The 60,948-nt window shown below is 40.4% G+C and overlaps 2 protein-coding genes across 2 annotated transcripts; one reads left to right on the forward strand and one right to left on the reverse strand.

Annotated features, from left to right (window-relative positions):
* The first annotated feature begins 19,347 nt into the window (after positions 1-19,347).
* On the forward strand, positions 19,348-24,473 carry LOC129782592 (GDP-Man:Man(3)GlcNAc(2)-PP-Dol alpha-1,2-mannosyltransferase-like). The gene is made up of 3 exons (XM_055792725.1): positions 19,348-19,466; positions 21,420-22,027; positions 24,152-24,473. Exons 1-3 carry the CDS (start codon positions 19,348-19,350, stop codon positions 24,421-24,423), a joined length of 999 nt encoding a protein of 332 aa, XP_055648700.1. The 3' UTR covers positions 24,424-24,473.
* A 3,344-nt stretch (positions 24,474-27,817) lies between these two features.
* On the reverse strand, positions 27,818-55,091 carry LOC129782550 (serine/threonine-protein kinase Nek5-like). Its single transcript, XM_055792726.1, is given in 20 exon segments — positions 27,818-28,612; positions 29,023-29,137; positions 30,745-30,882; positions 31,964-32,056; positions 32,059-32,088; positions 32,283-32,421; positions 33,224-33,292; positions 34,128-34,208; positions 35,938-36,042; positions 36,147-36,230; positions 42,506-42,642; positions 44,204-44,276; positions 44,372-44,572; positions 46,058-46,112; positions 47,199-47,285; positions 49,489-49,559; positions 49,667-49,750; positions 51,723-51,820; positions 53,350-53,446; positions 54,502-55,091. Coding segments are annotated over 20 exon segments (2,127 nt in total). The 5' UTR covers positions 54,619-55,091; the 3' UTR covers positions 27,818-28,359.
* Between the last annotated feature and the right edge of the window lie 5,857 nt (positions 55,092-60,948).

The raw sequence follows: 60,948 nt of genomic DNA on the forward strand, positions 1-60,948 counted from the left end.
GTAGCAGTCTAGGTCAGTCTCCGGAGATCAATGAACAAAAGAAAAACAATAACCAAAAGGGATTGGAGCTCTAAGGGAAAAACTGCAGTATAAAGGACCCGTAATTCTGGTGCACGAAGATCCGAACGAAGACGACGGAGTCGTGAGTATAAGGGAAGCCATTCGGTTGGGTGGGTATTGGTTACTTGTGTGTAAGAGTGTGATTGAGACGGAATCTAATTCTGGAAACGGACTCTAGGTTCAGAGCTAGGATTTGAATTCCAAAGCGAGTGTGGAGGTCTTCTAACCGTGGTTCCAAACTCCCGCGAGGGACTTGGCCGGTGAAGGACCAAAGCGGTTCCTATAGGATTCGTGGGTGGGATCACGACTCCTATAGGGTATGTGGGTGGGTGAAGGGTTCAGCCCCCTGCAGAACACTCTTACCGGTAACTAAGGGCGATAGGAAGCCACTGTAAAAGTCCTAGGATTCACGGGTGGGTGATAGGTCCAAAACCCCCTGTAGACATTGGTATCGGTAACCAAGGGTATAATACTCCCGGATATCGTAGGGGGGCGTCAGATTTGAGACAGAACCCCTGCAAGACACTTTTTGGTTGCTAAGGGCTATAGGAATTGCCGCAAAATTCCTAATACAATGGGCCAACAGGAGTCAAGATTTTAAGAGGAAACAAAGGAAGAAAAGGAATACCCACAAATTATTCCCCTGAATAGTGCTTTAGGCATAATGCTCAGGCATTGGGGCCACTGACCATCTCAAGAGGGAAAAACTAAAACAAAAATGGTCCATTACTGTATGAATGTGGACGAGAGAGGAAATTCAATCCGATTATGTATATTGGCCAATATTTGGATGTTTTGATGATTGGATGTGTGAGACATTAAATTTATATGTGAATAATAAAGACCCCTTTAATCAGGAAGAAAATGAATATGCTGCACTGTGGAGAGGGTCGGAGACAGGAAGATTGGTTTCATTATTTCCTTTGAGAGAAAAGAGGGAAAGGGAGGCAGGGGAGATTGAAACTAAACCAACCACGTCATCATGGGAGCCATTAGACAATTTACCCCCGTCTTATTTAAGGCAAAACGCGGAAGGCCGTCAGGGGAGGATACATCCTCCACTGCCTCCTGACCCCGTTCCTTCGACTTCTCTACTCTCTCCTCCTTCTAGTCACACAAGGAGTAAAACAGTACAGAAAGAGAGAGATGAAATTTATAAAAAAAGAAGGAGCAGTGGCTCTGGCTCCCCTCCGAGAGGTACCGATGGGAGGAGATATAGGAGGAATTGGATTTGTATCGGTACCCTTGAATATAGGAGATGTAAGATCTTTTAAAAAATAAATGGGTCGTCTATTAGATGATCCTTTGGGAGGCTCTGAACGATTAGACCAGTTCCTAGGTCCTAATACCTATACCTGGGAAGAAATGCAATCTATCTTAGGAATATTATTTACAACTGAAGAAAGGTCTATGATTAGACAGGCAGGGATACAGATGTGGGAAAGAAGGTATCAACAAGGCCCTCCTGGAGAACAGAAATGGCCTAACCAGAACCCAAACTGGAGTAACCAAAATGACCGTGATAGACAAAATATGTCAGATTTGAGAGAGTTGATTACCCAAGGAATCAAGGAGGCAGTCCCAAGGGGGCAGAATATTAATAAAGTTTTTAGTGAACAACAGGAAAATCATGGAGGGATATAAGAAAGAAACTGGAAAAGTTGGACAGTTGGCAAGAACGAGGTTTACAAGAACTGTTGAAGGAAGCTCAGAAAGTGTATGTACGGAGGGATGAGGAAAAACAAAAAAAGAAAGCAAGAATGTTTGTAGCGGCAGTCCAGGAAACTCAACAAATGGAGGATTTCCCGGGGAAAATGCTTGAATGTTATCATTATGAGCAGAGGGGACATTTCAAAAAGGACTGGAGGAGACAAATGAAGGACAAACAGATGTTTAATGAAGATGAATAGGTGTATCAGGGCTCTACATTCTGGGGACAAAAACAACATCTGAGCCCTTGATAAATTTCAAGATTGGTCCCCAAGAAGAGAAAGTAATGTTTTGGGGTTTTTTTTGTTGATACTGGAGCTGAACGGTCTACAGTTCGGCACATCCCTTTGGGATGTCGAGCAAGTAGAGATACAGCTTTGGTAGTAGGAGCAACAGGGGAACCTTTCAGGGTTCCTATTATTAAAAATGTAAAGATTGAATTTAAAATAACTTGATGTAACAGCTGGGGAAATTTATATTGACTTCCGTAAAAGGGTAATTGAATTTACAAAAATTTAAAGTACAAGAGAACCGATGTTATCTTTAGTAGCTGATTGAACCTGCTTTTCCCTAATTTTCCAAGACCTCTGTTGGTGTTTGTTATGTTGGGAGTCGCACACATTGATAAAACTGGAGAGGGCAAGACCGGAGGGAATCGGTGCTGCAGCTGACAAGGTCTGCCGAGGGCTGCAACCCCTGGGGCGGTGACCGCTGAGCATTATGATCCTGACCAGACCTCTCTTGATAAGGGTCCTGATTGGAACCCTGTGGGAAGGTGTGGACACCCTTTGTACTTCCAACTTTATATTAAGAAAACAGAGGGATGGATAAAGAAAGGAGAAGATAAAAACCCATCATTTTTATCTAGCTTGTTTTATCATGAGATGAAAACGGGAGTCAAATATGGAGTTCCCACAGTTGCTAAAAATGTGTTTGTAAAACTAGTTAAAAATATAACAAAGGGTAACTATTTAATCTTACCAATTGTTGTATGTAATTGAGTTACCGAAGTGAGTGCTGTACTCCTGGGAATATTGGGGGGTTGTTACTTGTCCCTGTTTGATTTGAGCATTGGAAACTAAGACATGAATCAATAAGGTAAACAAAAACAAAAGGGGGAATTGTGATAAACGCAGTCATGATTCATGTCAAAAATGGAATGTACTGTAATAAGTGTAATTGTTGTACCCTGTGTAAATCTGGGACCTGTATTGCAGTTGTGAGCGGGCGCGTGTGGTTCTCCTTTAGACAATGTGATGGCTTCCCCTTCCCCTGAGGCAATCGCTGCCTGGCAAAGCCCGCCAAAAGGATATAAGGAAAGCAAAACATGCCAGGGAAGGCCTGCCAGAGAAGGCCCGCCGAAGGAGACAAAGACCTTGAGATTTGAAAAAGCGCGCCAAAGTGTTACCGAAATCTCGGAATGAAGAACTTATCGACACCAATGTGATGTAGATAAGCAGACACTTCTTTATTGATGGCCGGGTGCGTGAGCGAGTCCTCTCACGATCAACGCACACCAAGCTTCAAAATCAGATATCATATATAAAACTTATTCATACATATTCATTAAATATTCATGCATAATCATAATATTTTCCATAAATCAGTAACATATTCTCCTCCCATATCCGATTCTGCGCAGTAGAGCTTAGAAAGGTCCAGAAATGGGTCTGGGGTACGATTTGGGTAGGTGGTATATGAGTCGGTGGTCGCGATCTCCCCCTGCCGGAATTACCTTTTACTAAAGTTCACAGTTTCTTGGCAGGCAACTACAAGCTGTTCCAGTCGACTCTTCCCAATTTCCATTAATCTCATATTCTGACATCTCAATACACTTTCTACATACAGAAGACTGGTCAGATACAAAGAAACCTTTCAAACCCTAAGTTATTACCTAAGTTTCAACAATGATTCCAGCACATTCTTCTGGCCTTGGTACAGGATGTACAGAGGGTCTCATAGCAGCTTTTACTAAACAATCATAAGTTTCCTCAAAATATATTTTTATCCTTCTATATTTCTATTCTATAAAATAACTCTATAAAATCAAATAATCAAACAAATAAAGTCAATCAATCTTAACTTATTAACAAATCGATAACATTTCCCCCCTTTGAAAGTGTTGAAAATCATTATTTCAATACTTTCACATTATTCATATATCTTTTGTTTCAACATATTTTGGTGATGGATCATGTCTTGATAAAATAGTTGGTACTTTTCTCATAATCATACGATTGACTACAATTATATTGGTAAACTGTTTCTTCAAACATGCATATACTAGCATGCTCATCAAAAAGACAATTAGTAACAGAAACAAAGTTTTAATTATAGATTGTATCCAAGAGCTCAAATTCCATCCCAGTTTGTTAAAAATTTTCCCAAGCCAATCTTCTGACATATCCTTTTGAATTGCTTCAGTTTCTTTTTCAATTTTTCCTAATAGGTCTAGACCATGTTCCACATCCTGAGTGACATTTGGAATGTGGATACAACAGTGGTCCAATTTATCCTAGAGATATCCACATACTCCATGTTCTTTAAGTAGGAGCATATCTAGTGCCATTCTATTTATAAAGTCATTCTAGAGGTTGCCTCTAATTGTATGTTCAATTCCTTAAACCCCTTTTTAGTAACGTTTGCTAATTTTTCCACTTGACCAGTTAACTTATAAAGCCATGCTCTGTTCCTGTATGATGCTATAGGATTTAAAAGTGATTCAAGTGCCCAGCCAATTTTCACTCCTGTAGAAGGTTCATTCCAATTATCATCATTTGTCTCAGATCTCTTTATTCGTTTCAGTTCCAAATTTTCTAGGGATCCTCTAAATGGTGATTTCTTCCAAATCGGACACAATGTTGGCATGCCTAAAGTAATTTGTTTCACTTTACCATCTAATGGTAGATGAGTTGTCCAGGTTCCATCACTTAATGCCCAAATTAAATGTCCAGGACTTCGAATAGTAGCTTTTCTGCAACTAAACAAAGTTCCTTTTATAACTGTAAAAGTGCTGGTTAAATTGAGAGTGTTCTTAAGACCTCGACAAAAACAACCATATTTTAAAACAGTGGCCTACGGAGGAATTCTTTGGATTACTAAGTCTGCATTATTGCAATCATACACTTTTTCACATTTCCACCATGGCACTATTTTATTCTCTTTTTCTCCTAATGAAGTTGATCTGTCATTGACTCAGGGTAATACTGAAAACACTTTTCCCTCCCATGTAAAACACCAAGGAGTTTTTGCCATATACTGAAAATGGGAATATAAGGTCATAGACCAAACTGAATCCCAAACTATTTCCTTTTCCTGTAGGGTTCGATTCTTTTTCTCACATTTTGTCTCGTTTACCCATACACTGGTGTTTGTTGTAGCCATTTTAGGGTAATAACACCATCCCTTGTTCCCTAAATCTCCCTCTAATCCCAGTTTAGCTACAAATCGTCCGTTACATTCCCACATGGTTGAATATACTGGTGATTCTTCTCCAACTTTAACCTTTTACAATTTCCAAGTTTTCCTAGGTTCTTGTTTACAATCCATCGTCTCATTTTCATATTCTAATTTGGTCAAATTCATGGTTAAAATTCCCCATGGAATAGATTCACCTACTGCCCTCGGTATTGGTAAACAAGCAGTGATTTGCGTAACATTTTGTAAATTGGCAAATTCTTTAATCAATCCTACCATCAAATTTTCCTCAGCCATTTGTTTGGGAATTTCAATTACTTGTTCTGTCTCTATTTGTCTTTTGTTCCTTTCCACCAAGTCAGCCCATGATCCTGTCAACACTATCAACCAAAATAGAATCCAAAAAACAATTATAATCTGATATAAAAAATTAGACATGTTTTAGAGTCAATTTTAAAGTCTTTGGGTCACGGTTGATAATCTTCCATGGAATAGGTGCTTTCTTCACTCGAGTATAATGGATCCAAGCCTCCGACTCTGCTATTTTGATAGCTGTAAAAGTGGTTAACATTACTTGGAAAGGTCCTTTCCAACGTTCCTGCAAAGGTTCAGAGGTCCAGGTCTTCACATAGACATAATCTCCTGGTTGGAAATCATGCACTGAATTTTCCAGGGATAAAGGTCCATTCCAAATTACTGCTCTCCAAATTGCAGCCAAAGTTTTTCCTAGAGAAAGCAAATAGTTATATACATCCTGCTTTCCTTTTACATGTATGTTTGGATTTGGTTCTGGAGATTAATATGGTTTTCCATATAATAATTCATAAGGACTGACTGAAGTTCCACTCTTTGGCTGTACCCTGATACGTAATAATGCCAATGGAAGTGCCTGAGGCCACTTTAGACTGGTTTCTTGACAAATTTTACTTATTTGTCATTTCAAAGTTTGATTCATCCTTTCCACTTTCCCACTAGATTGTGGTCTACAAGACGCATGTAAATCCCAGTTAATACCCAATACTTTGCTAAGACTTTGGACTACTTCAGCAACAAAGTGTGGACGTCTGTCAGAGGAAATTCCAATAGGAACTCCAAATCTCAGAATTATTTCTTGTAATAACCACTTTACAGCCTTTTTGCTTGGGTGGTACGACAGGGAAGGGCTTCTGGCCATCCTGTAAAAGTATCAACCCCTACCAAGATGTAGCGGTACCCATTTTGTCTAGGCAGCTCTGAAAAATCTACTTGCTGTAGGACAAGGCCTCAAGGACAAGAGTCCAAGTACTGATAGCCTGATGAATAGAGACTTGTTAGAACTTGTAGGGCACAAGCCCTGGGAGCAAAGGAACAAGCTAACTGCAGACCCCTGAGCCATCACAGTTGAGGAGGCAACCAGATGGACAGAGAAACAAGTAGCCAGATAAGGGAACGGATGGCACCAATATGTAATCAAGAAAGCCGCGTAGAAAGAAACTCCCTAACCTTGGAATAGAAATTATTGCTATGTCAAGATAAACTAGTAAGTTCCTATTGTTCTAACGGTGTGCCTTAAATATCAACCAATCAGTGTTTTTTACGCTTAAGATTTAACCAATCAGTGTGTAATATGTAGAAGGTAGAAACGTATATAATTGTAAGAAAATCACTAATAAATGGACAACTTGCTTGCATCAAGCTGCGTCCCGTCTCTTCATTCGCCGCACTTGCCAATAATCTCCAGGTTCTGTACCAGACTTCAGCCTACCCATTTGAACCTTTTTCTTAATCACTGGATTATTTTTCAAACATACCTCACATTTTGCAGTTACCATTTTAGCTATTCCCAACATCTTAACTGATATTACTTGCTTTCGTAAAGATGTTACTAAGGCTTCTGCCCCCCAGTGACATTCTTGATGTCTCATTTGAATTATCTCTCTCATCAAAAGAGATAGAATTACTACTTGTCCATTAGGAGTTACCTGTCGCGACGGAGGGAAGACACAGTCGCTCAATATGAGTGATCAGCAGACTTCGTTTATTGTCCCTTACAGTCACCTTTTATGCCTTGTTATAATTAGCTCATACATATTACAAAAGTTAAGCTCATTATTGGTTAGTTGCCTAAATACCAAGCCCGCCCCTTGTTTCTCTTCTGTAGTTTTCTGTTCCCACCTGCAACATTCTTTTCCCACCAAAATCTTCCTGTTACTGTGTAACAAGGACAGCCAAAGACAGTGTATTTTGCTTTACTTCAGATAAGCTGAGAGCGATGTGCATTTTTGTCCAGCCAGCTGGACTATGTCTATGTGACCCTTTTCAGCTAGCCAGTTATCCACAATTCCCCCGTTTTTATTTTGGGCGACATAGGCTTGGTTGACCATTTTCAATAACAGCGTTTTAACACAGGAAAATACACAGCCAACTTATAAAATCTCAGTTCAGAAGTATAATTCCTGAAATACTTGAAAAATAAAGTTAGCTTGAAGCTTTAATTCAGATGCTCTTTCTGTTCCAGTGATACAAAAAGTTTAAAAACATTCAAAGGTAATTTTACAGTTCTGAACATGGACTAATGCAAGCTCAAAACCCAAAAAGAAACCAAAATGATGTTTGACTAGGAATATTTGCAAATATTTTAGTGGAAAATCCCTGACCATTAACAATTTTCTGTCCAAATAACAACTGCCCTTATGCAACCAACCAGTCCATACAATTTCTGAAGAATACCTCATTGATATCAAAGAATTAACAAAGGGAAAAAATTAGTTCTAAGCTATATACATTCATAAGTGGATTTTTCAATAGTTACATACAGATTTACACACTAAGCCATAATGGCTTGTAGGTGATACACACAAGAAGAGTACGTTGCTTATCTGTCTGAATGTCTATGCTAAATTTGACAACTATGCCACAAGCCAAGCCTACATGGGTGCTGTATGTTATGCACGTTCCTTAACAAACAGAAGTATAATAGACAAATTCCCAAGATCTAGTCCCCAACCTAATTATATTATTTTGTAGCCAATTAAGGAAAATAACACAAATGTGCATATCTACATGTGCACACACCTTTTAGTTCAGAACCAATCTGTGATAAAAGGCCTTAGCCTTATGGCATCATCGAATCTTAACGAGTACAGTAATTAAAAATGCAGTCTTACTGTAAGTGCGATTTATGCTGACATTCCCTCAAATGCTACACGTGAGTATTTCTCACTCAACTGCCTCAAGGTAAAATAGTAGTATTCGTTAATATGTATTAAAAAATCATTAATTCTCTACAATAGCAGTTGACTTCCATAACACTATGTAAGCAAAAGAGGCTTAAGACGGGTTTTCTGAATACTAACAATTTATTTTAGACTGTCTAAACTCAGGCCTTGAAAGATTTCACTCTGCCAGACATAGAAACACTGTTGCACTCCAGTTGTGATATCCCTTTTCCCAAGTTGTCACATGCACATCTCGCTCAAGCAACATTATTGTTAAAGTTTCTCTCTGCTACATAAAAGCATATTGCACTTGTAGATATAAAAGACAGCACCCTTACTTAGATTATTACCTTATTACCTCATAACTCTTAGTATACCTTGTATCTCTGTTTTCATCACTTCAAAAATTCACCAGAAGCAGATAAAACCACAGTATCAGACTAAACTACACCTTAACTGCTGATTCAAATAAAGGCATTCTCTTCAGATATGCCTAATGCTTACAAATAATTTTGGCTGGTTTTGATCAAAAAACTATTATTACAATAATGATCAAAAATAATAATCCCGTTTGCAAAATGCCTTTAAGCCAGCCTCCTAGTCCCAACCAATTTCCACATTCAGAATACAGCATAAATACAGAATACAGAATAAATTATCTCCATCAAGGCAAAAAGGCTTCTCTTTAAGCACAGAGATGTTTGCTAGGTCAAGGCAGAAACCCATTTCTTGTAGGTGACATCTGAAGCACCTTTTTTTTTTTTTTTTTTTTTTTTTTTTTTTTGGGGGGGGGGGTTTGTAATCAATTCCGTATTTTTCCTTGAGAAGCTTAAGCTGTTCCTCTTGTTTCCGGAGTGTTTCCAACTCTGATTTGTCGAATAGGTCCGTATTTCCCAAAGATATCATACATTTCCTCCGCTGTGATTTCATACGGCAGGTTCCGAATATAAAGGATCCGATTGACCTCTGGGGACAGCCAGATGTTAGCTCGCTTGGCCGCTTGCATAGCCATGGCGCCGATCGGAGGGGGGGGGGATGGTGCCGCCTCGGAGAGAAACCGCGGCCGGGACGGGGCCTGCCGGGCCGCACGCCGCCGCTCGCCGCTGCCGCGGGGGACCCGGGTGCTATCCCATACGCTAATAACCCGGGTAATTCCTTTTTACAATCTATGTCCTGAACGCTCCGCTTTTCTAAAAAGCATATGAGCGAATCGTACGTCGCTTGTCCCTCCATACCTTCGTCAGCGCTGTTGCAGCCTTTGCGAGACTTCGGCGACGCGTGGCCGGCGGGACCCTCTGTAGGTGCTCCCGGGCGCGGGGACTGTGCCCTTCCGCCTCCTGCGCTGCTTTCAGGACCGGTACCCGAATCTCCATCGAACCGTGGCTCGCAGGTTCAGCCCTCTCTAGGGTCCCTGTTCGGGCGCCATTTGTCGTGACGGAGGGAAGACACAGTCGCTCAATATGAGTGATCAGCAGACTTCGTTTATTGTCCCTTACAGTCACCTTTTATGCCTTGTTATAATTAGCTCATACATATTACAAAAGTTAAGCTCATTATTGGTTAGTTGCCTAAATACCAAGCCCGCCCCTTGTTTCTCTTCTGTAGTTATCTCTTCCCACCTGCAACATTCTTTTCCCACCAAAATCTTCCTGTTACTGTGTAACAAGGACAGCCAAAGACAGTGTATTTTGCTTTACTTCAGATAAGCTGAGAGCGATGTGCATTTTTGTCCAGCCAGCTGGACTATGTCTATGTGACCCTTTTCAGCTAGCCAGTTATCCACATTTACCCACCATCCCGCTAAGTTTTTCTTAGCATTTAATAACTGACTCAATTTGTCATCTTCCTCTGAATATCTCGGTTTTTCCCTAGGAAGGGTTACTGTTTTAGAAGGAATTATTGCCATTTGCAATGCTTGTTTCTTTGCTACCTTTTTTGCTGTTCTATCAGCTAAATTATTCCCAGCTATTATTTTGTATTCCCAATCTGATGTGACTTACAGTGCATGATTGCTACTTGATCTGGCTTTTGAACTGCTTGCAATAATAGTAACATTTCTGTTTGATGCTTAATGTTTGATCCTTGAGAGGACAATAACCCCCTCTCTTTCCACAAAGCTCCATGGACATGTACTACCCCAAAGGCATATTTTGAATCAGTCCAGATATTTACTTTCTTGTCTTTGCTTAGTTCTAAGGCTCTAATTAAAGTGATGAGTTCCGCCTTTTGTGCTGATGTGGTACTCGCCAATGCTCCTGCTTCTATAACTGTAGTCTCTGTTGTTACCGCATATCCGGCGTATCTGACTCCTTGCTCCATAAAGCTGCTTCCATCAGTATACAATTCCCAGTCTGGTCGCTCCAGTGGTACATCCTTCAGATCCTCACGACTGGAATAAACATACTCGATGGTAGCCAAACAATCATGTTCCAGTTGTCCTTCTTCCAGTATGGAACTTAAAAACACTGCAGGATTTACCAGGTTAGTTGTCTTTAGAATCACATCATCTTGTTCAGTCAATGCCACCTGGTATTTCATCATTCGGCTGGGGGACAGCCAATGTCCCCCCTTCTGTTCTAGGACAGTTATCACCATGTGTGGAACATAGACTGTTATTGTTCTTCCCAAAGTCAATTTCCGAGCTTCTCGTATGAGCATCACTGTTGCTGCCACTGCTCGAAGGCAGTTTGGCCACCCTTTACTCACTGTGTCCAGTTGTTTGGAGAAATATCCGACTGGTCGTTTCCAGCTTCCTATCCTCTGGGTTAACACGCCCAGTGCAAGGTGTTGTCTTTCATGAACAAACAGCTGGAAATCTTTGGTTAGATCCGGCAGTCCCAAGGCAGGTGCAGACATTAAGGCACGTTTCAACTCTACAAAAGCCTTTTGTTGTTGTGGGCCCCATACAAAAGGAGAGTTCTTTTGGGCCTCGTACAGCGGTTTAGCTATTAGCCCATAGTTCATGATCCAAAGGCGACACCACCCAGTCATTCCCAAAAACGCTCTGAGTTCATGAATATTTCTCGGCTCAGGTATACCACAAATAGCTTCTTTGCGATTTTTTTCTAATTGTCATTGTCCTTTTGAAATCTCAAAGCCCAGATATATCACAGTCTGGCAGGCTATCTGGGCTTTCTTCCTGGACACTTTGTATCCATTTAGTCCCAGGAAATTCAAGAGGTCAATAGTCACCTGTATACAAATAAATCTTTCTTCTGTAGCAATCAATATATCATCCAGATATTGTAAAAGTAAATGCCCAGGTCTTGATTTATCCTGTTTCCAGATCTCAAGTTCCTTAGCTAAATGATTTCCAAAAATAGTTGGACTGTTTTTAAATCCTTGGGGTAATCTAGTCCATGTCAGCTGCATCTTTTGCCCGGTTTGAGGATTTTCCCATTCAAAAGCAAACAGTTTTCTGCTTCCCTTTTCCAAAGGTATACAAAAGAAAGCATCTTTTAGATCAAGCACTGTAAACCATTGATAAGTCTCCCTTAACGCTCTTGACAGTGTATAAGGGTTTGCTACTACAGGATAAATGTCCTTAACTATTTGATTTACTGCTCTCAAATCTTGTACCAGTCTATATTCACCCAATGGTTTTCTGACTGGTAAAATAGGAGTATTATACTCAGATTCACATTCTTCCAAAATTTTATACTCCAAAAATTTATCAATCAATTTCTTCAGTTCCTGTCTCACTTCCGGTTTGATTGGATATTGTTTAATTCTCACTGTTCCTGCGCCTTCCTTCAAATCTATTTTAACAGGCTCTGCTAGTTTCGATTTACCAGGAATATCTGTTTCCCATACAGTAGGGATCACTGCCAAATCCACCTCCGGTGGAATTTCTTGTTCCTTTACTTTTTCTTGTATCATCAGGATTTCTCCCGTTTTTCACTCAGGTATTTTCAAGAAAAGTTCTCCTTCGTCAAAAACAATTTGTGCATTTAATTTGGATAACAAATCTTTTCCTAAGAAGGGTATCGGACATTCTGATACATACAAAAAATCATGTGTAATTATCTTATTTCCAAATTTCAAATCCAGGGGTTGCAGGAATGGCCTGGTTTTGTTCCAATTTTTCCTTTACAGGTATTTAATAAAAAAATGTCGCTCCTGTATCCACTCCCAATCTCACAATTTGAACAACATTTTTTTTTTCCCACTTTCTTATTATCAGAAGTTATAGCCATTACCAAATTATCTCTAATAGTTAGCTTACATTCATCCTGCCAATCCTTTCTTTGTCTTAAATAAAAAAACAAATCCACATTTGGCATTTTATTCCATTTCCCTTCTCTTTTACAATACAGCATTAACTGCAGAATAGTGTTATAATTCAGTGTCCCATTCATGGGCCACTTTTCCTGATCATCCAATATATATAAAGGCCACCAATTATTACAATACTCAAATTATTACAATACTCAATCATCTGGCTCTGCAGATCATCATGTAAATTTCCCCAATGTGCCAACATCCCAACAAAGAATTTTTCAGGATTTTGTCATTTACAGCAAGATTACCCATGCTTTTACTTTTAAACAACCAAATTAACTTAGTTGCCATGGTGTAATTACTCACAGTACAATACACAATTATTCAACTCTGTCACTCCGATCCGCGGATCCACACTCCACACTCACTTTCGTGCTCAATTGCACGTCTCACCCTTACAGCCACGCTCACACTTTCCCACAGTTACTTTAAACAAACATAAAACACAATATTGTACCTCTTAATTTTCTTCTTAATACACAAACTCACAAAACAACAAAAAAAACCCCAAAACTTCTTCTAACTTCTTGTTAGAGGCACTACCTTAGAGAACACCATAGCATATAGTTTCTCTTGTTTCCACTTTTGTCCAACCCTGCAATAGCTTTCGCTTATGTCTTACGGGCAGACGCCTAGGCTTCCGCTTCCACAAGGATCCTTTTAGTCCAACCCTGCGCAGCTTTCACCGCGTCTGACAGGCAGACTTACTCAGTGAGACTCAAACTCACTGGTGGGTCTCCAACCCACTCCTTACCATACACTTATTATAGTGGAACTCCTACCCACTTCCTCTAGTGCACTTACTTACTTTAGTGGGACTCCCACCCACTTACTACAATTAAAAAAAGAAGTGTCTTACCAAATATCCAGGGAATGTCGCGAAGAGCCTTACAGATAGGGGATCGATGGGTATCCCCGAGAAATCCTCGGTGCCGGCTGGAACCGATCAGGTCCCCGACTCCTCTGGTCTCCTTCAGCGAGGTCCCATCTGGGTCGCCAAAACTGTTACCGAAATCTCGGAATGAAAAACTTATCGACACCAATGTGATGTAGATAAGCAGACACTTCTTTATTGATGGCCGGGTGCGTGAGCAAGTCCTCTCACGATCAACGCACACCAAGCTTCAAAATCAGATATCATATATAAAACTTATTCATACATATTCATTAAATATTCATGCATAATCATAATATTTTCCATAAATCAGTAACATATTCTCCTCCCATATCCGATTCTGCGCAGTAGAGCTTAGAAAGGTCCAGAAATGGGTCTGGGGTACGATTTGGGTAGGTGGTATATGAGTCGGTGGTCGCGATCTCCCCCTGCCGGAATTACCTTTTACTAAAGTTCACAGTTTCTTGGCAGGCAACTACAAGCTGTTCCAGTCGACTCTTCCCAATTTCCATTAATCTCATATTCTGACATCTCAATACACTTTCTACATACAGAAGACTGGTCAGATACAAAGAAACCTTTCAAACCCTAAGTTATTACCTAAGTTTCAACAATGATTCCAGCACATTCTTCTGGCCTTGGTACAGGATGTACAGAGGGTCTCATAGCAGCTTTTACTAAACAATCATAAGTTTCCTCAAAATATATTTTTATCCTTCTATATTTCTATTCTATAAAATAACTCTATAAAATCAAATAATCAAACAAATAAAGTCAATCAATCTTAACTTATTAACAAATCGATAACAAAAGGAGAGCCAATAGGAGGAGAAGGTGTACCCTAATGACCCAATGGGGAAAGAGCAGGACGAACATCCGGCAAGAAGAGATTGGTCAAGATCCGGGGATAAAAGATGCTGCTTTTAGGACTCAGGTGTGCGTGTGGTGGAACTAATTGAGTTCTCCATGCACCCAGCGCTGTTTTTGCTTATTGTTTCTCAACCTAAATTGATTGAACCCAAAATAAATTTGTTTTAATTGTTATCGTTTATAACATCCAATAATTGTAACTCACTTCTGTCCTGTTCCGCAGGCAGTTTCTGGCTCTTTTCTGTCTTGGTCAGTGCCAAGAAGCCAGATGTGAGCACAAAATGCAAATCCTGACTCGTCCTGGCTTCATGTGAAATAATTTGGATTTTTATCCAAATAGCATTCTCCCTTGCTTCCTGAGGCAGGCAAAGAGAAGCACACACAAACACGTGCACAAATGCACTTTGAACAAGTTAGTGCAGGGTATTTATTTTTCAATATGTAAACCCTTTAATGTTTGATAATGAAGATGCCTAACTCACTAACAATTTCACACTGTGAATTGTTGCAACTTCCTGAGCAGTTTCATAGTTGATTTAAACAGATGTTAAAGTACAGCTGTGAAAGAGGTGGTCCTTTATGATCTCCTTCATGTCCGACTAGGTGCAGATGGCCACAGAGACATTAGTATCTGCATAAGGGAGAAAGAAAAGCAAGAAGTGTTCAAGTCTGCTATCACAGACATTCAAAAACAGTCTCGAGCCTCTCAAGAATTCCAAACTTTCGGCTGAAAATGCTGGGACTTAAAGTGAGTCTACATGTTACTTTGCAAATTCAGTGATATTATCAGTAGGGCTACATCATTTGTTATCTCATTTCTGCCTGTGCTCTGGGTTGCTTGAAAACATTTCCTTCAGTCACCCTAAAAAATGGCAGGCACTTTGATTTTTCCTGCTGATGGCTGTTTAGAAGAACTGTCAGAAGAATCCACAGGAGATTAAAACACAGCATAATCTACAGGATGAAACTCCCAGCAGTGGAACTGATTTTTCCTATGTGGTCCTTGCCCAGCTGGGACAACTTGTGTGAAAATAATGTTCTGTTAATCAAAAGCTATAGGTTCAATCTGCTTAAATTGCCTGGTGATACAAATAAATGTGGTTTATAGGAGCTCTTGCAAAAAAATCTGTGTAGATCCAAGCTGCTTAATTCCTCATTGCTTCTGCCCAAAGAAAAGGGTGGCTTCTGCAGATACATGGTGTGAGCACCCATGCCCTAGAACATCTAGCTCAAAAGTAAAGATGATAGTTAAGAAAAATTTTTACTAGAATTGCTTGCATTTAGCAACTTTAATATTATGACATATCAGTACAAACAAGCCCATAGTGTTTTTCTCAAGATACATTAGTGCCACAATTTATTTCCAATACTTGTTTCTTGCTTTGTAAATATTTTGCATACAACTAGTGCAACTTTATTTCTGCCTTCTGTTATTATGCAATGAAGAACAAATGTACTGTAACATTCAACAGCCTATCACAAGACCTGCAAAAAGGAAAAAAAAAATTGCTTTGTTTATAAATGATCTAAGATTCCTTATACTAAAAACAGTCCCAAGCATTTTGGTAACTAAGACCACAGCCCTGAATGAGAGACTCAATGCAACACAGGGCATGTTTCCAAAAGAAAGTAACCAACTGTACAAGAAAATACAAAAGACCACATGACCGTCATATGAGTATCCTTATACAATATTAATCCAGTTTCTTTGTGTTACTACTTGCCAGTGGTTTTATCCTACCAACTTACTCATATGTGGAGTACTCAGCAAGAGTAAGAGTGACAAAAATGTACTTTAAAACTGTCAAATGCCTTGCAGGCTTGCAGAGAACAAACTGAGTGGATTCTGCTATTTGTTCTGAATACTCACTTCAGAAGGCCTGTTTGCATGGATTTAACTTCAGAGTAAGGGCATTTAATAAGGAAAGCAATTAAAACAGGACAAAAATGCTTGCAGAGGCAGCAAAAGATTAAACATGTGGTGCATCTCTGGGAAGCTGAAAACAAAGCTGACTTCATGGCAAGACTAGTTTAATTTTGCTGGCATGTCAGCCACATGGAATTCCTACAGACAAGGGTTTTAATAGCATTCTCATGGCTGGAGTGGGAACACCACAGAGAGCTCAGCACTGCCTTTGCTGACGTTATTGCCAATACCCTAAATGCATGCATACAATATCATCTGCTACATATGTATTAAGGTGGGGAAGTTGTTAAGTGGTGACAACTCAATTAGTCTGTCAGATTTTCACACATTAAAGGTATCCTTTTATGTCTCTAAGGCTGTCAGCAACACAGTCTTTGTATTGCTCGGCAGAAGCTAAACACCCTGTGATTAAAGAAAAGTTAACAAAAGAACTTTGAAAGTATTAATATGCCTGGGGTTTAATTATCACTACAGGGACTAAGAAAAAATAAAACAACTAAGATGACCAAGGCAGTGGAGCATCTGTCCTGTGAGGAAAGGCTGAGAGCTGGGTCTGTTCAGCCTGGAGAAGGCTCAGGGAAGATCTTGGTAATGTATATAAGTACCTGAAGGGAGGGTGCAAAGAGGACCGAGCCAGGCTCTACCAGTGGTGCCCAGTGACAGGACATGAGGCAATGGGAACAAACTGAAACACAGGAGGTTCTGTTTTAACACCAGGAAACACTTTTTCACTGGGAGAGCGACCAAACACTGGCACAGGTTTCCCAGGGAGGTTGTGGAGTCTCCATCCTTGGAGGTATTCAAAACTCATCTGGACACGGTTCTGGGCAACTGGCTGTAGATGACCCAGCCTGGGCAGGGGTGTTAGACAAGATGACCTCCAAAGTTCCCTACCAACCTCAACCATTCTGTGATTCTGTGAACTATAAATTATTAGAACTGAGAAAATAATTTGATACTCCCACCATCACGCAGATTTCTCCCTAAAACAAGCAAGTGGAACTCAAAAGCCAGGTACATAGGTGTCTCCCTCATTAATTGCTCTTCTTGCTTCCTGGAACTCTTCACCATTACTTAAGTCTCCTCTTAATTAAGCCATGGCTAACCTGTAATCCTTCAGATTCCTAAAGACACTCAATCTAAGATTCATACCTTCAAAGGGAGTGGCCATATGCTCCTTTTCAAGTCAGTGGGGAGGCACGCAAATGTCACCATCTAAAACAGACTGGACTTTTTGTTCCCTAGAAGAACTGTGCCTCTTCTCTGAACCCAGGCAATTATCCTCCAATATTGATGTTACAAGAGAGGTGTTTTGATTTGAGAGATGTGAGTGCAGTGAAGGTCTCTTCTGCATACACCACACATGCTTCTCAGGCAATTGCTCTGTCAGGGAAGAGCAAAAAGATTAAGGGAGAGAAACCAACGCCTGTGGCACTCTACTTACAAGTGCTGTTGGTTCGGAAATGAAATGTTAGGTCATGCTTGCTGGACCTCTCAGCAGAACTCTTCCAATTTACCTGCTTACATAAAGGCCGAGGTGCCCTGATAAAACCTATAGTCAGTGGTATTTAGGACAGTGAAGATATTTAAATAAAAATGCCGCAAAATTACCAATAAAACTCTAACTTTGAGGGCCTAACAGATTTCCAGTTCCATTCCCACATGGTGAGTCCTCATAAGTGGAAAACTCAATCCAGACAGGTCAGAATCGAATAACTATTACTTGAATTCTTCTCACTCCCACTACAGCAGAGACTTTGTCTCTGTGCTTCAGGCTATAGCAATGACCACATAAACTAATGATCCAACATTTTCCAACCAGCACTCTTCTGCCAAAGAAGACAGGATGACATTCATAAACATTCTTAACAGCTTCAAGACCTCAAAATGCACAGGTGGCTATGACATGAAAGAGATCATGTTGATCTCTTAAGAGGCTGAAAGATCACAGGTTCTGAAAAGGCCCAGTTCTAAGAAACAGAGTTCAAAATGCCCTCAAATTTTGGACAAACTCAACTCTGCAAGAGAATGGAGACTGAGTTATTTGTATCAAATCTGCCACATAAAGCATTTTATTATTTTTAAATGGAGAATGTGGTAGGGGAAAAAAACACCTAGTGATGTGACAGGAGATCAGAAATGTTTTGGCCTGTTTTGCCTAAGCCCCTCCTCACCTACAGTCTGGTATTTTCACTCAACACCTCCCAGCATCTGGGAGAGCAGGAGTTTCCTACATTGTTCCAGGGGAAGCCATTTTAGAAATACAAGCCTTGCTGTTCACTGACACATCATTAGTGGCATTTTGAAAAACAGCTCTGTTTAGTCACGTCTCTACACTAATCCTCTGGTCTGTGCATATAATCCCCAATCAAAACAAAATGGGAGACAGTATGTATTAGCCAGAGACAGCCTGGACACTCTCCAGTGGAAATTGTTCCCAGTGAGCGTGTTCATGGGGATCCGGACACCCTGCCCTCGGCCTCGCAGCTGACTTGCGAGTTGACAGGTGCTTCTCCATGAAGAGGGATTCACTTACAGACGGGAGATTAAAGCAGGGCGGGAGGACAGGACACAGAACACCACCCTCCTCTGGCCGAAGTAAGGGCCACTATTTACAGAGACACAATCAGCATGTGGTGGACGCAGAAGAAACGCCCTGTCCCGGGGAGGCCTCTGCCCCCTCACACACCCCGCGATGCCCGCGCTTCGCGCTGCCCTGCCCAGCGGCCGGGCCCTGGCTCCCGCGCGGAGGCGGCGCCCCCTGAGGCGAGGCGGTGGCGGCGGCGGCGGCGGCGGCGGGGGAGGTGGCGGAGGCGGTGCCAGCCTCGCTCCCGCCCCTCCGGGGCGCCGCCAGCCAGCGCAATTCGCGCCCCTCCCATCCCCTCAGGCACGGCCGCGCCCCCCTCGCCGCTCCCTCCCACAAGGCGGGGCGGTGCCTCTGCTAGCCCCTCTCCGTTCCCCTCCCCTCCGTCTATCTCCCACCGGAACCAATGAGAGGGAGGCAATACCAGCTTGGCCCCGCCCCCGCGCAGCCGGGTACCGCCCTTTCCGGCGGAAAGGTGTGGCGTTATCCAAGGTGGTGGCAGGACAGTTGTGTCTGTGTGGGCTGGTCAGTGGGCTACCGGGGGTGCGAGGGCGGCAGTGTGGGGGCGGGGCGTCCTGGCAGCGGAGGGGGAGGGGAGAAGGAGACCCCGTGCCTCCGTGGCCCCCTGCCAAGCCGCAACCGCTCTCCCCCGTGCCCCCCGAGCCTGCCCGGGCGTCGCGCTCCCGCCCCGCCCCGCCCCACCCCCTGAGGAGAGGAGGCCTCCGGGCAGGGCGAAATGGGATGGGACCCTGCCCGGCTCCTTCTCGCCCAGCCGCCGGCCTCGGATGGGTTAATGTTGCTTTTCCGCTTCATCCCGGAAGGAATGTTATCTTACGTGTCAGTCGTGACGCGTGGCTCGCCGCGGGCAGCTCCTTTAATGTCGAGTAAAAGGTGTTTATCGTAGCGGTAGCACAGCATCAGAAACCGGGCTCTGTTGCCTGTTAAGCTGTGCAGGCCAAGAAGAGAGACCCCGTTTGTGGGTTAGGAGAGCTGTGCGGGGAGGTGGTCTGCAAAGGGAATTCCCCTGTTAGAGAGTGCTTCAGAGATCTGAGGAAGCAGGTGTCTCTAAACAGAAACTGCTCGGAGCTTTTCTGGACAATTGACATGCATCTTCAAATCTCGGGGGTATGGAAAATGCAGGTTCTGGGACATGCACTGCAGGCTGGCTCAAGTAGCTCTGCACCAAAGCAGTTCATACTAATAGGCTAAACATGAACTGGGACTGAAGAAAACTCTTACAAATCTGTTTAGAAATCACTTTGCTAGTTGCATTTTGCCACATTGGTAAGGATGTGCAACCTTTATAGTGTATGTGGCACATAGTAGGGAAAAAAATTGGCTAAACAGTGTAGAATAGTGATATTTTTTTTTTGTAATTGTTGAAATGATACAGGGATGCTTATGATTTCTGAGATGAAAACTCAAGAAATTGTTGAACTCCCTGTAACTACCTGTAAGCCCTTCTCTCTCAATTTTGTACATAGTATTTTTTCAAAGCAGTTTTGTATTTTAAAATTTCTGGCTTGTTTCAGATTGCTGTGCTCATTGTTAATCCCTGCATTATTTCTAAGTGGAATTTTATGTGTCTGCTTGGTGGTACTGCTGTGGGGAATACGGCTGTGGATACAACAAAGGAAAAAACAGTTGACCTCAGCAGGAGAAGATGGGAAGCGGCCATTGCTGGTTGCCTTTTTTCACCCATATTGCAATGCAGGTGGTGGAGGGGAGAGAGTCTTATGGTGTTCCATTAGAACGCTCCAGAAAAAGTAAGCATATATGTTTATTAAATACCATATTTCATTCTCAGCTGCTGATGGTATTATCTATGCACATTTTGGCATTTTACATATTTAAATAGGTGTCATTTATCTACCAGTCCTATGGGGTTTTTTTGCATTTGAGTTTCACCTGGTTGCACCATTCCACTTCATCCCTTTATCCGGATTTTGATCTTTCTTGCTGTGGCATCTATCACTTCTTTCTCCCCTTGGGAGAACCCCTCCTACTTCATTGGTTTTCCACTACTGGTATGGAGCTTTGTATGGGCATAACTCATCAGTAGGTAAATGATGATTTTGATACTTGCCTCTTGGTGCAGGAGGCAAAACAGGTTAACATCTAAAGTGGGTTTAACATTGGCACACACACTGGCTTGCACAGTTTTCTGCATTTTAGTCATGCTATGCACACACAGACATCTCGTAATGTAGGGCAAGGCATTCTTAAGTCTGTAGAATAATACTAAGCTCCCTTTTTATTTAAAAAAAAACATTCCCCAGGTCCTCAGCCATATGTTCTTCTGCAGATCAGAAAAAACTGTGGAAGTATAAGGAAAAGTATAATTCAGTTAAAATAATTTCAGAGCTAGGCCAGACATTTGTTCTCACATATCTTTTGAGTAATTTTGAATGGATAATATTTTAGTTGCATGTTAAAAAATTTGAAGAATCTATTAAATTCTTTTCTTTACTCTTGCAGGTACAGAAATGTAACGTGTGTTATTTACACTGGAATCAGGAATCAGGATACCAGATTTAACAATGCAGCCTTCACTACAAACAGTCCTCTTTTCAGCAAATTTAAACTTGTCTATTACTACTTCTTTGCTTTCATGTATGGATTGGTTGGTTCCTGCAGTGATGTGATTATGGTTAATTCTTGGGCGCTAAATCACATCCTTTCCCTCTGGATAGCTGGGGCTTGCACTTGTGTTGTACATCCACCGTGTGATGTTCAGACCTTCCTGGATATTCCACTGGAAGAGAAGAGCACCAGTGAATATTCCATTGTTTCTGTCAGCCAGTTCAGGCCTGAAAAAGATCATCCATTGCAAATCAGAGCCTTTGCTAAATTGCTGGAAGAGAAGAGACTGGGGCAGCAGCCATCATTGAAACTTGTCTTAATTGGAGGCTGTCGTAACCAACAAGATGAAGAGCGTGTAAATAACCTTAAGCACCTTTGTGATGAGCTGGGAGTTAGTAACGATGTGATATTCAGAATAAACATTTCCTTTGAGGAGCTAAAGAGACACCTGGCTGAGGCCACCATCGGCCTGCATACGATGTGGAATGAGCTCTTCGGGATCGGTCAGTATTTTTCCTCAGTGTTCAGCTATTTGTCCCAGCTGGGGACACAGGGAGGGCTTCAGTTCATGATTAAGGCTCCTCAGTACAGGTGTCTAAGCAGAGAGGTCTGCATGCCAGGCAGGTGTCCAACTCACATTCCTGTCACAGGCTATCTAGCTGAGGTAAAGCCTACAGGACCAATTCAGGTGACTAACCACTAGGTGCTACTGTAGCGCAAGCCAAAGCATCTTAGACTGTTAATAATGATGGACATCCTCTGGTCACCTAAACAGACAGCTAGTCCCATCTGTGCTGCCCAGGATGTCCTGACTGACCTCCAGCTGTCCCTCTGCAAGGTCATGGGTCGCCCTAAGGTCCCATGTTAAGTTTGCCAGCCTCATTGCACAGATGCCAGCCATACCCAACGGAGCCTCAAAAGGCAGCAGGTACTTCTGTTTAAGCACCTTAGATTGTGCCCTGTTGGCTCCGCTGACCACAGAGGGAGCTTAGACGTAGTTCATACATAGACATTCATGTGTAAAGATTGTGATCGTGTATTACCTGCCTCAGCTGCCATTTGAAATGTCTAGTAAATGTCATGGGGCTCCATCTGCTGTTTCAGAGGTGTGAGTCTCCCACAGATTCTGTCTCTTATTTGTAAGCCCCGTGTAGATGCCACCAGGTACCTACTGTTGGTCATCTCATTGCACTAGGCCACTGTGCTAAGGCAATTAAATCCATTGTAAGGCAATTAGATCAGTCACCATAGCATGGAACAGAATACCAAAGAGGAGCTGGGACCTGGTTTGCAATGTGCTGTCATACAGAATTAAGGTACTGGGCTCAGTTTACTGGGATTATTTGGGTCCTGACCTTGAAATGGAATGTAAGATGACCCATCTGTCATAAATCTACAAGGTAAGTTAGCAGCCAAACAGATGGATATAATGTGACTAAACTGCAGTTTATGTCATCAGACTTTATTACAAGTTAAGTAAGTATCAACCCTATTAGTTTGTAGGAGCTTGGTATAAAAAATTTACTCTGAAGTGTCTCCCAGAAGCAACTGCGACAAAATGGAAATAATGGGTTTCTCATATTTCTTCCCCCACAAAACAATTTAAGTAAGTTTAAAAAAATGTTACACAATCACACTGTGATTTTGAATTTCAGCATGATTTCACCTTCATCTCCAATTTTATCTGTAAAAAACATGTTCCAAAAGCATTATTTATAGTTGGCAATTTCTGTGCTGGGGGAACTTTTGAAAAACCAAATCAGAACTGAGATGAATCAGCAATTAAAGTGATTTCTGAGGTCTGTTCTGGAACTGTGGAGGAGAATTGAAGTGATGTATACATTACATGCTATTCCTATCCCTCTGCTTTTGGCTGAGGAAAGCTTACTATCAGATTCCCATTCCATTAAAACTTCTTTCATCAAAAATACAGATGTAGTGATAACAATTTTTACTAGTTTGTCTTGCTGAGTTGTCAAAAGCTATAGATTTGTTAATCTGCAAAATACTGAACTTCTGAATATCATCTGATTGAAACATGCATAGTCAGCTTTTCTCTCAGTATCTTTCTAAATGTTAAAAATCTTCAGTGTGAATGAGAAAATGAAGTTACATTCAGCTGTAATTTTTAATTTTTTTTTGCAGCTGACACCAAACCGTAAAACGTGCGTTGCAGTGTTCTGTCACAGAGCAGAACAGAACTATGCAGTGTTGTAGAGCTACCTTCCCTTGTACCTTCACATTTGTTTCAATATCTGGCTTTTTTTCCACCATTATATACTGGTGATACAATTTCTCTCAGCTGAATCAAGTATGTTACAAGAACCGCAACTTAACCAGTTATAACTTTATATATAAACTTATTATATAGCTTAACCAGTTATACCTGGTTTCTAATTTAAATTTTATATGTTTAAGAGAAACTTATAATTTCAGTCCTCAGGACTGAAAACCTTAAATTTGTTTTTCTTCTGAGACCATTTACTCTGTATTTTTCAAACTGATCTACAACAGCAGTCTGTAGTAACTTCTGGGTGAATTGTACTGCGGTTTTAACTTTCCATACCTCACAGAAAGCCAGAGTATGATGTGCACACTCATGTCAGCATGTTTTGTATCTTTTACAGGAGTAGTTGAATGTATGGCAGCTGGCACTGTTATCCTGGCTCACAATTCTGGAGGTCCCAAATTAGATATTGTGATACCCTATGAAGGACATACTACTGGCTTCCTAGCAGAAAACGAGGACAATTATGCCGAGATGATGGCTTATATCCTTTCTTTGTCTCCTGAAAAAAGGTTAGAGATCAGACAAAATGCTCGTCGCTCTGTGCATAGGTTTTCTGACCAGCATTTTGAAGAGACGTTCCTGTTATCTGTGGAGCCATTATTTAAATAAATGTATATAAATAAAAAGGTGTATGAATAAAATTAACTTTTTATATTTGACTATGTGTCACCTATAAATGTATCTAATCTATGATCCCTTGGTCCCGTTCAATAAAGAGATTTTTTTCTTTCTGTCAGGGTATCTGCTTTATGTAATAGAGATTCTTCTACTGGGAAAAAAACACTCCTGAAAATTTTCTGTGTTGACTATGTGACGGTGTGGTGCACTGTAAAACCCTCTGGATTCACAGAACCATCATATTTCCTTGGTAACAGAACTACATCTGGAAGTTCTTTTATTTATTGAATACTTTCAGTCTCCACCCATTTAATGACTTTTCACCCATAGTCACACTTTTTAAAGGCAACGCTTTTGTTTGATAGCTTTTTTTACCCGAGATTTTGTTTCTAGAGTCTGCAGCACATTTTCAAATTGCTGTCCCCCGTTGTGTGGCAAAATCCTATTATGTGGGATTTTAATTGTGGTTCTGGATATTTCGTTACCTACAGTGATTCCTTTAAGTTAATGATATGGTGGTTTTGCTAGCTTGTTTTTTAATAGTGTAATAATTGCACTTGCCCATGATACTTACGTTAGCTATTTCCTCATGCCCTTTCACAGTATGACAGCTTAATGGTATTTTTCCCACTCTACTCTCCTGAAATGTTTTCTGTTCTGTTCTAGGGAATAGAAGGGTCTAGATTCAAGGGCATAAGTAAATGCTGTACAAACATGAACATTAAAGCCCTAAACTACTGCTTATTATAAACCAGAATGCTGAACAAAATGTTCAAAAATTGGACACCTGCTTTTGTATCAAAAGTGGAAAAACATATAGTTCTTTTTTGAGCCATCGAAGCGGTATTTAATACTTTAGCAAACTCAGAGAAGTGAAAAACTTCAACTTACCAGATGTCTGCTGCAAATACAATACAGCAAAGAGGAAACTGTCTCAGAGGCTCCTGGAGCGTGTGGAAGGTGACTTCCTGACACAGTGGGTGAGGGGCCCAGCTGGGAAAGGCACCCGCTGGGCCTGTTGTTTGCAAACAGAGAAGGACTTGTGGGTGATGTGGTTGGAGGCCATCTCGGGCACAGTGATCATGAAATGACGACGAGGACTTTCAGGTTTTGGAGAAGTAAGGAAGGGGATCAGCAGAACTGCTACCTTGGATGCCCAGAGGGCTGGCTTTGGCCTGTTTAGGGTCCTGGTTGACAGAGTCCCTTGGGAGGCAGTCCTGAAGGGCAGAGGAGTCCAGGAAGGCTGGGCATTCTTCAAGAAGGAACTCTTAAAGGCACATGAGCAGGCCGGCCCCATGTGCCCAAAGACAAGCCAGTGAGGAAGAAGACGGGCCTGGCTGAACAGAGAGCTTTGGCTAGAACTGAGGAAAAAAAGGGTTTATGACTTTTGGAAGAAGGAGCAGGGAACTCAGGAGGGCTAGGAGATGAAATGAGGTTATGCAAAAAGAAGATTAGAAGGGCCAAAGCCCAACTAGAACTTAAACTGGCTACTGCCATAAAAGACAATAAAAAATGTTTTCATAAATACACTAGCAACAAAAGAAGGGCTAAGGAGAATCTCCATCCTTTATTGGATGTGGGGGAAACCATAGTGACAAAGGATGAGGAAAAGGCTGAGGTCCTTAATGCTGCTTTTGCCTCAGTCTCCAATAGTGAGACACTCTGGGTACCCAGCCCCCTGAGCTGGAAGGTGGGGGTGGGGAGCAGAATGAAGCCACCATAACTCAAGGTGAAATGGTACCTGCTATACCACCGAGGCACACATGAGTCTATGGGGCCAGGCGGGATCCACCGGAGAGAACTGAGGGAGCTGGCAGGAGTGCTCACCGAGCCGCTTTGTCACTAACCCTGGCTGACCAGGGAGGTCCCAGCTGGCTGGGGGTGCGTGAATGTGACACCTGTCTGCAAGAAGGGCCGAGGATCTGGATAACTACAGGCCTGTCAGCCTGACCCCGCTGCCAGGAAAGGTTATGGAGCAGGTCATCCTGTAAAACATCACATGGCATGTGCAGGAAAACCGGGGGATCAGGCCCAGCCAGCGTGGGGTTATGAAAGGCAGGTCCTGCTTGATGAATCTAGTCTTCTACGACAAAGTGACCTGCTTAGTGGATGAGGGAAAGGCTGTGGATGTTGTCTTCTTGGACTTTAGTAAAGCCTTTGACACCATTTCCCACAGCATTCTCCTGGAGAAACGGTCTGCTCATGGCTCAGGCAGGTGTACTCAGCACTGGGCAAAAAGCTGGCTGGAAGGCTGAGCCCAAAGAGTGGTGGTGAATGGACCAGCTGGTGGCTGGTCACAAGTGGTGTTCCCCAGGGCTCAGTACTGGGGCCAGTTCTGTTTAATATCTTTATCAATGATCTGGACAAGGGGATCGAGTATGTACTCAGTAAGTTTGCAGATGACACCAAGGTTGGGGGGAGTGTTGACCTGCTGGAGGGCAGGCAGGCTCTGCAGAGGGATCTGGGCAGGCTGGACTGATGGGCCAAGGCCAATTGTATGAGGTTCCACAAGACTCAGTGCTGGGTCCTGCACTTGGGTCACAACAGCCCCAGGCAGCGCTACAGGCTTGGGGCAGAGCGGTTGGGAAGCTGCCTGGTGGGAAAGGGCCTGGGGGTGCTGGCTGACAGCTGGCTGGGCATGAGCCAGCAGTGTGCCCAGACAGCCAAGAAGGCCAGCAGCATCCTGGCTTGCATCAGGAACAGTGTGGCCAGCAGGACAAGGGCAGTGAGCGTCCCCCTGTACTGGGCACTGGTGAGGCCGCACCTCGAATCCTGTGCTCAGTTTTGGGCCCCTCACTGCAAGACAGACACTGAGGTGCTGGAGCGTGTCCAGAGATGGGCCACGGAGCTGGGGAAGGGTCTGGAGCACAAGTCTGATGAGGAGCAGCTGAGGGAACTGGGGCTGTTCAGCCTGGGGAAAAGGAGGCTCAGGGGAGACCTTACTGCTCTCTACAGCTGCCTGAAAGGGGTGTGTGGTCTCTTCTCCCAGGTAACAAGGAAATGGCTTCTAGTTGTGCCAGGGGAGATTTAGATTGGATATGAGGAAAAATTTCTTCACTGAAAGGGTTGTCAAGCATTGGAACAGGCTGCCCAGGGAAGCAACTGAGTCACCATCCCTGCAGATATTTAAAAGATGTGTAAATGTGGTGCTTGGGGACATGGTTTAGTGATGGACTTGGCAGTGCTGGGTTAATGGTTGGGCTCAGTGACCTCAAAGTCTTTTCCAAACTAAATGAATCTATGATTCTATAAAAAAGCTACTGATAGAATGCGGTTTTCCCTCTATTTAAGTTTTATCTGGATTATATGAAATTTTTAATATGAAAAAATACAGTTAGAGGAACCTACTGTCCAATGTTTTATTAGGAAACGGGGAACACACAATTCTCATGGTTCTAATAAATGCTTTTACTTCTACTATAAAAAACTGCTGAGCAGTTGGTGGTACTATGTAGTACTGTGCAAATGAAACTATGGATTATAAAGCTGTATTAGCAGTACATGGAGATTATGAAAGGCTGTAAGAGCTTCTTTTATAACAAGAAGCTGATTGAGCTAGGGAAATATAATATACTGGTTAGGAAACTTTCTTACATGATACAAATACAGTTAAAGAGAGTATGTAATTAGGAATTTGCTCAAGGAAGTCTTGTCAGAGATGTCCCAGGTAGTTTAGAATAATAGATGAAAGTGCACTCCAGTCTGGATGAGGATTTTTCAACATTTAGACATATGACAATTAGCCTGATTTTCTTCCTTTTAAACAAAATAGTAACAACCTTCTATTAATTTTAATTGAGCATTTAGCACAGTTGAAAAGCAGTTGAATTACTTGGCATTTAATCTCATCTATCCTTAAATGTTGTTACTGATGTGGCTGAAATTTCAAGCAAGTTAAAGTTTTGAAACAGTTACTTTGCTGGTGTTCTATGTAGCTCTTGCTTCCTGCTTACTTTTTTCATTGTATGTGTCAGCACTAAATGACCCATGGTTATTTTCTAAATCATCATTAGATTTTCCAAGTAGTTTGTGAGGTAAACTCATCCTTTCTTCATCTGTTTGACCTTTATTTATTGAAAGGATGGGAGACTCCATGCTTCTCTCTGCTGGAGAAGCTGCCACTTTTTCCAGAGATTCCTCCAGCTCATGTCTGAGTTCATCTTCAGAATCTTCAAAATTTCTGTACAGTAAAAAAAAAGATAATTATATTAATTAAATACATCCTTGTTACAAGCCTTTCCCCTTTCAAGGTCTTTGAGATTTTTTTAAATACTTTATAAAGAATATACAAGCAACACACACAATATGAACTGTTTCTTCTTCCTCTGTAAGATTGTTTACCTGTATTTATAAGGTAAGAGAACAGGAGTTGCAAAGCCATGTTAATACTTCTGCATAACCTTTTTAATAACCATGTTGGTATGTGACCTACTAATTTACAGAATTAAAAATTAAATTAGCAGACTGTAAACCAAGTAAATTTTCTTCACTTGTGAATTTAAAAGAACAGAAGAAAAGCTTTAGGCAATGCAGCCTGTCATTTCATGAAAACGGTTGTATGCATTTTTTCTTCTAATGTGCTTGACTTACGTGTCTTCATCATCTGATCTTGGTTCAAGTCTGCCTTCATCAACAGCAACAGCAAAGTATGCTTCTGAATCATCTTCCTTGTTTTCTTTTGGAGGCAACATAGTTAATCTTTCTTCTGGAAAGGAAGAGAAACATTCCTTTATTTGTGTATTAGCTAACTATAAAAGTCTACATAAAGTAATAGCAAATATGTAAATGCTTGATTATTTTTTTTGGTTGTTGTTCAGATTACAACTATGTTAATACCATGCTTCTGTTGATCACACATTTTAGTTAGTGTTTTGTAACTTCTGCATAGTGAAACCTAATGTGTTTGTAGATCATAACCAAAGGACTATAAAAGAAAGAAAGATGATATAATGTTAGTATGTTTAAGTTCCCAATACAGGGATCTGCATTTTCAATGGAAAACTTAGGGGAATATTGTTTGAGAAGGACTGAAAATTACTGCTTGGATGTACCTATGGTTACCTAAAAATGCTCACTTTCGAAGACTGAAGGGCAACCTTAATCTGAAGGTGGGAGAACAATGCTAAGAGTTGTTCTAATATAAAGACTAAACCCTGCATGTGATCCAACAGAGATCTGTCAGTTTGGGTAATGCTGTACTCCACAACGTCAGCTTTAGTAGCAGGGCAGAATGGGGTATTGAGAGAGTGCCATATTTTAATAAATGTAACTAATAAAAGTAACAGCAATTAGAATACCTGTGTACTTATTCTTGCTTTGGCCTATGAACTGCTGACATCAGTGAAAAGTGGTCTGAATTTCATTTTGGTTTGGGGTTTGAGTTTGGTTTTTTTTTAATGTGTAAGCAATAAAGCTAGTCTTTGGAGAGAAATTTAGGTGGTACATTTAGCTGGTTTAGGCTTCAGGATGGGGCAGTTTTAAAAGAGCTTGTTATGCTCTAAGGAAACATCTATGTGAGGCAAAATTAGTAGGAGAATGCTGACTGCACAGCTGCAAATGAAAGACATTTCTCACAATCCATTAAAATTGTTGAAACTTGGTATGTGCAAGTTAGCTGGCTCAGAAGGCCTGTCATCCAATTATACATTCAGTAGATTGGCAATTGTGCATAAAACCACAATGTCCAGTTATATTTACAACATCTTTCTGTGGAAAATACTGTGGCTTTTTAGCAAACAACTTTGATGCAAAGAAAATGTCAATTTTAAAACAGTCTGTTACTTTAGGAAAGTGCACTGCAGTATGAGTTCAACTCAATTTCAGAATTTCAGTGTCTGCTGCATCAGCATGGACCATGTTGTAAAGTAAGTCACCACTGTAGTTTAAGTCGCCATGCACTACAATTTACAGCTGTTGTACAGAAATACATTTATTTGCATAAATGCTTTCTACAGCATACGGTTCTTCAACCTCAACAGTTACAGGGGCTAAATCCAGGTTTGTGGTACCTGCTGACTTGCTGGCAGTAGTAGCTTACCTCTGTCTACCCAAGCAAATGAAAACACGACATATGAAAGTAATAGCCAGTAGGTAGGGCTTGCCCTTTTCCCAGCTATTGAAAACAGCAGCATCCTGAAAGAGGCCTTTCGCTGCCACAGGACAGAGCAGTGGATGCTGGGGCAGGCTGCCCATGTTTTTCTAGTTTGCCTAGTGCTTCAAAATGTTGGTTCTCATCACAGACCCTTTGCCAGTGGTAGAAGAAGTAATACACTAAAGAGAAACTTGCAGAGTTTACAGTAACAAACATCCTACCTATTTCTTCTTCAAGGCAGGTGAAGGAATCATTAGACAGTTCTGCTTTTGCTAAGATATTCAGGAGTGTCCCTGGCGGTGTTTGTTTCCACTGCTTCCTGTTTTCCGGGATGTCTTCAGGCAGATAAGCGTGGTCAGCTGAAGAACAGCAAGGTTCTCGGGTCACTAAAGCATGAGTGTAGCTTGGCACTGTCTTTTTTGCAGATTCAGACTTTCTAGTCTTGACACTGACTTCTTCCTTTTTGGTAATGCTGGCACCTGTATTTTTTTTCCTTTGTGGAATACTCATTAGTTTTCAGTAAGTATTTTATCTGATCAATACCGTAGAGAAAAAAATAGTTTGGACTATCTGTCAGATAAAATTTCTAACACCAGTTTTAATGCTCAAGTAACTGCTTTTTAAGCCTGGAATAGACAGGTGCAACTTTATTGAGCAGTCCTTGCTCTCAAACTTGTTGGCTTCTTCAGGCTGAAAAATCTTCAAAGAATTTCCTGTTTCTTTTGCACCCTAAGCTCTTTTATCTAAGCCAGAACGAACAAGAAGTGGCACATTAATAATATTCTGCTTTGTCATCGCTGTCTATGCAAACTCTTCAGGTTATTTCTGTGTATCTGGGGTGTTGGGAGCATGCTGGAATGCTGGAAGTCACTCCAGTGACTGCAGCAACCAGTCACTGGAGACAGCTGGCTGCCTGGGAACATATGCACTGTTACTGTAACAAACCCAGTGATTAGCCTCTTCTGAAATGGAGCATCACCACAGCCACACCTGTGTGAGCACGCACCTGTGCTTGTGACCCTGCAGCGACACTAGTGTGTGGGGTGAGAGACCAAAACCCCCCCACACCCTGGGATGGCGTTGGCAACTGACTTCTCTAGTTCTTGTTCATTAGCTCAAGGCCCAAGAAAGTGGTGATGGTTAGTTGCATAGACTGGTATTTTTAGCCATCGTTACCCAGGCCACAGAGTGATTCACAAAATGCAGCCCTCTTAACATGCATGAGCAGCACAACATGACTGCAATATTAGAGGGGAAAATGACAACTGCATTCTATGATTTAACACATACAATAACCTCAGTTATTATGAAGTCTTGCAATTAAAAGCCTGCCAGATCATGTGAACATTCTGGTATGGAATCGTTTTGGCAAAGATCTGTAAGTATTCTGGCTGAATTTTACCAGCTCCTTACTTTCACTGAAAACCAAAACTTTCTTACCAAGTTCGTTTTCAGCCATAGGAGGACATACAGATGTGACATCAACATCAGCTAAAAAATTCAGTAATGTCTGAGGTGCTCCAGCTTGCCAATATTTTCTTTCTTATCATCTATGTCATTGGACTCTAAGGGGAAGAAAAAGAGAAGGCAAAGCTATTATTATTTTTTTTAAAGTAGATTTCGGTGTGATTGTAACATTATGTGATATAAAAACAGAGCTCATCAGATAAACTTGCTCTAGCCTGGAGTTACTGAATGTACCTAACTCCTATGTAATTTTCAGGATTAATACTCAGCACTGCATTTCCCCAAGAAATACCTGTTTGGTATCCAGATACTTCTTCCAAAGCTCTGTCCATATGAGCTTCATAAACTTCCACCACTTTCTCCTTAAGATTCTTACCATCCACAAAAGTTAAAGTCTTACTGAGTTTATCTAGTACCTGAAAAAACAATAGCTTACTTTGGAAAGAGAAAACAAATATGGTACAATAACTAATCACTTCTTATTTTACTGTGTTTGTGAGCCATTCTCATGTATGCACGGGAAAACTATGTAACAAAAAGCGAAGCAGCAAAATTCAAAAGTCACATTGTGAGTTGTGTATCAGAGGGCTTCATGGAGCTCTGCAGAGGTGTGAAACAACAGAATGACAAAACAGTGCTTGATAAATTAAGAATATATATACCAGAAAGAAATTGTATTTTTGATGTTGCTGTTACAAATATTTTTAAAAATTCTAATATACTAACAAAAATCTTAATAGGTACCTGTTACATGTTGATCAGCCACAAATGTCATTTTAATAAATGAAATCACACATGTTTTCTGTAGTCTCACTTCCACTTTTTCTACATAACAACTGGTTCATCACAATGTTATTCTTGCTTTGTGATACAATACTAGTGAAAATAAACATAAATGTACTAAAACAATTCAAATCAAATTTGGCATTCTCAGACTAACTCAATTTTGAGGTGAGTTCTTCCCCTCAAGCCCAATTAAAAAAATTTAAATATCTGCACTCCTTTCATCTTTTACCATGTGAAGGATTGATCCATATATTATCCAATTTTCCTCTGAGTAATTATCTTCTTCAAGAAGGTCATATATATGCAATATGTCAACAAATCCTCAATAGGAAGCTTCATTATAACAAAGGTAGAGGATTATGGTAATGGAAACAAACCTTAGATACTGGAGCTACTGTCATGTTTCAGATTACTAATGTAAATGCTTTGAATATAACTACAACATACCTCTGCTTCTTGAATACTGTCTTCCTCAGGAACACATACATCTAAATTAATTTCAAACTTTACTCCTCCCTGAAGAAAATTATCACACTTCATTAATTCATTTTATTAAATAAAAACATTTAATTAAATGTACACAGTTTATATAGTACTACAAACTTGAAAGTTATTCTTCTATTGAAAATACATTTTATTTAACAATATTTTTCTTCTATTTAACAAAATCAAAGTTGAACAAATTGGAAAAAAATAGACTTCTCTAAATACAATTTATGGATATTTTCAAATGAAAAAAAAGTGGACTGCATCCACTTTTGATTTTAAGGAAAGGTGTCTTTAATAATCATTTAATTCAAATCCTTGCAATACACAGAGTTGGTTCTTACAGCTGGCTCTCAACCAGTATTAAAACTTGAATACTGTACTGCTTTCGTGCAATATTTCACAACAGACCTTGAGTCCACTTCATAATAATCTCAGAAACTTTCCTGATATCTTATGTGCATTTCCATTCAACTGCCATCCCCTTCTATAATTTAAAAAGCACTATAGAGAATAATTCTATAACAAAATGTTAAAAAATTAGCAGCCTGACTTGACTTCACTTAAACTATGAGTAAACATGAGTTCCCATACACTACTAATGCAGTTTGATATAAAGATGAGTAGGTAGAGATTGACTACTATCTGGGAATATCTAAAGGGAGTCTCCCTCAAATGATCTGAAAACCTCGGTTATTTTCTTAGGGATTCTATCTTCTCATATAAACTTCTAACAAACAGTTGACGAGCACTCTCAATTGACTCACAAATAACTTGATTTCCAGAGCTACTGTGATAACACAATCATTTGAAACATACAGACATAAGAAGAAAGTGGAAAAAATACAGAAATGAGGATGGTTACCTTTGGTTTATGTTTCTTTTCTAAGATTTGCTGGTCTTGACTATACTGGAGTCTGACTTGTTTAAAGTTTTTTTCCATGTCCTGGAAGGAGGAAAAACCCCAACTTTAAAACACACTCTGGAACCAGTTTATGTCTATACCCTGTAAAAAAAGACTTAAGTAGTAAATGTAGTCACTGATTTCCTTGTATATGTATCTGTAAGAATATTCCATTTGTTGCCTTATCTAGACTCTAATACTGAAAGACATTATAATTCTGGCTTATCTGGCAAATAGAAAAATGGGAAACCTAGCATAAACTGCAAACCTCTGATTTTTCAAAAACCTATGTTAGGAGGATACAGTACTGTGTCAAGAAAAAAGTAATACATCTTTTATTTTTTATGAGCAAGATGACTCATGCTGATTTCATTCTGGAAAACTTTGGAAGTTATGAAAGTCAAGATTATAATAGAAACCAATGCCTGCAGAAAGTATAGCCATGTTTCATAGTATCTTCTTTTCTGGTAGCACCTGAAAAATACCTAATTACTCCTTTTCATATTCCTTTATCCTATGTTAGAACCTGTCAGATAAAAGCAAAGTAAAGAGTTGTATGCTGCTCCTTCAGTGATCTGCTGCAAGTAGGGCACATCCTCAGCCTCAGATGAAACGACTACAATTCACAGATTTTACTTTTTTAAAACATATATACAGTTTCTCCAGTAGACTGAGTGCCCATGAACTAAGGTGACATCAAGCAGGTGCAAAATCTAGTGTTTCTTTTTCATTATCATGTGTTTCCCATTAAATCACAGGGAATATAATTTCTGTCCTATCATGGCTCTGGCTGCCTACAACCTACATCACATGATGTGTGAATTCATTTTAGTAAAAGCCAGATCCATGATCTGTGAAAACCACTGAATAGAATCCTACTAATATGGTCAGGTTTGGCCCAAGTTCCGGGTGCAATAGGGTAGCAGAATCTGTCACCAGTTTATGTGGCAGTCTCCCTCTTGCTACTGGACAGTGCAGGAAGTTCTACATCAAACAAAACAAAACAAAAAAAAATGAGGCAAATCCTGACTGAAGAATCCTAGTAGCTAGACCAGGGCTATTTTCCCTTCAGAATAGACTGGGAATTTTCACACTGAGATCAATTTGCATAAATTGAGGCATTCATTTCACTTGAAGAAAAGTGGACTTCTTTCTGTAGAACTCCATGTGGTCTGGAAAACTCATCCAGTGTTCACAATGTCAATATTGGGAAAGTGGAACAATTCTGAAACTTTCCAATTGCTGGAAACAATTCCAGCAGGTGTGTTGGTAGTGCTTGATGAGAAAGAAGTGAAGGAGTGCTGTAGCTGGAAAGCTTTGGCTCTGTCTCTTCCTCCCGCTTCTCCCAAATTTTTAAGTAAGGACTAAGGACTCCACATAAAACTGAATTCTAACTTCCCACACAGTGCTACTCTGGGCTGTCATGAATCGCTGTACCTTCGGTACAGAATTTTCATAAAAGACTTGCACTGTGAGTGGTTGCTTCTTTGCTTAGAAAGCAAGGAAAAGAAACACACAACAAAAATAAATTAAGTAAAAGTACATCCTAATATTTACAGATGAAACAGAATTACCAAAACAAGTCAGGGCTCCACCAAAGAAATTTTCCAGGTTATTCATGAAGGGAACCTAGGGAGACTTTTACATATGGTGCAAGCATCAGATAAGATTTAAGCTTTACCATTTTTCAGATTTGTCACAGAGAGTGAATCAAAGACCATGTGGGACTTGCATAAAAAATTCTATTTAGACTAGGAGATGATACTGATACCTGAAGTGATTCTTCTCCTGTTCCAGCTGTATCCTTGATTTCAGACTGGTCCTCAGCTTTTCCTTGCTTCACAACATAGGTTTTATCTTGTATTTTTTGATTCTCCTAGGGAACATTTTTATCAAATGTTAATTTCAATTTCTAATTATGTGTACTAACTTATAAAAGAAAGAGGAAGTATGACTGGGTGTATGTTTGAGCTTTGTTACCTGGAGTACTCCTGCTCTAAATCTGAATTCTTTTATATCACTGTGGTATTCTTCCCGAATCTTCTGCAATTGTTTCAGATACTCCTATTAAAGAACAGTAAGGTAGAACACATATATATTAGAAATACAGAAATAACACTAGCTAAACAGAATATTATATGGATATCAAACTGTGTATATATGAGAAAAAGGGATCCTTATCCTTTACTGCCAGCTTTAAAGATTGCCTGATACTTCCTCTTAGAGGACATTTTTGAGTTATAACTCTTTCAGACTAACCTTTTTGAAGTTTTGCAGACAGTTTCATGCTACCTTTTCTGCAGAGTTATATCTAAACCAGCTAATTCCAAGAATGACCTAAGGACTTGCTGAGTAATGATGCTAAGGTTGCAATCCAAATATAGAGGACTGGAAATTAGGAGGACAAAATATTATATAATATTTATTGTATTACAACCGGCTCCCCAAAATGAAACAAAACCTGGTAATCTTTTCTTGAAGAAGCTTCAACATTCCTATGCTTTGTAGCAAAAACTTCAAATTTGGCCAAAACATAGTTTTTATGTTAAGGACATCTCTGTACTGCTTATATGAGTTATCCCAATTTGCCCATGTTTCAAAAGGACAAATCTATAAAATTTAATTTTTTGGCATATTTAGGACAGACTTTGTGAAATTTAACAGCAAAAGTCTCTGAAGAATATGTCCATGACTGTGGATAACTGGCTAGCTGAAAAGGGTCACATAGACATAGTCCAGCTGGCTGGACAAAAATGCACATCGCTCTCAGCCTATCTGAAGTAAAGCAAAATACACTGTCTTTGGCTGTCCTTGTTACACAGTAACAGGAAGATCGCGGTGGGAAAAGAATGTTGCAGGTGGGAACAGATAACTACAGAAGAGAAACTAGGGGCGGGCTTGGTATTTAGGCAACTAACCAATAATGAGCTTAACTTTTGTAATATGTATGAGCTAATTATAACAAGGCATAAAAGGTGACTGTAAGAGACAATAAACGAAGTCTGCTGATCACTCATATTGAGCGACTGTGTCTTCCCTCCGTCGCGACAAATGGCGCCCGAACAGGGACCCTAGAGAGGGCTGAACCTGCGAGCCACGGTTCGACAGAGATTCGGGTACCGGTCCTGAAAGCAGCGCAGGAGGCGGAAGGGCACAGTCCCCGCGCCCGGGAGCACCTACAGAGGGTCCCGCCGGCCACGCGTCGCCGAAGTCTCGCAAAGGCTGCAACAGCGCTGACGAAGGTATGGAGGGACAAGCGACGTACGATTCGCTCATATGCTTTTTAGAAAAGCGGAGCGTTCGGGACATAGATTGTAAAAAGGAATTACCCGGGTTATTAGCGTATGGGATAGCATCCGGGACCCCCGCGGCAGCGGCGAGCGGCGGCGCAGCCCGGCAGGCCCCGTCCCGGCCGCGGTTTCTCTCCGAGGCGGCACCATCCCCCCCCCCTCCGATCGGCGCCATGGCGATGCAAGCGGCCAAGCGAGCTGACATCTGGCTGCCCCCAGAGGTCAATCGGATCCTTTATATTCGGAACCTGCCGTATGAAATCACAGCGGAGGAAATGTATGATATCTTTGGGAAATACGCACCTATTCGACAAATCAGAGTTGGAAACACTCCTGAAACAAGAGGAACAGCTTAAGCTTCTCAAGGAAAAATACGGAATTGATTACAAACCCACCAAAAAAACCAAACAAAAAAAAAAGTGCTTCAGATGTCCCCTACAAGAAATGGGTTTCTGCTTTGAACTGGCAAACATCTCTGTGCTTAAAGAGAAGCCTTTTTGCCTTGATGGAGATAATTTATGCTGTATTCTGTATTTATGCTGTATTCTGAATGTGGAAATTGGTTGGGACTAGGAGGCTGGCTTAAAGGCATTTTGCAAACGGGATTATTATTTTTGATCATTATTGTAATAATAGTTTTTTGATCAAAACCAGCCAAAATTATTTGTAAGCATTAGGCATATCTGAAGAGAATGCCTTTATTTGAATCAGCAGTTAAGGTGTAGTTTAGTCTGATGCTGTGGTTTTATCTGCTTCTGGTGAATTTTTGAAGTGATGAAAACAGAGATACAAGGTATACTAAGAGTTATGAGGTAATAAGGTAATAATCTAAGTAAGGGTGCTGTCTTTTATATCTACAAGTGCAATATGCTTTTATGTAGCAGAGAGAAACTTTGACAATAATGTTGCTTGAGCGAGATGTGCATGTGACAACTTGGGAAAAGGGATATCACAACTGGAGTGCAACAGTGTTTCTATGTCTGGCAGAGTGAAATCTTTCAAGGCCTGAGTTTAGACAGTCTAAAATAAATTGTTAGTATTCAGAAAACCCGTCTTAAGCCTCTTTTGCTTACATAGTGTTATGGAAGTCAACTGCTATTGTAGAGAATTAATGATTTTTTAATACATATTAACAAATACTACTATTTTAACTTGAGGCAGTTGAGTGAGAAATACTCACGTGTAGCATCTGAGGGGATGTCAGCATAAATCGCACTTACAGTAAGACTGCATTTTTAATTACTGTACTCGTTAAGATTCGATGATGCCATAAGGCTAAGGCCTTTTATCACAGATTGGTTCTGAACTAAAAGGTGTGTGCACATGTAGATATGCACATTTGTGTTATTTTCCTTAATTGGCTACAAAATAATATAATTAGGTTGGGGACTAGATCTTGGGAATTTGTCTATTATACTTCTGTTTGTTAAGGAACGTGCATAACACACAGCACCCATATAGGCTTGGCTTGTGGCACAGTTGTCAAATTTAGCATAGACATTCAGACAGATAAGCAACGTACTCTTCTTGTGTGTATCACCTACAAGCCATTATGGCTTAGTGTGTAAATCTGTACGTAACTATTGAAAAATCCACTTATGAATGTATATAGCTTAGAACTAATTTTTCCCCTTTGTTAATTCTTTGATATCAATGAGGTATTCTTCAGAAAATGTAGGGACTGGTTGGTTGCATAAGGGCAGTTGTTATTTGGACAGAAAATTGTTAATGGTCAGGGATTTTCCACTAAAATATTTGCAAATATTCCTGGTCAAACATCAGTTTGGTTTCTTTTGGGGTTTTGAGCTTGCATTAGTCCATGTTCAGAACTGTAAAATTACCTTTGAATTTTTTAAACTTTTTATATCACTGGAACAGAAAGAGCATCTGAATTAAAGCTTCAAGCTAACTTTATTTTTCAAGTATTTCAGGAATTATACTTCTGAACTGAGATTTTATAAGTTGGCTGTGTATTTTCCTGTGTTAAAACGCTGTTATTGAAAATGGTCAACCAGGCCTATGTCGCCCAAAATAAAAACGGGGGAATTGTGGATAACTGGCTAGCTGAAAAGGGTCACATAGACATAGTCCAGCTGGCTGGACAAAAATGCACATCGCTCTCAGCTTATCTGAAGTAAAGCAAAATACACTGTCCTTGGCTGTTCTTGTTACACAATAACAGGAAGATTTCGGTGGGAAAAGAACGTTGCAGGTGGGAACAGATAACTACAGAAGAGAAACTAGGGGTGGGCTTGGTATTTAGGCAACTAACCAATAATGAGCTTAACTTTTGTAATATGTATGAGCTAATTATAACAAGGCATAAAAGGTGACTGTAAGGGACAATAAACGAAGTCTGCTGATCACTCATATTGAGTGACTGTGTCTTCCCTCCGTTGCAACACATGACGAGTATGTTCTTATGCCAAAGTCTGACCATAATGTAAAAGTTGATATATTCATATTTATTCTGGAACCTTCTGATAACTCTAAGATAGAAGATTAAATGTATTTACATGTGTTCATTTAAGAGCGAAGCATCAGTTTGTTTTCTCTGTCACCCAAAATCAAACCAGAAAAGTATATTGTTTCTGTATAAAATGATCTCCAAAAGTAGTAACATACCAGGGAAGTAGTATGATCACATACTATTATATCACACTCTAAATGTCCTAGTACGACTTACGGACAATGAATATACATACATGAATAGTACATGTATCACTATTTTCTCTGTTTTGTAAATGTGAGGATCTATTGTCTTCCAACATTAGTTTGTTCAGTGATGTAACTCCTCTGATCTCAGTAGGTGAAATTAAGGCCATAGTTTATAAAATGATTATGAACATCAGCTTTTGTGCAAGTCTTAACCACTTTATGCAAGATGGAACCAGATGCAAACAGCTTATATTTTCCTAGTGGTTAGATGGAAAAGAATCAATTATTATGTAAAGAATACTACCATCAAGAAGTGTAAGAAGACAGCTTTAAGCAGCTCAGGAGGTGTCCTGGTTTCAACTGGGATAGAATTAATTTTCTTCCTAGTAGCAGGTACAGTGCTGTGTTTTGGATTTAGTATAAGAATAATGTTGATAACACACTGATGTTTTAGTCATTGTTAAGTAGTGCTTACTCTAAATCAAGGACTTTTCAAGTTTCCATGCTCTGCCAGTGAGCAAGTGCACAAGGAGCCAGGAGGGAGCAGAGCGAGGACAGATGACGCAAACTAGCCAAAGGGATATTCCATACCATAGAACATCAGAGGGTTGTGCTGCCATCCAGAGGGACCTCAACAGGCTGGAGAAATGGGATGACAACTTCAGTGGAGTTCAACAACAGTGTAAAGTCCTACACTGCACCAGTACATGCTGGGGACTACCCAGCTGGAAACCAGCTTGGCAGAAAAGCACCTGGGGGTCCTGGTGGACACCAAGTCGACCATTAGCATGCCCTTGCTGCAAAGAAGGTGAATGGTATTCTGTCCTGCATTAGACAAAGCATTCCCAGAAAGTCAAGGGGATGATCCTTCCGCTCTGCTCAGCAGTGGTGAGGACACTCCTGGAGTGCAGTGTCCAATTCTGAGCTCCCCAGTGCAAGAGAAACATGAACATACTAGAGAAAGTCCAACAAAGGACCACAAAAATGATTAAGGGACTGGAGCACTTCTCATATAGGGAAAGGCTGAAAGAGCTCAGACTGTTTAGCCTAGAGAAGGCTCAGATGGGATCTTATCAAGATACCTGAAGAGTGGGTGCAAAGACAGCGGAGCCAGGCTCTTTCCAGTGGTGCCCAGTGACAGGACCAGAGGCAATGGGTACAAACTGAAACACAGGAGGAAACACTTTTTCACTGTGAGGGTAACCGAGCACTGGCACAGGTTGCCCAGAGAGGTTGTAGAGTCCCTATCTTTAGAGATACTAAGAAGTTGTCTGGACATGATCCTGGGCAACCAGCTCTAGAGGACCCTGCTTGAGCAGGGGTGCGGATGAGATAACATCCTGAGGTCCCTTCCAACCTCAAACATTCTGTGATTCTATGAATTCTGAAGCAACACGTTCAAAGTATGACCCTGCAACTCTGCAAACCATTTGCTTCATTTGGATGCTGAAAGAATGTGGGAGCTTTCCCAGTGTTAATATCAGAGTATGTCGCATAGATGAAAACACTGTGGACAAAATTCTGCCTTTGATTACAGCAGTGCACAATGAAAGGAAACTTAACCTTCCTAACTTCATCCACCTGGATTTGCATTGGATACACATAAATGTAACTATGAGGAAAACTAAGTCCTATATTCTGCACAGGACCAGTATTATCCATTGGTAGTGTAAGTGATTGCTTGATGGGTGCAGCTCTGGGAACTCCACATTCCCTACCGTCAGTTAATCTACCATAACTGCAATGTGCAATTACTGCTGGGAACTCCCAGATCCTAAATGTGCTTTGCTCTGTGTTCACCAGCACCCAAGGCAGTACTACATGCTCTTGAAGATAAATACAAAGGTATGAAGTGATGCCAAGTAAAAGGCTGGACACAGTATACAGCTGATATCCAGCCTAAGGAAAGAAGGAGGTGGAAAATGAGTGAGGGACACAAGTGGTTGTGAAGAACAGGGGCTTTCTGCTGTAGGGTTTGATCCCAGATTGTTGTACTAAGTATCTGAGACAAGGGCAGTGGGTCCTAGTGGTTTTGCCTGTGAATGGGCTCTCAGAAGGACTGAGGTAAGAGGTTCAGTGTATTTGCTTCTATAGCAAAAATGCAAACACAGAGTTTATTTGCCTTTGTGCAAATAGAAATGCAAAGCATGCCTCATTTTTTTTGTTACAAAGAACCATACTGAAGCTGACTAAATTCAGTGTTTCCCACTTAGACTTTCTGAAACACCTCTTCTGAGGCTTCAGGAGTGCTTAACTGTCTCTACTGACTTGGTGTAGGCATTAAGCTACATTTAATATGTCTTAATGAAGCCTTTCAAAGGGTCTTTTCTAAGAGCAAAAATTTGGCTTCTGAAGATGATTAAACATTACAAAAACACAGATACACAGTACCTGAAAAATAGGCTGTTGCCCTCTTGAAGTAGGTTTCCATTCATTTCTTTGAAATAATTCTTTTTTCTTGACAGGCAGCACCATTCCAGATTCTGGAGAAACTAGGTCCTGTACTCTCCTTTTCTGAAGTTTATATGCTTTTTAAAACCAAAACATTAAAAGGCTACATTCTGTGCATTGCAAACCACAGTACAATGCATGTACCTAACACTGACAGGCTGGGCTAACAAACACTCCTTACATCCCTTCATCATCATCACCATCATCACCATATTTCACATTTCCTAGGCACTCTGCCTTTCATTCTTAGAATGACATCCTTTTGAAAACTTTATGATTTGTCACACTCGTGTAAAGTGGATTTCACTGATTAGTTTTGCAAAGCACACTGAATAAAAGGGAAACCTCTATATCAGAATGCTGATTTCATGCTAGTACCAATAACAGAAAAAAGAAGGTCTGATTGTTAGGCTCAGATTTCATTGGAGGCTAGGTGTCTACCTGCTTAGGCATTCCCTTTTGTAAATCTAGCCCTCGGTATTCTACAAATTGCTAGACAATGTTGTAGCACCTGTGAAATCTGGAAAGAAGGGCTGAAAAGTGAAAAATTTACCTTATCGGTTTCCCATGCAGGAGAATACAAGTACACACCACTCCAGTCTGGTTAGTCAGTATTTAGCAAATACCTTAGCTGCAATAACCAATAGTAATGTCCTTGCTAGGACTAAGTAGTTTCTAAGTTGAGTTTTAAATATTTCCCGAGTAATGACTGTGAGACTATCATGTCTGGGAGATAAAATATATGAAAATTATGAGTATATGACCATAGATATATTTTAAATGCTTAAGTGATATGGTGTTCAGGTGCCTCTGTCCAAATTGCATGAGTCCTGAAGGCAGGTAATCTCACTGGAAGTAACTTCCAAAATAACATGGGTTCTTAAACTACAAAGTACTTTTCTTGAGGAAAAAAAAAATGTTCATAGTGCAGTTAAGTAACTACATATGTTTATTTTCACAAATCTGTTTAAATTAATACTTCCAAAGACAAATTTAAGGCATAATTATGATATACTAAATAATATAGAATTAGGAAAAAGTTATGCTGATAGAAACATGTTCAGCATTTCATACAGAGATACCATTTAGTCTCATTCATGTTTTCTAAGAATGCGCCTATGTAATCTGATCTATCAATGAGCACTAAATCCACACAGATTTCATTGTCTCTCACAACTGAATCTAACTTATAATATTTTGTAAAATACATTTTTATTATTTTTTAAAATACCATGGAGCACATTTTGCAAGATTTTTACACATAGCTTGGAAAAATTAAGTAAGGATGTTTTTCATGTGATGGACCTAAACTGCATCTAGACCGAAGCCTCTCAGTTTTGTAAATTCCATTCTTAAAAGAATTAAGACTAATGTTTCAGCACTTTCCTGTGGCAGCTTTTCTAGCTGAACGTTACTAATGAGCTGGACTTAAAGTTGTCTTTCCCTAAACAGGACAGTGATGCACTGCCTGGGGTGAATGTTTCTGCTGTTGCAGTTCTCTTTTTCTTTTTAATTTTGTGCAAAACTCTTGTATTCAAATGTGCAATAAAGACTGCTGGAGAAAGTTATGCCATCACATATATAACAACTAACAAATGTTAGTGTAGAACTAATGTTAAATAATATTATTAACATTACCTTGTATCAGCTTGGCCCCAAACTGTGATGCTGAAGGTCTTTTTCTATGTATCACAGTGTGACCAAGTTCTTCCTGTGTCATGTGTAAGAAAAAAGGTACCTGACAGAACTGTTTATACTACTTTGATATGTATTTTTCTCTCAGCAAGCAGCAGTACAGGCACTTACCTCAGGGGGCAAATACCTGAGAACAAGCTTCTGCAAGAAGGGCTTCCTTAGAATAGAATTGATAGTTGGTCGATCTCTTGGAGATATTTTAAACAACTGGGAAATTAATATCCTCAGATCATATGAATAGCTGGGAGACACTGGGTGAAAACATCCTCTGCAAATCTTCAGCACCAGCTGGTGCAAACTATGGCCTTCAAACTTAATGAAAACAGTAAAAAGGGGATAGTAAGTACTGCTGGTTGGAAATGACGGACTAGATGCCCCCACTTGAAAAAAGTACTTGCTGACAGAAGCCCTGTGCTATACAAATCCCTTCTTGCTAACCATAGTTTGCTGTGGAAAATTAATATAACCACTCTCTCTGACTGTATTTGCTGGTTACTTGTTTCAGATGCACAGCTTAGGAGGTCTGACAGCTTTTGTACCTGGAAGGCTTTTATTCATACTCTGCTCTCATATAGTAAAACAGAAGCAATTTTTCCAGAATGAAACATGATTTATTTTGCCAAAAGCTGTTCAACAGAGACCTGCATGCATACTGTCTTCACAGTGTTCACCTTCAAAACTTCACTCCACGCAGCTTAGCCTCTGTGTTCTGTGTTCTCTCAGGCACCAAGGTACAATCTTAATTTTTAACAACTAAAGCCACTCAGGTAAATCAGCTTTCTCAGTTCAGCAGATCTCTTAACAGGTCAACATCAATACAGTTTTTTAGGGCCTTAGACAGGCAAAAATAATTTTGAAAGCAAGTTCTTTCTAAAATTACCATTTTATTTACATGGCTGTTTTGAAGGTGGTGTTACCAAAATTTGCCTTAGCTTCACTTGCATTTCCTGTCTACATCAGCATCTGGTCCCTGCCTTCAAATTAAAAAATGGGCAGCAATACAGAATAAAACATATAATATGCATAAGAATTAATATTAATGTTTTCTCACTTTGTGAAATCTGAAATTTTCTTCAGCAATATCCCTTTGCTCACAGCTCAGCCCAATTGCTCTCCCTATCAGAGCTGCTCTGCCATCTCCCACATCCAAGCTCAGCAAAAGGTCAACTTCTGCTGAGCCCAGGAACCTGATCCTTTTCCTGTTGCTGGGATTAGTCTCTGCTGTGTTCCCTTCTCCACATAATACTCACAGGCTGAGGATTATCTGAGGCTCACATCAGGCCGAGGACAACACAGCTTCCTGAAGATGCTATCAGTCTGTTATTTTCTTACATGAATGTGCAAACCTTCAGGAAAATGCTTCTGAGGAACGTCAAACTGCTTTCTGGGGAGATGTGGGCTTCAAATTCTTTAGAAAGCATAGATTGGTATTTTCAAATAGAAATGAGTAAAATTATATGCCTAGACCCTAATCTTGAAATTTGGCTTTAATTCATTTCATTGTTCATCTGCTTTTTGAAAAAGTTTAGTACTTACTAAAGAGTAAATATATGTTCAGTGTGTGTATACACACACACACACACATTGCAGAAATACAACATAATAAATTGTACCTTAATATATACACAACAGACACAATATAAAAAAATTAACACCAGCAGTCATTCTTTAATATCAATAAATGAGCTGAAAATAATTCTATCAGCTGACTATGAATGCTATTATTACTACAGTTTTTCCCAGCTGTCCACTATCTTTTTCAATAATATGATAATGATCTGATCCTGTGGTACTTACAGGATGCTTTAGCGCACATAGCTCATAAAGCACACAGCCAAGAGACCAAATATCTCTGTGAATAAAAAGTCATTTAAGTTTCATGGAAAAGACTGCAATATTTTCATACATATAGTCAGTACCTCTTCTCAGCTCTCAAATTTATTAACATTAGTCCATTACAGATCAACATTGGTGCAACTTTTAATTTTCTTTAAGATGCACTGAAAAGAACAACTAGAAATTTCTTTTTTGTTCTGGTACCAATATTTGTATGATACCTAACTAGGTATTATAATTATAACTGGAAAAGGCACATGACATAAAGAATGTCTACTTACTATTCCTAGCAGGATGAAGGGCAAAGCTGCCTCTGGCTAACTTGATTGTTGAGAAGACAATAAGGGAGTAAACTTGTGTGAATAGCACCTTAGAGCTGAGATGCTAGTCTGGGCTCCAGAACATTTGGTATTGATCACATTTCCCACATAAAGGGGGTCTAGCCTGCTCAACTTTTCAGTGCTTCTCATCTAGTATTTTGTGTTAAACCTGAGTGAGCCTTTAAAATTCTCAGACCTATTTGTCTTTCCTGCAGGTGGCTACTGCAAAGTTACAGAATTGCCAATCTAGCAGCATTAATTTCAGTGTATTTTTATAAATCACAAATGAGTGTATCAAAAATTAATAAACTTGGAACTGAAAAGACACATACTTGCATTGGTTGTTACATGTCGGAAACAAGAGAAAAATTTAGCATTTGATGGAGAGCCAGAGAAAGCAAAGGGAAAAAAAAATCTATTTTACATTTCATGCCACTACTAATAAGGAGTATTAAAAGAGAATGACATTAAACTTTAAAGTACAATAATTTTATTAAAAAATATATAATTATGTTAAGCCTGTAAATGAATTGCAACAAATTAATGATTGCTATATTCTGGACACTAAGTCAAAATTCAACTGACTTGTACAGTATAACATAGTTGTTGTGTACAATTGATACACCTAATTAATGTACACAACACAAAACTTCACAAAGGGTGACGTGAAATTCCTGGTGCCCTGGAGAAATACTGATTTAAACCACGATATCACTAATATAAGTTCTCTCATGCCTGCATGCCCTCATGCACAAGCATATGAAAGAAAGACAGAGACTTACGTTTTATTGTTATATGGCTGATTTTCACAGATCTCAGGTGACAGATAATAGGGGGTCCCTACACAGGTATGGGCAAACTCCATAGTGCTAATGAAACACAATGAAAAAAATGGCTTACACACTGAAAAAGTTTACACGCAATTGAACAAGAGGCTTCTCTACTCCAGGTGAAAAGCCCACAGAGGACATTATTTCTGTTCTCCAAACAGTTGAATAATGGAACACCCCAAGAACTACTTAAGTATTTCCCAGTTCTGTGTAAAAATGACCAACTGTTCTAATAGTGGAGAGTGTCTGCACTTAAACAGAAAGCACAGAATTCCCTTTTCCCTACTTTTCACCAGCACTGTAATCAACATTTTCAAGGAATGTTTATCATTAACACAGAATTCTGAAAGCTGTCAAAGACACTGCAAAATATTAGAAGTCTCCAACATACTCGCTGAAGTAAGAATATGGGAGGTGGTAATCAGTCACACAAGTCAGAAACTGTGGAAGGAGGACGTACTGTTCAGAAACTAAATGAGTAAATGAATTCTAGTTCCATCTCTGGAACTTGTAAAGGTGTAGCCAAATAACACCAGTTGGATTAATTTCACTTGCTTTCAGGTATCTACTCTGTGGATGTCATCAAGAGTCACTGGGAAGTCAGTGGAGAGAAACAGGTACTCACAGAGTGTGATTCCTCTCACTCTATACTAGATGTCAATAAAGTTGTAAGTTACACTTTTTACAGAGTATGTGAAGTCTGAGTACCAGAGGTGCCACAGACACTGCAAGTAAAAGTATTGGACACTATCTTACATATTGGAGAACTGCAATGAAAATGCCTTTTTATACCCCAGAGGAGGAGGAAAAGACAGTCTAAGAAACTTTTTGGGTTTGTGTGGCAAGGTTTTGGTAGCAGGGGGGCTACAGGAGTGGCTTCTTTGAGAAGCTGCTAGAAGCTTCCTCCCCCATGTCCCATAGAGCTGATGGCAGCTGGCTCCAAGACAGATCCACCACTTAGCCAAGGCTAAGCCTGTCAGTGATGGTGGTAGCATCTCTGGGATAGCATATTTAAGAAGAGGGGGTAAAAACTGCACAATAGAAGCTGCAGCCAGAACAGAGGAGTGAGAATATGTGAGAGAAACAGCCCTGCAGACACCCAGGTCAGTGCAGAAGGAGGACAGGAGGTGCTCCAGATGCCAGAGCAGATTCCCCTGCACCCTGTGGTGAAGAGCACAGTGAGGCAGGCTGTCCCCCTGCAGCCCGTGGAGGTCCATGGTGCAGCAGATATCCAAAACCACCTGTGTACTTAATACACGTACACAGTTAGGTACATCTGAAGAAAATGAGCAAATCGCCTATGTTGGTTAAAGTTATCTGTTCTCTTTACTGATGCTGTGTAGACAGAAATGTGGTTAAACTTACACTGACCTAATTTAGGGATAGAAAAAGTTTTAACAAGTGACTTGCAGCACATGGAGTACAAAGCAACTGAGAAGGACTGATGCTAAAGGAGAATCTGCAGAGGAAATTACCTTTCCACAGAAAACCTAAATGGTGGACCTTCTTTGCCACAATATCCTGCCAAGGTCAAAGATAATCAAGCAGCTGAAAAACAGATCAAATTCAAGAACTGTCCCATTGTCAGCATGCCCTCTGGCATGTTTTGGCCACACCAAAAAGCGTTCTTCCTAGACAACATCTAGCCACTATGCAAGACAGGCCAACCTTGCCCCCAAAGTCAGTAAAGATAAGGCCACCCTCTTTGGGAGAACACATTTTGGCTGTATGGATGCATGCCATGCTGTCCCATGCCACTCCCTCTCAGGCCCAGAGAGTCAGTTCTGGCCCTTTTAAAAAAATTAATATAGGCACAGTCTTGGAGGACATACAAAGAAAATATGTACAAACTCTTCTTACACTCTTTCCAAAGTTTGTAGTGCTCTTCGCTTTCTTTTCTATGAGGTGCTAGAAATGATTATCAATGGCTGCAAGAACAGGAGCTGTGCCTCCAGAATCTCTTTAAGTGAGTTCCACAAACAGGGAAAGCCTGGGGCTTCCCCACCCTACCTCATTCGTATACCTCACAGAAGTCCTGTTACTAAGCTAGATATGACTGTGGTTTCATGCAGAATGGCATGTTCTAGGGTAACAGAAAAAAATGTAGCGTCAGAAACTTTGTATCCCAACCTCCTGAACAAGCACAATCCACAAGCAGTTGCACACGTTCAGGTTGCATTTTGAACATTCATAAACAGTCCTATTTGGTGTAGGTCACAGACTAATTAAAAAAGGCGCTTACCTGTTCAACTGTCTTGCTATGCCAAAGTCTCCAAGTTTTGCTACCTTTCCATTATTGCTAAGAAAAATGTTCTGCAAATAAAACCAAAACTGGTATGTGAAAAGAAAACACAGCAGAGCTTCTTAAGCATATTTTTTACAAGACAAAATCACCCCCTTTCTGATACTAATTTTACTACCTCTGCTTTTACATCTCTGTGTAAAATCTTCTGGTCATGAATGTGCTTCAAGCCCAAGGAGACCTGCACAAACCAACTCAGAATCTGCAGTGAAAGTTAAAGGGAACAGATACCTATAAATTTGTGTGACTAATGTCCAATGGGGCATATTACTGAAATACATAAAATTAAGACAACAACAAAATCTAAAATATGTAGAGCATATGCAATGTAAAATGTAGAAATTAATACTTTTTTAGTTAATGTCATAGACTTTTTCTTTCCTTTTTTAGTGCTATCACAAAACTAAATGAAAACAGATATTGGCTCTACTTCCCTTATCCCCATCAAGTTTTCACTGACTGTGACAGGACAAGTACTTGAACAGGGACTGAAGAATCACATCAAAGGACACTAAGAATACTAGACCTTTATTTAGAAATGAGTGAGTTCAAATAACAACCAAGACAGAACTGGGAAGTGCTTCTTAATCCTCAGTGGCGGAAGTCAAACCACCTAGGTATAATATTAGTACTCTTACTGAATGTGGTCCAGAAAAAAACAGAAAAAAAGGGTGAAGGACTGAAATGTGGTGAAATGCAGGTATGAAAAAACCTGCATAATAAGTAAGCACACAGGTTTATCCTTGACCCAGTACAGCTCTTAAGCATATATTTAACTTCAACTATACATGTGTTTTATTGAATAAGGACTTTTGGACTCAATTCAGAAACAAAAATACAATGTGTTTATATGCTTCTCTATTTAGGAAAATTGATGGCCATGAAAGACTGTGATTCAAGTAATAATCTTCTACTTAGTTAATGCTTCACATTAAGCAGATAATTTCCTGAATAGGGCTGATGCCACAAACGATACTTTCTTAGGCATACATTTGAAAATATAGATATTTTAACATGATGTTACACTGAGCAATTTTCTTTCCTTTCTTGACTGGCAGATGTATCTTTATATGTTCTATATATATTTATATATTTACATGTTCTATAATCCATTCTTCTGTCTGTACTTCCTTTCCATTTCTTTGGATATGTATTATTCTGTCTCATTGTCAAGGGGTTTTGTATGTCAGTTCTCTCTTTTGTGTTTTCATGATATGTGGTTTTGTCCTCTATTTGCTCTCATGTTCTCTCTACCTCTAGTATGGCTCACAATAGGATCTTAAAATTCATTATTACTGAACCAGTAATTCACTTCCAACTAACTTCTACACTAAGGAGTTCTTCTTTTACTAAAACAAACAAACAAAAAAGTCACAACACTTCTTTTTTCCCCCCCCTCTTACGCTCTAGAGTATATTTCCACTAACAGGTTTGATACTACCTGTCTAGTTTGTAGGTAAATTTTCATTGTACCTGCAAAAGTAGAAGACTATGCATGATTAAATAACCTCAGAGCTCATTACACTAAGTCCAATATGTAAGAGAAAATTTCCTTCAGAAAGCTTAAGAGTTAGTAAAAAAAGATGAGTAAGTAAGGAATAGTGGGAAATTCTGTTTCTGTGAATTGCAGTACTTATCTTACCTATTTACAAAATAAAATGTAAGTGAACATGGTTCAAAAGCAATCAGATGTATGGGCTTGTTTCTCTGTGCTGGTTTAACAATTTAAATGGCATCAGAGAAATCTTGACCCAAATGAAAAGAATGAGAGATTTACCACTGATTTCAATATAAAGCAGGATATGTCATGATGCAAATAGCATAAAATGAAGAATTCATATGCAATATATCACCCAGTAATTCTAAAATACCATTTAAAAGAAAGTATGGCTTAGTAGGTGTACTACTAATACGAAGAAAAAGTACATCCACAATGGAAGCAGCAGTGGGAGGGAGGGTGGATAAAAACGGCATCAAAATACTGCTAATGAATTAATTTAAGGTCTCACAGCAGTGTGAAACGCAAACTCTAAACTCCCATTAAAATTACCGAAGTTTCTTTTAAACATTCAATAATTTTAATAGGCCAGAAAAGAAACAGTAGCTAGTACCGGACAATTCAAACCATATGTTTTACATGATATGTTCTTTCCTCTAAATATATCTTCTTTCACCTGGTCCTCATCAAAGAGCACTCCATGCTGCATATTTATCCGCTTCATTAAGTCTCCACCATCACAGTATTCCATCACAATATATAGCTTGTTCTTTTCTGAAAGGAAAAGTGTAGAAGAATGGCTGCAGAAGCGTGGCCTTAGAATCTCTGAAGATCTGCACAATCCAGGCCTGGTATTAGAATAGGCCTGTAACCAGAATTGTGCTGAAGTTGCTGTGCTGAAGTTAACAAGAAAGGTAGCCTTGAGCTATTCTTGAATCCTGAGACCAAGTAATTATGTTGTGCCAACAGGCCGTGGCTGTAACAAGCTACAGATAGGGATAGGGAGCGGTATGGGAATATAGGGAGTAACAAACTACAAGGCTGAAGCACAGCAACACAATTAGCTACATGGATAGAATGCTTATTTTAGTCATGATAATTAGGGGTGTGGGAACCGCTCGCGTTTAGAGACTACTAACCAATTATATTTCTGCTTTACGAATATGCATGTGTATCGGTTCTATATAAGTAGTGTTAGAAACTAATAAAGCTGAGCAAGATGCATAACTCATATTGAGTGTCTTCTTGACTCCGGCGAACCCTTCTCCCCGACAGAAAAGTATAATTTTTCCTTTATTCCTTTATTACTCGTTAATACAGCAATAAATTCTGTTTATTCTATACAGTCCTTCTTTCAAAAGGGAGTAGTTAAACCTCTACCTATGCCTCCATTTCAAAGAGTAATCAAGAAAAAATGGACACTTCCAGTGAAACCTGATGCAAAACTAAGATGTGAAAATATATTTAAATGGAGATTCACCAAAATCTTAAATACATGAGAAAATCCTCAAAAGACCACACTGATAGAAAGACAAATGTTCTTACAGGCAATGCTTAGTAGAATGCCTCACAGCTGAGGTTGTTCCCCAATAATTACCAAATATACAGTTAGGCTTAGGGAAAAGGTTAAAAGTAGACAGCGTCCAAACAGCAGAAATAAACAGCAGGGGCCACTTAGTATGGAAACTCACCCTATTCTTAACTCTCTGGGGTCCAGAAGACTACCAGATTTATGTGTCCCTTAAAACATTTACAGTTCTGATCACAGAAAACAATTTGAACACAAGCTGTAACTATAGCATTCGTTACATAAGGCATTGCTTATGACAGATGTCAGCAGGAAAAATAAATATAGGGATTTAGCTTTATGGAGAACAGACTTCCTTCTCTCTCGGTCCTGAAGAATTCTGTATCCTTGAGTGATACCTCAAAATATGGCTCACAACAAAAGACCAACAGGGCCTGTTTCTTGCTATACTCAAAAGCTCTCTTCTTCCATTGAACCTCCTAGAAAAGTCTCATTAAACTCTGGACTTCTATTGAAGATCAAGACTAAAGTCCAACTTAAGCAATGCAGACACGCCAGGATTTAGCATTCATGCCACAATACCTTAGGTCCCACCCACACATATGGAGAGGGCAAGTGATGACTGAATTTGATTCCTTATGTTCATTTTTAGGAGTTGGGACATGTTCCCACTGGTGAGTAAGGGGCTAGGGACAGGCTTAATGTTGGACAATATTAACAAGGTAAGTTTTGCTGCCTATAATCACAAATAAAAGAAAAATGTTTAAAAGTAAACCTTGCAAAGAAGCATAGAAGGTTACAATATTTGCATGCTTCATCTTGGCCAGAAGAATAACTTCTTTCTGAGAGGGGTCTTTTTCTTTCACAGGCATCTACAAGGAATGAAGTAACTATATGCTAGCAATAATATATTTAACTCTTTTACAAAATAGTTATATTGTTTTCAAACCAGTCCCACAAATACAAAAAGACTGTGTACCAAGGGGATGCAGAAATATTATAAAATAAGATGTAAAATAGCAGTTTGCAGTGCTTGCTCGGAAATATATCAGAATATTACCAAAGTTAGAACAACTTATGATATTTTACAAACAGGCAAATGTATACCTTTAAACTTTTTACACAAATGCTATTGCTAAGCTACCTGATGAATAGTTAAACTCTAAAGTTAAACTTCCCTTAAGTATAAAAAAATAAGGGTCTAGATGATTCTTTATTCCTAATATAGGTGATCTCAAAAGAATGAAGTAAAAAGAAAAGAAGTCCTTCATTTTACAGTGTTGTTAGTTCTTGCAATTTTTCGGACAAACTCTTTGCCCTGTTACATTAAATGGAAAACTTCTATTTGGTTCATTGTGATCACACTTTCATCGACATTACTTCTAAAAAATTCATGTCTCTAAGTACCCATCCATCAGAACATTCTCTTGTATTTATAGAAAGTTTCTTACCCTAACTCTTGAGATGAATCAAAGTGCCATAAACAGAAGTGAGAACTGAAAATACTCCGTTGTGAATTACTCATGTCTGAAAATATGGATGAGAGGGAAAAAAAGGAAATGAAAAAGCTTAAGGAAATGTATCACAAAATTGTGATCTGTTATTTCAGCGGCAATAGTTTCATCGTAGTTGAATCATCTGTTATAAAATTTGAATTAGGTAGTGTCACATGTAAGTAGAGAGAAGTTTTGAAAAGAACAAAAATGCAGTAAAAAGTAAAGACTGTTAATACCAAAATACCTGCTTTGCCTATGCTTGCAAAATCACTAAATTAGCAAAGCATACAGTCTTTGGAAAGTTTAACTCTATATAATCAAGATGGAACTCTAAAGGAGACAAAACATAACCCAAGTTCATACCCTAGCTAAATGTAAGTAGCACAATCAGGTAAATAGCTACCATTACCATCCAGGTTTTGCTGGTTTACCTTAGTTAAATCGATCTCTTTGATAACACACTGCTCATTATCCAGTTTTCCCTTTGCCAGGAATATTTTGCCAAAAGATCCTTCTCCAATTTTTTTAATGATTTCATATTTATCCATGGTGTCTTCGTCTTAAAGCAGTGGCTAAAACAAAAAGGTCCCCAAATGAATATTGCATGTAGTCAATGCTGTAACATCTGAGTTTGTACTACTGAAATGGACACTACCTTTTAAGACTGTCATTTTCGTCACATTTTGGTTACATTTTATCACGTTTTTATTTCTGATGTTGATTATTCCTGAATGCCACCTCCTGGAAGTCTGCAATTTATTGCTGATCTACACTTTGAACAAGCAGCAAGTTTATGAGTGTGTCATAAAGAAAAGTTTGAAGCTTAGTCCTAACACACCATGAAGTTAAACCAGTAGAAAGTACTATGTAAGACCATGATGTGATTTTGCAAAGTCTGGCTCATTGTTTCCTGAAGTTAACAATACTGCAGAATTGTTCTTTTAATGGAAAAAAATAAAATTATAATCTATTTCATGTTGATTTAGTTTCAACTAACGTGACCTAATGTTGGCAGCAAAATGCAAAGCTGCTGCATTTTGCAGGAGCCCACTGCCAAGAGCCGTCGGGCATCAGCAGCCGTCTGGAAGCCTCTGGCAGAAGCGGGAATGTCACCGGGTACTTGCAGCGTATCCATAAGCAACCTTGCACACATAAATATGAGCAGCCGGTATAAACCTGTTCTTCGTTGGCCTGAGCTGTAGGAAGGGAGATTTGCTAAGTTACTGCCAGGCTTTCCCCCCCAGGCAGGCCAGGCAAGCCGTGTAGCTGCCCCGGGAGCCGGGGGGCTCGGTGCTGGCAGCTCCCGAGGCGCTGGGTGACCCCCAGGCACTCACGGTTCGGGCGCTCGGGGCAGCGCCAGCTCCTGCTCGCAGCCGCTGCCGGGAAGGTGCCACACCGGGCGGCCGTGCTCGCACAGGCGTGAGGGGCTGCCCCGGGACGGGGGTGCGCTGCCCCCGCACCCCCGGCTGCCCTCGGCCCGCGGCACCGCCAGGCCCCTCACCGCCCTGGGCCTTGCCCCTGCGGGCACCCCGATGGAAGCGGGGCGCCGGAGAGGCGCGGCCGGCAGGGCCAGGCCTCGGGCAGGGCGGCGGGGCTCGACGGTCACCACCCGCCGCGGGGGACCACCTCGCAGCAGGGCCTACACAGAGCCACGCGTGTCGGTCCGCAGCCTCCCGCCCGGGGGCTGGGACAGGCGCCTCTGGCGGCCTCTCTCTGCCCGCCTCCGCCGCCCTTCCCTCCCCGGCCGTGCCGCCGTCGCCATGGCGCCGAGCGGGCAGCCCTTACCGGGGCCTCCCGCGACTGCGGCCCGGCCCGGCCCGCCGCCGGGGGACGCGGTACCTGCGAGCGCTCCGCCGCTCCGGAGCCGCCGAGGGCCAGGGGAGGAGGAGCCCCCGCGGCGGAGGTGCGGCGGCAGCGCCCGCGGCCGGCCCTGGGGCGGTGGGGCCCCGCCGGGAGCAGCGGGAGCATTAGTCCCCTCAGCCAGACCGCGCCTTCCCCCCGCGACGAGCGGCTGTCGCCGCGGGTGGCCCGTAACGGGACTGGGGCGGCCCGAAGGAAGATCTCGGCTGCCGCAAGGTCTGGCACCCGCGGCGGAGCCTCACGTAACCTGCCCACGGGCAGCGCGGCAGGTGCGCTATGAAATGTCGCTGTACCAGATCCACAGATTTCCTACAGCTTTGCTGGTGTGTTACTCTCTATTACGTGGACACAGACTGGAACAGCTTCCCCAGAACTCTGCTGAGAGTGTTTCTGCTCTCCCCTGCTGTGCTTCTCTCAAGAAACGACTATCCAGTATGCAGCAGCCAGCACAGAGCACAAACCCCACACGGCCAATAATGCTTTCTGGCAGCAGGACTGTGTCTCCTCATCAAAATTGGAAAAGTCATCCTTATTTACCAACAATTAGCCTCCTTCCACACATGCAATGGCATATATAAAAATCTCGACTGAAGTCATTAAGGTAACAGCTCAGCCTCAAAGAGTTTTCACAGGATTTATAATTGCATGAACTCAAGGCTCAGATATGTAGTATAGCTAAATGTTTTCCATAGTATGCCCTTCAGACAAGATCAGTTATTCCTACTATGTACATATCGGGTTTGCATGGCGAGGCGGGGGGGGCGGGCTACAGGGGCGGCTTCTGTGAGAAGATGCCAGAAGCTTCTCCCTTGTCCCACAGAGCCAGTGCCAGCCGGCTCCGAGATGGACCCACCGCTGGCCAAGGCCGAGCCCATCAGTGACAGTGGTAGCCCCTCTGGGATAGCGTATTAAGAAGAAGGGGAAAACTGCAACTGAGGCCAAAGAGAGGAGTGAGAATGTTACCGAAATCTCGGAATGAAGAACTTATCAACACCAATGTGATGTAGATAAGCAGACACTTCTTTATTGACGGCCGGGTGCGTGAGCGAGTCCTCTCACGATCAACGCACACCAGGTCCCAAAATCAGATTCCATATATAGAACTTATTCATACATATTCATTAATTATTCATACATAATCATAACATTTCCCGTAAATCATTTACATACTCTCCTCCTATATCCGATTATGCGCAGCAAAGCTTAGAAAGGTCTAGAAATGGGTCTGGGGTACGATTTGGGTAGGTGGTATATGAGTCGGTGGTCGCGATCTCCCCCTGCCGGAATTACCTTTTACTAAAGTTCACGGTTTCTTGGCAGGCACCTACAAGCTGTTCCAGTCGACTCTCCCCAGTTCCCATTAATCTCATATTCTGACATTTCAATACACCTCTGCGTACAGAAGACTGGTCAAATGGGAACCTTCCAACCCTAGAGTTATTACAATAGTTCCAGGCCCTTCTTCTAGCCTTGGTACAAGACGTACAAAAGATTCCATAATGTCTCTTATTGCGTAGATGCAAGTTTCCTATAAATTTTTTTTTCTTAGCCTTCTACATTTTAATTCTATTAAATGATTTTATAAAATCAATTAATTAATCAAATAGAATCAATCAATTTTAACTTATTAACTAATCGGTAACATTTCCCCCCTTTGAAAGTGTTGAAAATCATTATTTCAATACTTTCACTTTATTCATATATCTTTTGTTTCAACATATTTGGGTAATGGATCATGTCTTGGTGAAATAGTTGGTACTTCTCTCATAATCATACGACTCACCGCAATTCTATTGGTAAACTGTTTCTTCAGACATGCATATATCAGCATGCTCATCAAAAAGACAACTAGTAACAGAAACAAAGTCTTAATTATAGATTGTATCCAAGAGCTCAAATTCCATCCCAGTTTGTTAAAAATTTTCCCAAGCCAATCTTCTGACATATCCTTTTGAATTGTTTCAGTTTCTTTTTCAATTTTTCCCAATAGATCTAGATCATGTTCCACATCCTGAGTGACATTTGGAATGTGGATGCAACAGTGGTCCAGTTTATCCTTGAGATATCCACATACTCCATGTTCTTTAAGTAGGAGCATATCTAGTGCCATTCTATTTATAAAGTCATTCTGGAGGTCGCCTGTAATTATATATTCAATTCCTTAAACCCCTTCTTGGTAACGTTTGCTAATTTTTCCACTTGACCAGTTAAATGATAGAGCCATGCTCTGTTTCTATATGAAGCTATAGGATTAAAAGTGATTCAAGTGCCCAGCCAATTTTCACTCCTGTAGATGGCTCATTCCAAATATCATCATTTGTCTCAGATCTCTTTATTCGTTTCAATTCTAAATTCTCTAAGGATCCTTTAAATGGTGATTTCTTTCAAATTGGACACAATGTTGGCATGCCTAAAGTAATTTGTTTCACCTTACCATCTAATGGTAAATGTGTGGTCCAGGTTCCATCACTTAATGCCCAAACTAAATGTCCTGGACTTCAAATAGTAGTTTTACTACAACTAAACAAAGTTCCTTTTCTAACTGTAAAAGTGCTGGTTAAATTGAGAGTGTTCTTAAGACCTCGACAAAAATAACCATATTTTAAAACAGTGGCCTACGGAGGAATTCTTTGGATTACTAAGTCTGCATTACTACAATCATACACTTTTTCACATTTCCACCATGGCACTATTTTATTTTCCTTCTCTCCTGATGTAGTTGACCTATCATTGACCCAGGGTAATACTGAAAAAAACTTTCCCGTCCCAGGTAAAACACCAAGAAGTTCTTGCCATATACTAAAAATGAGAAAATATGGACATAGACCATATAGAGTCCCGTTGTTCTACTAATTGGGTGCTCTGGCCAGTTTCGTTACACTTCCATTCCATAACACTTTTGCTCACGTTGATTTTAAATTGTTCATCATAAGAACACCATCCCACAGTCTTAAATCTCCCTATTTTGGTAAAAACATGATTTAACAATTTTTCACAATCCGCCAGATTACCTGGAGTTTTCCACTGTTTTCTAGTGACTTTTACTTGCTCATACCATTGAGTCACTGGCCTCTGTTCACAATAATTGGTTTCATTTTTATGTTCCAGGTTAGTCAAATTCATAGTTAAAATTCCCCATGGAATAGATTCACCTACTGCAAACAAGCAGTGATCTGCGTGATGTTTTGTAAATTGGCAAATTCTTTAATCAATCCTACCATCAAATTTTCCTCAGCCATTTGTTTGGGAATGTCAATCACTTGTTCTGTTTCTATTTGTCTTTTGTTCCTGTCCACCAAGTCAGCCCATGATCCCACCAACACTACCAACCAAAAGAAAATCCAAAAACCAATCATAACCTGATATGCAAAATTAAACATGATTCAAAGTCAATTTTTAAGTCTCTGAGTTACGTTTCACAATCTTCCACGGAGTAGATGCTTTCTTCACTCGAGTATAATGTATCCAAGCATCCGATTCTGCAATTTTGATAGCTGTAAAAGTGGTTAGCAGTATCTGGAAGGGTCCTCTCCAGTGCTCCTGCAAAGGTTCGGAGGTCCAGGTCTTCACATAGACATAATCTCCTGGTTGGAAATCATGCACTGAATTTTCCAGGGGTAAAGGTCTATTCCAAATTACTGCACTCCGAATTGCAGCCAAAGTTTTCCTTAGAAAAAGCAAATAGTTATACACATCTTGTTTTCCTTTTACATGTATGTTTAGATTTGGTTCTAGAGACTCATATGGTTTTCCATATAATAATTCATAAGGACTGACTGAGGTTCCACTCTTTGGCTGTACCCTGATTCATAATAATGCCAATGAAAGTGCCTGAGGCCACTTTAGACTGGTTTCTTGACAAATTTTACTTATTTGTCGTTTCAAAGTTTGATTCATCCTCTCCACTTTTCCACTAGATTGTGGCCTCCAAGATGAATATAAATCCCAATTAATACCCAATGCTTTGCTAACACTTTGGACTACTTCAGCAACAAAGTGTGGACCTCTGTCAGAGGAAATTCCAATAGGAACTCCAAATCTCAGAATTATTTCTTGTAATAACCATTTTACAACCTCTTTTGCTTGTGTAGTGCGACAGGGAAGGGCTTCTGGCCATCCTGTAAAAGTATCAACCCCTACCAAGATGTAGCGGTACCCATTTTGTCTAGGCAGCTCTGAAAAATCTACTTGCCAATAATCTCCAGGTTCTGTACCAGATTTCAGTCTACCCATTTGAACCTTTTTCTTAATCACTGGATTATTTTTCAAACATACTTCACACTTTGCAGTTACCATTTTGGCTATTCCCAACATCTTAACTGATATTACTTGCTTTCGTAAAAATGTTACTAAGGCTTCTGCCCCCCAATGACATTCTTGATGTCTCATTTGAATTATCTCTCTCATCACGAGGTGGAATTACTACCTGTCCATTAGGAGTTATCCACCATCCCGCTAAGTTTTTCTTAGCATTTAATAACTGACCCAATTTGTCATCTTCCTCTGAATATCTCGGTTTTTCCCTAGGAAGGGTTACTGTTTTAGAAGGAATTATTGCCATTTGCAATGCTTGTTTCTTTGCTACCCTTTTTGCAGTCTTATCAGCTAAATTATTCCCAGCTATTATTTTTGTATTCCCACTCTGATGTGCCTTACAGTGCATGATTGCTACTTGATCTGGCTTTTGAACTGCTTGCAATAATAGTAAAATCTCTGTTTGATGCTTAATGTTTGATCCTTGAGAGGACAATAACCCCCTCTCTTTCCACAAAGCTCCATGGACATGCACTACCCCAAAAGCATATTTCGAATCAGTCCAGATATTTACTCTCTTGTCTTTGCTTAGTTCTAAGGCTCTAATTAAAGCGATGAGTTCTGCCTTTTGGGCTGATGTGGTACTCGCCAATGCTCCTGCTTCTATAACTGTAGTCTCTGTTGTTACCGCATATCCAGCGTATCAGACTCCTTGCTCCATAAAGCTGCTTCCATCAGTATACAATTCCCAGTCTGGTCGCTCC

The sequence above is a fragment of the Falco peregrinus genome, chromosome W (genome assembly GCF_023634155.1).
Source record: "Falco peregrinus isolate bFalPer1 chromosome W, bFalPer1.pri, whole genome shotgun sequence".
Classification (NCBI taxonomy): domain Eukaryota; kingdom Metazoa; phylum Chordata; class Aves; order Falconiformes; family Falconidae; genus Falco; species Falco peregrinus.

Bases quoted from the DNA above. Each gene is read 5' to 3' on its own strand.
- LOC129782592 (XM_055792725.1), top strand. From the start codon at position 19,348: ATGAGAGGGAGGCAATACCAGCTTGGCCCCGCCCCCGCGCAGCCGGGT. The intron at 19,467-21,419 runs GTCAGTGGGCTA...TTACTCTTGCAG, and splicing joins AGTTGTGTCTGTGTGGGCTG to GTACAGAAATGTAACGTGTG. The intron at 22,028-24,151 runs GTCAGTATTTTT...TATCTTTTACAG, and splicing joins GAATGAGCTCTTCGGGATCG to GAGTAGTTGAATGTATGGCA.